The following is a 72,089-nucleotide window of genomic DNA, read 5'->3' as shown; positions in this document are numbered from 1 at the left end:
ACACATCTGACAACAATGTGCACCATTCTATTGTCCACAAAGTACAACATGGTGGGTGGCATGGGCTAATGTCCATTGTGGACTGTCATGTTGTAGTCTGGGTCTGTGTTGTACCCTCCTGTTCCATCCAGATCCGTTAGTGGCAACAAGTACTGGGCCCCCATCATGTCCCTAGGTGTGCTCAGAGCTAGTTCTGTGTCTGGTTGAACAGAGCCACAAGCAGGGTGTTGTGCTGTGTGGACATCACATGGCTCACTCATGCCTGAGTTTCCAGTTTCCACGCACTGCTTGGGTCTATATAGTGAGTTGGTACGATCTGATTGCACAGGGTGGTGTGCAACACGTAGATTTGGTCATCTTTTGTAATGCATTGCTTGCATATATTTGTTCTGTTGCTGTCACTGACCAGACCCTACATCTCTTTCTCTCATGCAGCATCTCCTGTGGTCACGGAGGGACAGGAGACGGATACCAGTAGGGGTGAAACTAGCACAACAGCTGCACAACAGTCCAGTGACACAGATGTCACCAGCGCCTCAGAGGGGGACAGGAGTCTGCTGGAGGAATCCCAGCTTGAGACGCAAAGCACCACATCATCTGTTGCCAGCAGGGATGCATCCATGTTGGAGGGCACAGGGAACGGGAACTCTGCATCGTCTTCCACCACACAGTGGCCAGTTCCCACCCTCCCAGCCACTTCTTCTGATGCTGCCCGCCTCAGTAAGAGGAGAAGAGTGTCCTTCAACCCTGGCACTGCTGCCCCTGCCCCTGTCCCCCCTGCTGCCATCAGTGCTGAATCTGTGGACCTTTTGCACCAGCTTTGTGTAGGCCAGACAGCTCTCCTCAGTGCCTTCATTGATCACGACAAGAAATTGGCCCAGGTGGTTGCTTTCATGGAGGGCATACATTCAGACGTGGGTGGGCTGCACCGGACAGTCCAGGCTTTGTCATCAACAGTGACGTCTGCCCTTCAACAGGCACATGCTCACAGTCCAGCTCCGTCCCCTTTGTCCACCTCCCTGGCAGTGGCCATGTCTGATGATAGTGACCACGGTCCACATACATTAAAGTCACGATATAGCACACGAAGCACACAGCAGCAGCAACCCAAGCAGTCCCGGACGCAGACACCATCCCCACAGAAGACCAAAGCCACCCCAGAGTGCAGGGATAAAAGCCCATCAGGCGACACCAGTGGACAAAAAGCAAAGCAGCAGACCTCAGGCACACATGCCTCAGAGGTATCCCCATCCAAGGACTCTCCTGCCCCTAAAGCATCACGCAAAGAGAAGCATACAGTGTCTGTGCCCACCAAGGAGGTGGTGCATGCCAAGGGTACACCTAGGAAGGGCTCCAAGGCAGATTCACCCACCACCTCGACTCCCATTCCAAGCCCAGTGAAACAGGGGCCGGAGGGCACTGTGGGGGTAACACCTAGTAAACAGGGGAAGGGGGGGGGGTAGAGGCGAAGCCAGGCAAAGCATTCCACTGGGTCCAGCACATCAACAGAGGGGGTGCCAGTGCCTGCACCTGATGCAGCTTTGGTGGTGAGTTTGCCTGTTGTGCCCACACCATTTCCCATTGATCCAAAGTCAGGTAAGCCATTTAGAATCCCCAAGAAGTGGAAAGGCACCCCTCCACAATCTCCCAGCCACACCGTGTCTCCCGTCTGCATGACTCCACCTCCACGTGCCACTTCACCACCTGGTTCAAGGAGCCCTCCGGCTTGACAAGCCATTGATAGCTCTACCTCAGCTGTTCCGCTCTCTCCCCGTTCAAGTGCCCCGACAGTCCCTGAGACACAGTCAGCTCCCAGTCCGCCTGACAGCCAAGCCTGAGTGTTAGTCACCCTCACACACCTGTCTCTCACACAGGTGGGCCTGTACTGCACATTGTTACTCCCTGACTGTGTTGCTGACCATGGAAAGGTACAGTCGCACACATTCCATGTGCAGCTTCTCATGGACATACTCTGCACTCTGCCCTGGCCACTGGACTTGCTGTCTTGCCCTTGCCTGTGCAGCTTCTCATGGACATACTCTGTACCCTGAACTGGCCACTGGTCTTGCTGTGTGCCCCCTGCCTGTGCAGCGTCTCATGGACTCACTCTGCACTTTGTCCTGCCCACTGGCCTTGTTGTTCACTGCTGTGTGCACCCTGCCTGTGCAGCGTCTCATTTACTAACTCTGCACCTTGGACTGGCCACTGGCCTTGCTGTGTGGCCTCTGCCTGTGCAGCTTCTCATGGGCTCACTCTGCACTTTGTCTTGCCCACTGGCCTTGTCGTTCACTGCTGTGTGTCCCCTGCCTGTGCAGCTTCTCATAGATTCACTCTGCACCTTGGACTGGCCACTGGCCTTGTTATGTGCCCCCTGGCTGTGCAGCTTCTCATGGACTCACTCTGCACCTTGGACTGGCCACTGGCCTTGTGTTTTGCCCCCTGCCTGTGCAGCTTCTCGTGGACATGCTCTGCACTCTGCCCTGGCCACTGGACTTGTCGTTCACTGCTGTTTTGGCCTTGCCTGTGCAGCTTCTCAAGGGCATGCTCTGCATTTTGTGCCTTGTTCTTCTCTTGTCATGGTGCCTATCTGTGCAATATGTGAATAAAGACAGCTGCTCATGTTGTCTATTTTGTCAGTGTCCTTACTGAATAAAGTTCTTTTGCTGTGTGCATATGGTTTACTGTGCCACATGCTCTGCATGCCACTTCAACATGGTCAATGTTTGGGCTCACTTACAAATCCATTTTCTGGGGTGACAGGGTCTTCAGTTCTTCCTGAACCAGATACTTTTGAGGGCAATTGTGTAATTTTACAATGTGCAGCAGTTGTCATTTACTTAATTAGTTCATGTTGGCTATATTGTACACATGTCAGGTTGGGGGGCACTGTCAGCACAGAGTGGGTTTCTGCACACAGTTTTGCAGGCAGGCTGTCCAGGGTCATCATGTTTGTGTGTTCTTCCTTTATGTGTGCCCAGTGGAGTATGTGTGTGGTCATCTTGTGATGGCCAGTCATCCTAGTCCCATGGCTTACTTTTCATGTGTGCTCTTGGATGGTCAAGTGGTGTGCAGTGTGAAGGGGGTGAGTTTGTGGGGAGTGAGGATGTGTGCATTCCCCAGCATTGTGAACTACACACATGTGTCACCCAGGAGTTGTATGTCTGTTGTTTTGATTGTTCAGCTCTGTGGATGTGGTTGTATGCACATGTGTGAGTTGTATGTAGTGCCCTGTGCAGTGTGTTGGTGTGTCCTTGCAGTTCTGTCTGACTCCTACTTGTTGTTTTTGTCACTTGTGAATATGCAGAGTGTGTGACTGGCGAGTCAGTGTTGTGTTTTGTTGCACATCCATGTGTCTGGTGGCTGTTTGTGGCAACTGTGCAGACCTGCTGTTCCACACTGCCATTGTGGTTGTGTTTTCTCATGCCTTGCTGTCACATGGCACCTTTTTGCCTCCAGTGTGGCATTTTGTGTGTGTTGTAATACCATCCCCTATCTGTGCTTCAGATGCCTACCCATTGTGGGTCTGCAGTGCACTTCACTTTGGTATCAGCTGGCCCCTTGGCTTCCATGTGTGTGTGCCTCCCCATCACTTCATTTGTGACACTGTGCTTTGTGGTGCAGTTCTTTGTCCAGGGTCAATGTGTCACTCAGGGCATTTCCCCAATGGGTTGTATGTGATGTGCTGGTGCTGTTTGGCAGTCATGGTTGCTCCTATGCAGTCCAACTGTGTGTGCTGCCCAGTCCTCTGGTCAAGTTGTTTCCACCTTTGTGTCCCGGACTTGTGCATCTGTTGGTGTTGTGTTGCATGTATGTGTGTTGTCTGTGCTATTGCTTCACTTCCTGGGTGTGCTGTAGTCTTTGTGCTGTGCTGTATGGTGTTGTGTGGGTTGCTGTTCTGTCACTGATGTCTGTGTGTGGCTGGTATGCTTTGTGTGCACACACTGCTTGTTGTGCATGCAGTGCTGTGTGTGTGTGTCTGTTGCCTTATCATTGCCTGGTGTGCATCCCCTGATATCTTGCTGTGTTTGCTGTGTTATTTTTGTGCCTGCGCATCTGTTGTTTGTTTGATGTGGCTGTGTTGTTCTGTGATGGTGCACTTCTTGTGTGTGTTGTGGTATGTTGTCTGTGCATTGGTCCTGATTGATGATGTTGTGCTCTCCTGTTGTGTCTGTGCTCCCATTGCCTTTCCCCAGTTTAGCTGCACAGGGCATGTCTGCTCTGGCTGTGGTTCTGTGTGTGTTTCTGTTGGGTTATGTGTTTGTGTGTTGTTTTTGTGCAGACATTTGTTGTGGCATCCCTGTGTGTGTGTGATGTTTGTGGCTACCCCCAGAGTGTGTGATTCATTGTTCATCTTTTTTGTTGTAGTGGCCCTCTGATATCATGCATTAGAATAATTATTGGTATATGGCCAATTCTGATTTTCTGTCAATGCACTTTCTTGGTTGAAGGTGTAGGCCATGTGACTTAGCAACTGCTTTCCTTTCTGTAACGTTATATATTTAGCTCTCGCTGTCATTGTATCTTTATGTTTTTGGGGAGTTTTATATAGCACAAACTCAACTTGAAGGTATCAGAGCGCCTTACAGGAGCACCAGTTACGTTACAGATGGACACTTTCATTTTGTTAGGGACGGGGAGATTAAGGGCCTGATTTAGATGTCAGTTGGAGTTGCCTCGGCCCCACTCCAAGTCAGTCAAATCCATAAGAACCCGCTAGCCAGGTTATAACTTTTTTTGTCTCTGTCGGGCTGTGCATCCCCTGGCACAAAGGCAACAGGAGGCCCTGTAGGGCTCCCTTTGCTTCCTCACCTCCACACTTTTCAGGGTGGGCTCACTGCCATGAAAACTATAGCAGTAAGACAACTCCTCCTATGCTTTGAAGTGCTGCTGCTATGCCGACAGCATATTAGGGGACTCAGAATGCTGCAAGACCTCCAGGGATGGCGGAACCCTGGAGGCAGCAGCGGTCCCATGGTGGTCCGACCACCCTACTTGTAATAGAGTGGTTGGGCCATCAGTGTGGCAGTAGCTGCACTTCCACCATGGGTTTTGCGTTCCATCAGACAGCCAAATTCCTAAAAAAGCCCTTAAATTGTACACATATTTATAATTAATGCAAATTGTATTTTGGTTAAAGTGTTCTGAATTTGGTTACATATTTTATTGGGTTGAATAAAAAAATGTTTTGTGATGTATTATATTTATTTGAATTCAAACATGTGTATGCAGTGTTTTATGCTTATTTTAAATAACTTTTTTAAGTCAAATTTAAAAAAAATATTTATTAATGATAATGTAATTAGTTTGGCAATATTATGGTGGTCGATATTGTGTGAATCAATATATTTGACATAATATATGTTTATTTAAAGAAGACAACATTTTAGTTTCCAATATTTGTGTTTTTGATATGAGTAAAAATCAATATTTTTAACGATATTTGTGTTCTCAACATTTGCGGTTTTATTAGTTAAGTATAGGAAGACAATATTTTTGTTAACAATTTTTATTTACTGATATTGTTGTGTTTCAATATTGTATACATGGATTATATGTCAGTGATCCCATTGAAGATATCCTGTGATTAGCTAATTGTGCACGTTCTCTTCCAGTCCTTTAATAATTGAAGGAGATTCTTGTGTTACTCAAAGGAGTTTTCATTTGCTCTCATTCATATGCTTGTGGACACTGATCTTAAGATGGTGGCTTGGCAAGGCCAAGCATGTTAGGTGGCACTTAAGCTTCATGAGAGCGCTTCTATCAATTGCCAGGATCCAAGAAACAATCCACTCTCCTAGGTTTTTCTTTAGACAATGTGGCTTATGGAGAGTAATCCCTGCTGAATGGAGTGTATGTGAAAATCAGCGCTCCCGTTCCTCGGACACGTAGACTTTTTAGAACCGTTTATTTTTGCTAGCAATTTTGTCCTCGCTACTAGCGTCATAATGGCTTCACACCACTGTGTGAACGTCGTTCTGAGCTTTACATAGTATCTATTCACCACTGTGTGTATCACCACCGCCTCAGGTTAGGCTCCTTAACTCTCTTTCCTGATTGTGAGACTGGAACGCTACCTTGGCCTACTTCTTTCCCCCGTTCACAGTGATAGGGGCAGCACCATATGTAGTCAGTTTCTGCCTTGCCTACAGACTATCTGCATATAATAATATGTGTACCTACAGGTTACTGCATAATCCCCCCTTTTTTTCCCCCCTCTGTTTTTAGTTTGGCCCCCCTCGCATAATTTAGCAAGCACACCGGCTAGTCCCTGTTGGGGCCCATTCACCTCTACCTTCCGGTGAGTGTATAGCTACTGTATGGTTATTGTCCAATTGTCATGAAAGTTACACAACCACACGGCCTAGCCTCACCTACGATATATCTTCAACACACTGATGTAACCACTGTATGCTGTGTTGCAGCGTTAATGCGCCACTCAAGCCCATGCAACCCCCAGCTACCGAGCATTATGGTTCTCCAACTATCCTCTGCCTGCATGTTGTTAATGTTCTTTTTTGGAACCAATACAACCTGTCATGATCATGCCGCAGTAGTTGCACGTGTAGACATCTATGCAAGACACACTCGTGATGAAATGGCACGATACAGCTGTGTATTTAAAATCTATGATACTCTACGGCGTATCTTTTATCTGTACGTTGTCCTCCCCTTTTCAACCCTATTCCTATGTGACCCAGACCTTGTTTTTTATAAACATTGATGTACTATGTGATAACAATTGTTTTGTTCCCTCTAGATGCTAATTGCTTCCGGAAGGTACACCTTTTTCACCATCCACTTGTTTGTGTGTGTTGTCTGTCGGGGTATGCTCAGACGTGAGTCCCTTGCACACTTTGCCACTGGATTCAAACAAGCCTGGCTGAAGACGGCTGAAATGCTAGAAACCGGTCCTAGGAAGCTTGGTTCCGGTCCAGGGAAGACATGGCTTGGCAGTTCGGGCTGGACTGTTCCCATGAGGCACAGGGTCAGACTGATTTGCATATGGCCATGTCTGAACTGGGGTGGCAGAGTGGGCTAAAGAACGGTGATGGATTAAACCCAGATCAGTTGACTGGGGGTGAGTGCTTGCAATGTTCAACACTCCGTCCATCATTTCCTTTGGTTTTTGCTTTGTTCGCCATAAGTTGACAGGGTATGCTCAGACGTGAGTCCCTTGCTCACTTTGCCACTGGATTCAAGCAAGCCTGGCTGGAGACTGCTGAAATGCCAGAAACCGGTCCTAGGAAGCTTGTTTCCGGTCCAGGGAAGACATGGCTTGGCAGTTCGGGCTGGACTGTTCCCATGAGGCACAGGGTCAGACTGATTTGCATATGGCCATGTCTCAACTGGGGTGGCAGAGTGGGCTAAAGAACGGTGATGGATTAAACCCAGATCAGTTGACTGGGGGTGAGTGCTTGCAATGTTCAACACTCTGTCCATCATTTCCTTTGGTTTTTGCTTTGTTCGCCATAAATTGGCAGGGTATGCTCAGACGTGAGTCCCTTGCTCACTTTGCCACTGGATTCAAGCAAGCCTGGCTGAAGACGGCTGAAATGCCAGAAACCGGTCCTAGGAAGCTTGTTTCCGGTCCAGGGAAGACATGGCTTGACAGTTCGGGCTGGACTGTTCCCATAAGGCACAGGGTCAGACTGATTTGCATATGGCCATGTCTGAACTGGGGTGGCAGAGTGGGCTAAAGAACGGTGATGGATTAAACCCAGATCAGTTGACTGGGGGTGAGTGCTTGCAATGTTCAACACTCCATCCATCATTTCCTTTGGTTTTTGTGTTGTCTGTCTCCACACACTTAGGACTAATAGAGAATCCTTATATTATGGGACGTGACTTTTTACTTTCACTCTTTTTGCCGTCCGGATTAGAGTAGACGAGGATTATAGGACCTGAAGAATTGCCGAGATCCCTTAGGACTTTACTGAAGGCAAGAAACATGTCGACCCCGATCCTATGCACCACTCGCTAGAACTGACAAGGGTTTAATTCTTCCCACTCAGTTCACCAATTTTACTCATGGTCCAAGTACTCCTACAATAAACTTTTTGGGGGAGAATCCAAGAGCCATTATAATCACCTTTTATATCCCACTTCTACTCACTACACATAGGTTGCCCTCACACGGACCATCTGGCTTCACAACGGCAAAATCCGAGAAGACCTCTGGCAAAGAGCCCCCCTGCGGGGCCCATTGGGCATTGCAGCGCTGGCCTGAAGAGGAGCTGCCCTATGATGAAGCATGACACCCCTTGGGGTGTGTGAGGGCCCTTGCTCCTTATTGGAGCTATCCCTGGACTAGTACTATACTATCCTGTCCAGCATTCATCGACTATATGACTTGGTCTGATACTCTGTCACTTCTCGCCCCTCTTTTTCTGCCATACCCCTTTAGGAACAGCATTCTCTTTTGTCTAAAATAGTTACTGGTTGGGGCCCGTATGCTGGACCTATCAAGCCCTTGGTCTCTCTTTGTGATTATGTATATTATGGAGAGTAATAGCATACAATGGGGGAAAAGGTTTTCCTTTTGAGTCTTTTTCTTGATTATGCTGGTAAAAATTATACTAGGTGATCTGTAATGCATTTGGCAATTACAGTGCCCCACCACTTCCTCACAAGCCCCTGGTTACCAGGTTATGGCACTGCCAAAGGCAATTTTAGCTCCCCAAATTAGCACTATTGTTCGTTCAAGGAGGGGCACAAGCAGACAGACGCTGGTGCCAAATATGATGGTGAATGTATCTTCTTTCGTGCAATTCCACAGGCTCCTTTGATCCAATGACCATGCTACTAGTTTCTCTTTGAACAATCGAACTGTAAGTCACGGCGAAAATGAAACATCTTATTGTATCTTACCCGGATATCTCTGGCATTGCTGAATACTCATAACTCACATCCATCTGGAGCACCGAACCATAATCCCGCTCGCTGTTGGTCTCTACAAATACAGCCCATTCATACATTAGCTGCACCAATGATGACCAGGCACACGCACTGCATCTGGTTGATCTGCCATATTCTTCAGCAGTAGGGAGTCTCCTCCACCTCCCCCACAGGAGGATGGATCTATGGTTTCAAGAAATCAACGTAAAGGGAGGCGGCATGACAGCCTCTATAATGGGAGAAATGATGACGAATGTCAAGGTACCCAAAACCAGAACAGAGACTCCTGAAAAGTAGCAGGATCAGATGCCCTTCTGTCCCTTGGGCATTTGAGAGAGAGCTCTAAATCAGCAGCTTCACTGAGATAGAGAGCTCTAAATCAGCAGCTTCACTGAGATAGAGAGCTCTAAATCAGCAGCTTCACTGAGATAGAGAGCTCTAAATCAGCAGCTTCACTGACATAGAAAGCTCTAAATCAGCAGCTTCACTGAGAAAGGTGTGACTGTCCCAAAAGCAAGAGTGCTGCTCTGCTGCGGTGTGTGATGGTAACCCATAGATGAGGTGAGGGAGCAGGTGACTGCCCACAGGCATGCTAAGGTGGATCCAGCACTACTGGAATATTTCCAGGCAAAGATTTCAGCAGCGGCCTGTGCAGGTAAGAGAAGTGGGGCCTGGTTAGGGGAAGGGGATTCAAGAGACGACCGCAAAGGAAAATTAAATAAATGATTAATTTTCCTAATCATCGTATGTCGGGGGAAAAAAACACCCGGCCCACCGCCCCACTGCTTATACCTGCATGGGCCGCTGCTGGTAATGATATGGGCTGTAGTACAGAGTAGGAGCCAAGGGGTGACAGCAACCGCCGTAAATGATTGTGATCAACCCTTGAGAGTGCTTTGAGAGCCTGACAATACCACATGAAATCAAGCACTCATGATTCAAAGACCTACAGATTAAAAAGGAAGGCGGTATGACCTGAGAACATATCATTAACTTTGAAAATCTGAAAAACTGCTCAGACACATTGTATAGTGGTAGAAACAGAATCCATCCGTTGAGCCCAACACAAACTACAACACTTCAAGGGGATGTGGGCACAGTCCCATGAATGCCAATACCTTCTTCAGGACCAGAAAGTCAATCTTCAGTCTCTAGCTTCACTGACACAGCATTACAAAGTACTGAGGCAGGTACCAACAAGGCTGTTAAGCCTCAAGCACATGAGGATTTAGCTTGTGCAGGTGACCAGACATGCAACGCACTCGTTGTTCATTTCCAAATGCACTGGAACATCATTTCCAGTTATCAAAGACGTTGCTGGTTCAGAAGCAGCCCAGGAAGGCAATGTGCACAGGTGGACATGTGAATGTGGGTGGTGATTTATGTTGCTAATGTGAAAATGAGGCTGAACATGAAAAACAATCAGCGCCTAATCAATCACCATGTAACCTCCCCCGGGTTTTGGAGCCAGTTAGTCATGCATACACAAATATCCAACATTTTATGAAAAATGTAGAGAAAGATATGACTTGTTTATATCAAAGTAAAACAATGTTTTGAATAAAATAATCTCTCACAATGCAAATTGAATAACAATCGCCTAAAAATGTCAGAAAGCAGGTCAAATAAAGATCACTTTCTCTGCTGATCAGGCTTACCTTAAAAACCGACAGATAATGCAAACTATAGTCAGAAAATAAATCTTATATTGCCTGCACGTAATCAGTGTACGTCAAAAACATTTATACGTTTTAGTAAGAATAAAATAAAACAATTATTGCATGCTACAATATAATACGTCATTTAACAATAAATTCAACAGAAATATTTAGGACTCAGGTGAGATATGACCACCAATAGCCAGAAGGAAATGTGGAAGAATTTTGTGTGTTACAAGGGAAAATGACAATTTGGTGGTTGAGCGCTCCCATCTCCTGGTAAAAGCAAATTTTGAAGCTATAAGTTGCAATTTGGTGTCATCTAATGGCGGTGTCATAAATCATCTGCCTACGGTGACTTTAATATAGCACCTGCCAGAAAAAACTGTGAGGATAGTTACCCTGCAATGCAAGTTATCACACGGTTAAGTAACAATCCAAATTTAAAAATAAAAATATGGCAAATAGTTTTATAATAGGGGAACGCTTCAATCTAGATCTTTAGGACAAAGGTAATTTGGCTTTTACAGTAGAAAACAGAAGTGACAAAAATCACAACGCAGGATTTGTCCAGCTAAAATGCATATCATTGGTAAACGATTGTAACGTGTGAGTATTGTGTAATGCTTTATAATTCTAGCGCTAAAAGGAAACAAAGAGAATACTTTGGGAGCCAATTTAAGCATTTGTGTATAGGCTCAGTTAGAAATTTGTACAATACAAAACGACCACAAGATTCTTTTCTTTGTAAGCAACTTTATTGTCATTTCGAAGAAAGCGTGACATTGGCAAACACCTGCTAGGCGCTGCAGAGGACATAATTTCACCATGGCTCATGGAAGTCAGAACCAGTTCATTTCCTTCATATGCCACATAGGCAAGTAAATCCTGACCAGCAAGATACAAGCAATCACATACATTGGCCTCATGACTAAATTCAGACCTGTCTTGAATAGAAATACCAAAATGGCCCCGTCAGATGTTATGGGGAAAGCCCTTGCGTGCTATATGGCTGTCTCGCGCACAGAACATCTACCCATGCCACTTAGTCAATCTGCCGCTCGTGGTGCCACCCTGACCTCAGGGGCAGATTTATGAGCCCCTTGCGCCACTTTTGCGTCACTTTTCCCATGTTAAAAGTGACACAAAAGTGGCGCAAGGGGCTCATAAATCTGCCCCTAAAGTATTTGACAATGTCCCACTTAGCCAAGAGACATAACAAGTTTACCAGCATTTGTAGCCAAGTATAAATCTTCAACTAGGCCATGGAAGGTCAGAGTTTATCTTGAAGCCCACCACTGCGGACAGTATACAAGTAATTCCCCCCCAGTGTTTACTGGCAGCCCCAGACAGTATGTCTGAAGAGAGCAGAAGTAATGTGTTGAGTCAACCCGCTGCATAAGTATATGGGCAATCTCTCTGCAGTGCTTCTTAACTACCTGGCACTGCGGAGTCACAGGTGTGGTAGAAAGAGCAAAATATTAATTTTTTTGTATTTGTTTCCCATTTCACTAACCGCTTACAGCTTATTACGTTATTTAATTTAACCCATAGATTCACATGTATTTTTTTTAACAACAGATATTATTGAATTTTCATCGTACCAGAAGGGCGGAGCCCAGCAAGCAAAGCACTGATACTTTAAACAGGTAAATCATTCACCACCAGTCGTTCAACAGGGTCCCATGTGGCTGTCTGCAACATTAAGGACAGATCTATACCCCTGTACTTGGCCCACGAGACCAGATCTTCCCATGCTTCTGTGGACACCCCATCGCCTCGCCTGGAACACAGCAATCTCCGCTGACATGCACCTATCCAGGGCCTTTTTCCAGTTAGTTATACAGGGCGGGGACGTATCCTTCCAGTGCTGTGCTATGTCCCGCTTAGTCAATGTGAGACCCAAAAACAGATTGTTCCCCTTCTATGCTGTGTAAGAGCGCCAATCTAGGGTCTGTCGGGATATCCCATGCCAAAACACTCCCCATGCAAGACAACGTGCCAGACCAGAGGTTTAATATGAGTTATTGACATTAAAATACATTCACAAAGTGGGATACGTTTCCAATTACAGAATGTCCCAAATATCCTTAAAAGTGCAATCGCAAGCCATTTGTCTCCCATGGAGTTTCTGTCATCAGCACTTCTCCTCCCTTTTTCCACAAGAGCAGTTCAAACATGAATGGCAAAATATCCTAATTTGCAAATGTTTTCCACATAATTATGGCTCTGCCATATTTGCCACATAATACATCATCTGCTGCATAATCTGACGATTTTAACTAATAAATTGTTTATAGCTCAAACAGATCAAAAGTTACAAAACAAATGTGACTTGCGCTGCTGTGAAGTGGAGGGCCGTATGCAAAGGTTGACTGGTCATCTTTCTCACTGCTGCAGATGTATATTCAACTGGTACTAATAAGGACACATCTTTGCAGAGACTGTTAGCAAGTGTAAAAATTTCAAAATAAAGTATCAGAAAATGTACAGCACCACTAATACCAGTGTAGAGTGTCATAGCACTGTACATCACACATATCACACAGAGACAATCAATCATAAGTGTGTAAATCACTGTATAGGAAATGTTACATAAGACAGAGGACTACAAGGTGTAGGAGTCACATGACAACCATACTAGTGGGCAGCATAGTTTACTAGTGATTGGTCTGGAGAAACACAAACTCAGAATTTAAAACGTAATACCATGGTTGGGGGTTCTCTTTAATAATCAGAATTGATTTCTACCAAAATGAACACTTTTTTGCAACATTAGGATAATCAAAGACTGGGGAAAAAAACATAATGCTCTAATTTATACCTTGCAGTTTGCATGCAGCTCTTACATGACAGTTAATAGCTCACTGTTCTATGTTAGGATTTTAATTTATTACCTGCAAGTAACAATAGGGTCTCCCTGACAAAAACAGTAACCCACTGATCTATTTATATTATGTGCACTTTGTAATCCGCATGGTACATGTTCTTAGCAGCAGGCACATTAACCCTCTTCGCTTCCTTTTCATGAGTCAAAACGTCCACCAGACAAACCACCATCTCTCTCTACTAGGAACATTAATCACTGGAGTTATCATGACATTTTTATTGTTGACGAAAATTGTTGGAGGCCAGGAAGGAGGCAGCAAGTGCTTTTAAAACCATATTATACTTACAAACACGACGTCTCCACCTGAAGTCAGCACCCAGTGCGATCGCACTGCCCTGGAGCCACCCTGCTCAAGGGTCCTGTGACCTCAGTGACAGTCACTCTCACTCTATTGTGCACTGCGTCATAGGCCTGCCCGCAAGACTGGAGGAGAACTTTAAGGATTGTGGTGGACAGGCCTTCAAAGTTAACCCACACTTGCCTCTGCTAGGGTCCACCTGCTGGTGCTAAGACACCAGGGCTTTTAAGATCTTGCGGGGCCTTCTAAGGTCTAGCATGCAAATGTGCTCCCTCAAGGGAAGTGGTCTGGTGGACTGGTCATGAAGGCTGAACCTGGTTCCCCAGTTCCAAATTCAGCAGCTCTGACCATGGTGCAATATCCTCTCCTCCACTAAACACCGTACTGCCTCACTGAGAGAAACTTGCACTGACCCGCTATAAACACCTGGATGTGACTCAATTCAAATTATGCAGTAGACAAGAGCAAAATGCTGCTTAAAAAAAATTAACAACATCATAGAAAAAGCAAACACTCATAGGGAATGTAAGATTAAGTAAAGTATGTGAAATGTAAGCAGGAACAGCATGGTTACCTTTTTCCTTTTACACTCAATATTCAGAAATTAATGAGGGCTTTTGCCTGAAAAGTTAAGGCCATGACTACAGGTCCTAGAAGGGACCCATTTCAATGCCCTTTGCTTATATCCTTACAAAACGTAAGCAGTATGGTGTAAAAAGACCACATTAGTGAACACACAGCCGCTGTACACATTTTGTTTTCCAATTCACTCATCAAGCAGGTATTCAGTACCTCCAGGAAAGGTGCACTTTCCCACACAGGGAAACAATGTTGTTCAAAGAGAGAGGAGAAAACAAAAGGAGCGCTTCGCTGGCAAACACTATAAAGTGTTGCCAATGTGTTTAGGTGTGAATAAATCAATTTGGCCACCTTGCAACCACTCTGTCTTGCTTTAGTAAGTTATTTATTTATTATTCATATTTGGAATGTTTTATTTCTCTCCACCCTGAGGCTGCACTTAGAAATTGAAAAATTTCAGAAAAAGTCAATGGGGCCAATCACAGAACTAATCTGAGATAAAATCCTAAATGTACTACTTTTGGTATTCACAGAAGGCATTTAGTAGTAGTAAAGTTAGGACTCCTAACTTTACTACTACTAAACTGAGATAAAACCCTAAACTTACTACTTTTCGTATTCACAGAGGCATTTAGTTTAGTAGTTGTAAAGTTAGGAGTCCTAACTTTACTACTACTACATGCCTTCTGTGAATACCAAAAGTCGTAAGTTTAGGGTTTTATCTCAGATTAGTTCTGTGAATCAGCCCCAACGTTTCCAGCAAAAGTGTTTTTCTTTTTTGCATCCATTTCACAGTGGAGCAAATAAACGAAAGGAGGAAGTCTCCGTTTTCACTAAATGAAGAGGAGCCAGATAGAAAGAGAGGGAACAGGGGGAACAAAGAGAAGGGGCGCAGCGGGAGAACTGGACACTGTCCTTTTCTTTTCTGGGTACGAAGGAAAAGACAGAGGGGCTCATTTATGAGCCCCTGCATCACTTTTGCGCCGCTGGTGCGTCACTTTTTGTGACGCACCAGTGGCGTAAAACATGTGCCATGTTGCGCCATATTTACAAAGTGACGCATCTAGGTAGATGCGTCACTTTGTAAACCCCTGCGCCACATTATACCTGCGCCAGGTATAATGTATGCAAGGGGGGCGTTTTGACGCAACAAAGGGTCGTAGAAGTGACGCAGTGAAATCTACGAGATTTCACTGCGCCACTTCTAGGGTGCAAATGCGTCAATTTCTTGCGCCTGCCTCAAGGCAGGCGTAAGACTGACGCAGGCCCTTTCACATGGGGCTTGCCCCATGTGACAGGACACATTGCTGGAGTTGCGTCACTTTTGTGACACACTCCAGCGATGCGTCACTTTTGCGCCTACAGATACGTCAGAAATACTGACGTATCTGTGACTCCTTGCGACATGATGCGTCATACTGTAAATATGACGCATCACTGGAGTCGCAGGGAGGGCGCAGTGAAAAGTGGCGCATCACTGTTTTCACGCAGTGATGCGTCACTTTTCATAAATGAGGCCCAGAGTACTTTTCCTTCTCTGCCTGTCCCTCCCGTCCCCAAAAGCCAAGCCTTAACTATCGATGTTGACGATTTATGCCGCCCGGGAGGCATGTTTAAAATAAGAAATTAGGGGAACGGTATCAGTGAAATTAGAGAAGTAGGGGCACGCTGTGCCCTGTCGATCCCGCCCACTTCGACTACTGCCCTGGTGCAGGAATCTAAAATGAATAAGGTGGAGCTGGGTGAATGCAGCTACCACTCTTGGCTCTCTGTCCGTTTTGCCTCTGTCTAGGCTCCCACGTTCCCTTGACATTTTTGTTTCAAAGCAGTAATGAGGTTAAGCCCGCATACGATCAAAGTTTTGTATATCCTTAATACACACCAGTGGCATAGCAAGGGGGGAAGAAGGGAGGCTTCACTCGAGGTGAGCTATTTTTTATTTTATATTCCCTCTTTGTTGTCTGTCGACTTCCCTCTCCCCCACTCTTACCTGCACCAACCGCCACTGGGCGTCAAACTCAGGGACCACTACGCCACTGATAAACCCCCCCCCCCCGCTGTGGGTGTTCAGTGAAAAACTTCACCTCAAGTGAGCTGAATTCAAGGACAATCTGCAAGCCTGATAGAGGTGACTCCATAGTTTGTCACAGTTGCAGATACTTATAGAATTGAGATTCCTGCAGGTCATTCAGCTGAGAATTTGTTGAAGGATGTGATGTGGTCACCATTCCAAACATCACTTAATTTAGTTATATCTATCCAGTCCAAGGAGTGAAAGTCACATAGGGTGGCAACTTGACTCAACCTCCTACCCACATGGCAGTTTCGCTGGTGTTTGTGCTTGTCCATCCGATTGGCTGTTGCACCTTATGCCTAAAAGAAGAACATTACCCCTGTAACTAGAGAAAGCATTGTGGGACATTGATTACCCTATAAGAGACCCAAAATTTGGAGTTCGCTGAAGCTGAGGACACTCATGGATGCAGGCAGGGTTGTCTCCACTGTCACCCGTAGTATGAGCCTAGGCCTCCATGAAACACTGACTGACAGCATTTATCCTGAGTTCCATTCACTCAGAGATAGGAGCATAAGTTTTGCATCACAGATTGAAAGGTCCAACATTATAAAGAGGACCACCCTCCCCTTCATCAAAAACATAAGACCACTCCAGTTCTGTATATCCGCCTGGCACATCTTCAGCAGTGGGACTGTGTTTGATTCCCATCCCATTGCTGGGTTTTGTGTGAGCAGGTCCATGGGTGTTTGAAACTGGAGGGTTTACAGAGTGAGTCATTCTGCCAGCTAGTCCCCAGCTCACCTGCCTGTACCAGAATTTTTTTTTAAATTCCAGTTGGCCCTTAGGCCTGAAAAATAAGAGAAATATATTTTCATTATTCTCTGGCCTGGCCATCCCATACAATGCAAAAAGATAATAGGATGATCCTCTACATAGAGACACGTGTTATTGTCTTGAAGGTTATTCCCATCAAAGCCCTGCACCAAAGCATTCCAGAAGATCCATTTGGCCAATGTCTCAAAGAGTGCCATTCACTCAAACCTTGTTTAGGATTAGCATGGGGGGCTCTACCATGCAGAAAAGCCATAGTCCCACATTAAACTTCAACAGGGTCTGCAAGAGATATTCTCAAACTACTGTGTTAAAGGCCTTCTCAAAAATCACAAGGCTAGAACCAGCCAGGTACTGTGTGTTTTCCTAATGATGCATCTAGAGCAGTGATACTCAAAGTGTGGCCTGTGAGCCACTTGCGGCCCTTTCGACCTTTACATGCGGCCCCCCTCGTGAACAGCAACACAAGATGCTGTTCAGTTGCTGAACACTAATATTCCGATTTTATTTTTAAACAAACGGACAAGCATTTATTAACCTGCAAATAAATGCTTGCCCGTTTATTTAACATGTTTTTAGACCTCCTTACACAATCCCTGAACCACCCAGACCCCCCTACCACCACCCTGCTGGCATCAGTGCAGCTCTCAGTCACACTACAGACCATACTTTGTAGCCCCTGGGCAAATGTTTGTGAGTACCCATGGTCTAGAGGCACGACCTAGCATAAATCTGTTTTGATTCGGGTGAACTGAAGACTTAACCCATTAAGTAGCCCATTTTCCAAGGTCTTAGTGAGCACCTCATAGTTGCCACATAGCCACTGAGCAGATGTTGAATTAATTAGCCAAGTGCCCAGTCTTGCATAAAGACTGGGCACTTGGCATACGTATATCTGGTGACCCAGTCAGATGTTCATCACAGCAACGATTTTCATGTAATCAGAAATTCCAAAAAACAGCATGGACAGAGAAAAACCTTGAAGCGGCTTGCAATCAAGCAACCTATGTATTTACCTAACTGCAATTCAACAAATGATTACATTTTCTGAGTCTATTGACATTTTACTAATCAATTTACACATCTACACTACACTTACTGTAATCTGTTACAATTATTTAAAGTAAAAATTGATTCTATCCTAATGTAAGAATGAAGCAGAACTACCATAACATATAAAATCGTTTTAAGGACTAATTTCATAATGGTGGGGAATTAAGGTGAATGAAGTGAATATCCGTTGATCCTTTTTACCCTTCCACCACTTAATCAAATGGTGCATTACACATAATGAAGAAATAACCAATAATGTTTCATTTTAACAGCGGCTTTAAACAGGCACTCCTTAATATAACATATACAAATATTGGGTTTGCTGGATGGAGCATACGAAACACAATTTCAATGAACACAGTGCAAAAATATAACCAAGAACCATGGCACAAGCTATATTAATAACCTGCTTCTAATCTAGTGAAATATTAAAAATCAACAGTCGAATGTAACTATTGAACAAAAATAGGCTGAATGTGATCTAAACAGTAAATGAAATAATCAAAGTTTTGAGTGCATTCATGATGTCAATGCTCAGATAAAACAACAGATGAGATAGAAGGTTTTTTTTTTTTTAATAAAACCGGTTGAATTGGGTTGAATTTTAAGCAGCAAATCTTTCATTAACTCTCTTGAATGAATTTCTACTGTTGTATTTGCTCATACACATAGGTCCAATTATAACTGTGCTGTAAAAAGTCTGATTTCCTGCGTAAACTCCTTTTTACTGCATTAATATTAAGTTTAAAATATTGTGCTTCCAAAGTAGTGTGGTCAGAATATCAAATATCTGAACATTGAGAATGTAAGTATATGTAGGTAAATATACATGTACTTCACTTAACTTCATAGCAATGTAACTTGACCTGTGTGTGCCCCATTCTGCCATTCCTAGATTTAAAATGCTTAACCCCACATACATATTGTGTCACAGAACATAGAGGTGGACTTAAAAATAGTAAACATGTGCTTAACCGTATGTATATTACACTTTATGATAGTTCAGTACTCAATATTTGTGCTAGCATATTTTGTAAGCACAATATTTTTGTGCTCTGTATTCTCACTAACAACCTCTTTGTTCAGGGATGTGAAATCCAAGTAATACACAGTTTATCGCATTCTGTAATTATTGGATGAAATAAACTCCACACCTCCCAGTTTTCCCCAGTTTTAATATGGCAGGTCAAACCTGCTAGCATATATTGTGGAGGAAAAAGGCTGGTGGCACTGTATTTCACAAGCCATGCCACATGTGTGAGTGTGAATTCAGAATAGGAGGTCTTTGCAAAACCTAGGCTGTGGTACAGAAATATTGAGTTTTAATTAATCTGCATACATATCCACTCCAAAATAATAATTTGCTCTATATCCACAAAGAAAGTAGATGTTGAGTTAAAATTGACAGTCTATACTGCCGGTGTATACTTACCTGGATAATATAGTACGAGTTGATATATGTGTTATGTTATTGGCGTTCACACATGAGGGTGTCCAGGCTCTCTGTAGCAGCTGTGTGAGGCCAGCCCTGTGGGTTTGCTCGAATAGCCATATCTTCAGCTTGTTGTGAAACTCAAGAAGCCAGGAGGAGGGTCTGATGTGTTGTGGGAATAAGCTCAAAGCTATAGGGGCTAAGTACGAGAAGGCACAGCCCCCAGCTCTACTTTTGTGTATGTGTGGAATGTGACTGACAGTCAGAGCGGAGGTGTCTGGAAGGTTGGTGGAACTGAACGCGGCTGTTCAGGTAGGCAAGGCCAGTGTTGTGGAGAGCTTTGAAGAGGTTTCCTAAGGTGTGGTGTGATGTGACTTTTGTGACGCAGCGGCGGCGCAAATCCTGCGCCATGCTGCGGGGTATTTACAACGTGACGCATCTGGCAGATGCGTCACGTTGTTAAGCCCTGCGCCACATGTAGGCGTTCTGGAGCAGGGGGGGGGGGGCTTTCCGGCGCAGGAACGCCTCCTAAAAGTGGCTGAGTGAAATCTACAAGATTTCACTCAGTCACTTTTAAGGCCATGCTGCGTCAAAACCCTGTGCCTGCTTGAAGCAGGCGTAAGGATTGACGCAGCATGTAAGGGATAGGGCACCCCCGAGCCTTGCTGGAGCTGCGTTGCGCTTGCAAAGCAACTCCAGCAATGCGCCGCCTTTCCGACAGGAGATGCGTCACGCATCTGCCCATCCGAGTGCCACGGTGCACCGCATTGTAAATGCGGCGCATCAATGGTGGCGCACGGATGGGCAGATGCGTCGCAACTCTTCTGGCACATCTCTGCTGATTAGCAGAGATGCGCCAATAAATCTGCCCCAAGGTCTATATGCATGTCAAAATGTATTTGGGCAATATCATGTCATGTAATCCATTACAGTGTTGTCATTTACCAGGCATGGTAAATCCGTGTTGCTCCTAAGAACCAGGAGTTTCTGCAGTCTACTGCACAGGCAAAAGTAAAATACAATATATTTTTAGTACTTGCTTGAGAGGTGATGTTAATTAATTAGAGCTGTCTAACATACTTGGCAAGCTTACCAATAATGAATGGAAAATTATTTCTGTTTCAGAGAAGAATTCCTCTCACACACAAATCCCAGTTGCAGACATCTTCATCCAGGAGACCGGTTTTCATTATTCAGTAATCACAGAGGCCCCAAAAGTATGAATCACAGCCTGCAGCAATCTTCCCGCAGCAGTCACAGTGGGAAATGTACGACGGATGCATGTATCCAAGAAGTAGTGGTTTGAAAGGTGTGGAGCATTTTCTGACTAAGATAAAATTCAAAACGTTAAGGGGCAGATTTATGTTTCCTGGCACATCCCTGCAAATCAGCAGGGATGCGCCAGGAAAGATGCGTCACGAAAGTTTACCCTTGCGCCACAATAGCTGCGCCGCATTTACAATGCAGTGCATCGTGGCGCAAGGATAAACAGATGCTTGACGCATCTGATGGCGGAAGGTTGGCGCATTGCTGGAGTTGCGTCGCAAGCGCGACGCAGCTCCAGCAAGGCTCGGAGGTGCCCTCTTGTTACAATGCTGCGTCAATCCTTACGCCTGCTTCAAGCAGGCGCAGGGTTTTGACGCAGCATGGCCGGAAAAGTGACTGAGTGAAATCTTGTAGATTTCACTCAGCCACTTTTCGGAGGCGTTCCTGTGCCGGAACGCCCACCCCTGTGCAGGTACGCCCATATGTGGCGCAAGCTTCACAACGTGACGCATCTCCCTAGATGCGTCACGTGGTAAATGGGGCGCAACATGGCGCAGGGTTTACGCCGCTGCTGCGTCACAAAAGTGACGCAAAGGCGGCGTAAAAGTGGCGCAAGTCCATTATGAATCTGCCCCCAAAAGTTTACAAATGGAAAAACGTTTTCCAATGCGTCGAAATGGAAAGAAGAAATCATGCATATAATCTGAATGTCCGAGTTGTAAAAGGGGAAATGCTATAAAGAAAATATTACTGTCTGTTCTGAATCCTCCCATTGTCTTCTGCTGACACCTTTTGGGGCAGATCTACAAGCCCCTTGCGCCTCATTTACGCCGCGGTTGCGTCACTTTTGTGACGCAGCGGCGGCGCAAATCCTGCGCCATTGTGCGTTCCTGCGCGGGGGGGGGCCTTCCGGAGCAGGAGCGCCTCCTAAAAGTGGTTGAGTGAAATCTACAAGATTTCACTCAGTCAATTTTAGGCCCATGCTGCATCAAAACCCTGCGCCTGCCTGAAGCAGGCGTAAGGATTGACGCAGCATTCACAAGATAGGGCCTCCCAGAGCATTGCTAGAGCTGCGTCGCACTTGCGACGCAACTCCAGCAATGCGCCACTTTTACGGCACAGATGCGTCACGCATCTGTGCCGTTTTTGCCCCATGGTGCGCCGCATTGTAAATGCGGTGCATCCATGGTGGCGGAGCTGTGGCGCACAATAACTGGCGCATCCCTGCTGATATGCAGGGATGCCCCAGTTATTGTAAATGTGCCCCTTAGTACTTTGTTCCCCGCATTAGGCTGTGGGAATATGTTCTTATAATGTATTAGAGCAAAACTGGCATTGTTCTTTCCCTTGATGAAGTGCTGAATTTGAGTTGCCACAAACTATTAAAAAATGAATGTTGGAGGAGCTTTGCGCGCATCCAAGATGGTCGCGTGAGCACAGGGCTCCCCGGACCCTTGCCGCTCCTCGCAACTTATCCTGACATTATCCTGGTTTTTTGGACGGATTCTGGAAGATGAACCTTGGCTGAATCCATAACTCTTTTCAAAACGTAAATCGGACCTGGGAGCCCTGAAATACAGCGTCTTGCACTTTGGAGGCCCACCTGGAAGCTGTGCCCGGTGCTTTGGTGAACTGTGGGGCCGGGGAGTAGTTGAACAACAACGGCATCGGAGCCTTGCCAATGACCGCGCCCCCACTTTCAGTTTCGCTTTTGCACTTTTGCATGGCCTGATCGAGGAGCTACTTCGCTTGGCTGGGGCGTCCTCCGGCCTTTGCTCTGGACTGATTTGTGCCTTTTTCTCGAACTCTTCCGAGTGGGCTCTTGGACAGTCTGTGTCTGATCTGCTGGCGCCCCTTTGCTATCGGTCCGGGCGGACCCCACCGATGAGCATCGCTCAAGATGGCGGGCAAGGGGGATCCCGAGAAACGGAGGACCAAGACATCCCAGCGTGGGGGACCAGTCCAGAGTAACATCATGGATCGTTATACCCAGGGTAAAGGATCCCCCGGGCCAACAACTGCTGTTACGGAGGACTCCGGTGGGGGCCCGTCCGTCCCCACGGAATTGTCGCTGCAGGACTTTATGGGCGCCATCAACGGCATAAGGGAGACCATCGCCCAACAGTACGAGGCTCTGGCCCGTAAAATCGACACGGTTGCCATTGATGTCACAATAATTCGGGCGGATCTCTCTAAGACTAACGAGAGGGTTCAATCGCTGGACTTGAGGACATCCACTCTTGTTATGGATGTATCAGACCTCCAGGCAACTCTTGGCGATCTAAAGTCTGCAAACGACACGATATCCCGGCGGCTGGAGGATTTCGAAGGTCGGGCACGACGCAACAATATCCGTGTCATAGGTGTACCGGAGACTTCCGACAATCGTCCGGTGGACCTCATGGTCGAAGATCTCATCCTTAATCATCTTGCTCCTTCAGGCCTGAGCAAGTTCTTCGCCGTGGAGCGTGCTCATCGTGTCTCGGGCGGTAGGCCTCGACCAGGAGCTCCCCCGAGGCCTATCATTGCAAAACTTTTTCATTACAGAGACCGGGATGCGATCCTGCAGGCCTCAAGGGTGCACGGCCCAGTTAAATATGAGAATTCCTCCGTTAACTTCTTCCCGGACTTCACCCAACTCATTCAGAAACAGAGAATGGGCTTTCAGGGGGTGAAGCGCCGTCTTCGAGATCTGGAAATCAAATACTCTATGCTTTTCCCTGCCAGGCTTCGTGTGGAATATGAAGATCGGACTATCTTTTTTGAACGCCCTGACACCGTGAGTGACTGGTTAGATTCCCTGCCGGACCGGGGCGAACGACCCGGGCGTACTGGCGGTGCCGAGGGCGGTGGGCCTCTGCAGGAATGATTCTTGGTCCTCCACTTTGACATTTCCTTCTGCGCTCAGCCAGGTTCTACTTCAATTGTATATTTTGTCTATTACTGTTTCGTCTGGGTGCGGGCGGGGACGGGTCCCTTTTCTCCTCTAGGGTCTTTTTGTAGCATGGGATTGTTAGGGCGACAGGCACACTGCAAGTTGGGGGGCTGTATAGTCCGCAGGGGTGCAGGGTGGGGGGAGTTGCAATGGTATGGGGGTGGGAGGGTGGCAGTGGTTGTTGGGTGGTGTGTTTTTTCTTTTCAAGGCGGTGTGTTTGTTTCCATTTAGTTTCAGGTGTCTGGCTGCGTGCCCGGGGACTCCAGCTTCTTGTGTTGGGATGGGGGGGGACGGGTTGAAACTGATGTCTTGGAACGTCAACGGATTGGGGGACCGTATCAAACGTGGGGTTGTGTTGCAATATTTGCGTCGATTGGCCCCTGATGTGGTATTTCTTCAAGAGACGCACCTGGTGGGCAATGTATGTCATGCTCTGAACAGGGGGGGCTACCGACTGGTTGCACACTCTGGCTTCACCACTGGATCCAGAGGGGTGGGCATCTTGCTGCGATCTTCCCTCCCGCTTGAGATCGACAAAGTCACTCTTGATGATAGAGGGCGCTATGCGTCCTTGACTGGACGGTGGGAGGGGCAGACTCTTTCATTGGTTTCGGTCTATGTTCCCCCGGGCCTCCAGACCTCCACTTTCTCTGATGTGGGTCGTATGTTACTTGAACTTCCTGATAGTCTCTTGCTTGTGGGTGGGGATTTTAATTCCGTGATTTTTGGCGAGTTGGATCGTTACCCTCCCAGAGCCCTCTCTGCCGCCCAGGCGTGGCTCGGCGGGTTCTTGGACACTTTCGGTCTAGTGGACTGCTGGAGGTTGATTGATACATCCGACACAGAGTCAGTACACATTCCACTCCGGGGCCCACGGGAGTCTCTCCAGACTAGATTATTTTCTTATGCCCGCGGCCCAGACCACCCGGGTCCGGGAGGTTAAGCACCTGGCCCCGGGCATTTCCGATCATTCCCCATTGTGGCTCCTCTTCGATACCGGGATGCGATCCGCTGGGCGGATCGCCCCCATTAACCCATGGTACTTGCGTGACCCCAAGATTCGCAAGGGTCTCATTAAGTCGCTTGATCAGTATTTTCTTAAGAATGAGGGGTCCGTCTTGTCCTCAGTGTCCATGTGGGAGGCTTTCAAAACGGTTCTTCGTGGACACGCCCTATACCTGATCGTGGAGGCCAAGAAAGCTAAGAACGGGGAGGTGGTTGCGTTGGAGGCTGAGATATCGGGGTTGGAGGCTGCCTTGGAAACGGGTGTCACTCAGGACGGGCTCCACGCCCTCAGCCTGAAGCAGTTCGAATATAAGTCCCTTGTTACAGATGCTGCTCGGACAATGTATAGGGAACAGCAGGGTAGACTGTATGATGCTGGGGATAAGGTGGGTAAATTGATTGCTTGGCTTGATAAGAAGGAGAGAGTGAACCGAGTGGTCCCCGTGCTTCAGACGTCGGAGGGAGTGAGTGTGACTGACCCTGGTGAGATTGTGGAGTGTTTTGCGGACTACTTCTGTGCTGTGTACTCCCCGGTGTCGGCTAGAGATGAGGCTGACTCTCGTCACTTGTTGAAGGATATTGCTTTGCCCTGCTTGTCGGTGGATGAGCATGAGCAGATGGATGCCCCACTATCGGTCGACGAGATTGCTACCGCGATTCTCTCCCTTCGCTCAGGCAAGACTATGGGCCCCAACGGACTTCCGATTGAACTCTATAAACTGCAACCGGATAAAATTGCGCCATTTCTCCGTCGTATGTTCTCGGAGTTGCTTGAACTTGGTTCTCTCCCTGATGACCAACGTCTGGCCACTATAGTCGTGATTCCCAAGGACGGTAAGCCTTGGGACCGTTGCGCCTCATACAGGCCTATTTCTCTGTTGAACGCCAAGCCGAAAATCCTTGCCAAGGTTCTTGCGAACCGCCTGCTTACTGTTTTTGTGATCTGGTGCATCCGGACCAATCCGGTTTTATCCCGCACCGGAATACGGCCCTTAACTTGCGGCGCCTACATGGCGTGCTTGCAAGGGCGGAATATCTTTCAGAGCCGGCCATCTTGGTTTCCTTGGACGCCACGATGGCCTTTGATACGAATGTCGTTAATTGGAGGGTTTCCCGGCCTTTCGTTCTTGGGAGGGGCACTAGGCAGGGGTGTCCGTTGTCTCCCCTGCTCTTCGCGTTGGCTATGGAACCGCTCTCTGCTTGGCTTCATTGGGAACCGTCGATAAGAGGGATCCAGTGGGCCCCTGGCTTCGAGGATCGTGTTTCGTTGTACGCGGACGACATTCTCTTGTACCTCACCTCACCACATAAGTCCCTCAATGTGCTCTTTGACATCCTCACTTCCTTCGGCAAGAACTCTGGTTTGATCATTAACTGGTCCAAATCTTGTGTCTATGCTATATTTGGTGGCTTTCCTCTCTTGCCTTCTCGTTTTCCCATTAAGGCGTCCCACTCCGGCTTTACGTACCTGGGGGTGTACGTCTCATTGGACCCGGCGGTCCGCTACGAGCATAATCTCCTCTCTCCACTTCGGAGATTGAGGTTAGACGTGGCCCGTTGGCGTCAGCTTCCCTTGTCTCCCCTCGGTCGTGCGGCACTTTTTAAAATGATGTCTCTTCCCCGATTCCTTTACGCACTTCAGAACTCCTTTGATATTATTCCGGCGGCCTACTTCCAGGAAGTGGAGAGCTTACAAAGGAGACTTGTTTGGGACGGTCGTGCACGTATTGCTCTTGCAAAACTGACTCTCCCCTGGTACGACGGGGGCATCGCGCTCCCGGACATCAGGAGGTACTATTGGGCATCCCAGCTATCTGCTATTAACCATGCAACGTACGCACCTGGTCCTAATCCGGCTTTCGAAATGGATAGATTTTTGTTGCCTGGCGGCAACTTTAACAGAGCGCTTTACTCTCGATCGGCTGGGAGGAACTTAACCGGTCCCACTAAGATTGCAGTACGCTTGTGGGAGACTGCGAATGTGGCCATGGGCTGGAATGATCGTTTGACGGGTGCGACCCCCTTGTTTGCGTCTGAAAGATTGGGAAGCCTTTGGACGATGAAGGGATTCGAGCGTTGGGACACGATTGGCATCAGCAGAGTAGGTGACTTTTGGGTGAAGGGTGCGGTCAAATCCTTCGCTGCGCTGCAGAGTGAGTACAAATTGAGTGAGAGGGAGTTCTTTCGGTACGTTCAGGTTCGGCACGCTTTGCTCTCGGCCATCGGGGCTGAGACTGCAGTCCCTGTGTCTTCGCCACTCGAGGACCGCATACTCGACGGTCACTTGCCCGACAGTACTATTTCCCTTATCTATAAAAAACTAATAAACGTTCGGGCGGATCTCCTCGTGCGTCTTCGGGAGGCGTGGATCCGGGATTGGGTGGAATTGGACGATGAGGATTGGCAGTCTGCGCTGTCCTCCCCTAAGGAGGTGGCCATACCCGCGCGTCTACGTCTTGTCCAGCTTAAAATTCTCCACCGTGTTTACGTGACGGGCCCTCGTTTAGTTCTGATGGGTTTTTCTGAAGACGGGCTCTGTAGGCGCGGCTGTGGGCTAAGCGCCACTTTTCTCCATGTTCTTTGGGAGTGCTGTGAGGTGGCGGAGTATTGGCGCCGGGTGCATGCTGTCATGGAATGTGTCACCGGGGTCGCTCTGTTGCCTGAGGTTCGCCGATGTTTGCTGAACGTGTGGGAGCCTAATAACTATAATGCGGCTCAGACTCGGTGGGCGGCCCTTGGGAACATGGTTGCTAAGAGGGACATTGCACAGCTTTGGGGTTCCCGGCGGCCTCCCACCGTGTCAGTATGGAAGGAGAACATGGATTGGTGCATGTGCAGAGAGAAGACTGTGTATGTGGCTCGGGGTAAGCCGGGGGCGTGGGGTAGAATTTGGGGCCAGTGGAACGCGTACCGAGGGAACATCTGCACACCCCCCCTCGTGGACACATCTGATGCTGCCTTGTCCCCCTGCTCCTGAAGTTCCCGGACTATTGCATTTCATCTGTAGATGGTTGTGGCTCTCCCGTCGCCCCCACCTCCCCCCTTGATCATCCTCATTGACCACCCGAGGGTGGAGTAGGTACTGTGTGATCCCCCGGCCGTGGTTAGACGCCCTTTTTTCGATGGTTTCCGCCTTGCTTTTTGGTGTTCTTTTATTTTTCTTTCTTTGTTTGTATTTCTAAAAGTTATGTATCCTGACAACCCCTGAGGTGCACTCGGTAATTTGTTAATTCGGCTGAGCCCAGGGGGCCTATTTCTTCCTTGATGATGTCGAACATGTATATATTAGCGGCCGGCCCTGGTGGTTGTAGGCCCATGTTTGTATTGAGTTTTTATGTGCAATAAAACTTTAAAAAAAAAAAAAAAATGAATGTTAACTAACTAGTTATGTAGGTCACTGCACCTCGGATACAACCACTGCTTACAATGGTCATGATCTTTAAAGGGTGATTTTTGCAAAGAATATTTTCATTGGCTGCCCAAAGTGAACATGATCTTCACTGGTAGTTAGACCCTTCCCCCTGGGCTAGAACTAGTGTGATTGGTAATTTAATTCTTGGGAACTTGAATTCATTTTAATAACTGCATGAAGCTAACAGCCCTGACACACCTAGATCCAAATATAAGGATTACTTTAGTTCTCGACACGCCTGGACTCCCTATGTCATTTGTATTCAAGGATTATATATTGAAAATGTTATGTCTGTTTGTTATAATGCTCTCTTGTAGTGTTATGCTATCCAAATTAATGCTAGGTTTCCTAATTCTATGGAGTTTAATACTGCATGTTTCGGAATACATTAGCCTCTCACTGTGATTCTATTTAATATTTTGTAACTTGCCCATCACTGCGCAGAGATTTGTCGATTATAGCTTCGGTAGCCTTTTCTCTCCATCCAAACGTGGCCCTGGCATGAAGAGGGACCATGTTTGAGAACAAGATCCAGTATTTTCTGTTCTCTCTCTGGTTCAGATGAGTTTGGATGTGTATCCGTTGGGTTAACTACTACAGTAAGGTAAGCTGTTTCATGCCCAGGCCCCAGTTACATCTGCTTCTTGTTCTATTTATTTATTGGCCAAGTCACACATTTTCCACCAGTCATGAAACCATGTGATTTAACATGAAGCCCAAAGTTGGGCATGTATCACCAACATGGCCATTATTTCAATCAAGTAAAAAACTAAATACTGTATGAGCTTTTAATATATAGGTTAACTATTCCATAGCGTATCAGAATGAATTCATTATGTCACTGTCTACCTTATGCTTGTTGAATCTGATTTATCTTTAAACATGTTTTATTCTGCAACACTGTTACACACGGGAAACACGATAGTCACGCAATACCGACAGGCATCTTACAGGCTCTAGGATTCCCTTTTCTGCCCCCGCGCTACCATCACCAAAACATGTGCTCCTTTGCAACAAGAATTACATTTTCCAAATGAACAGCATAACATTTTGTATTTGAATTCTGTGTTCAGGTGAATGCTCAGCAAATGAATAAAGTCAACCAATAGGAGTGTGCAACTAGGTTTGACATAAAGAACCCAGGGAAGATGGAAATACCTCAGTAAAACATACACATTTTAATGACTTTTCTGAGCAGAATGTGGTTGTTATGCTGACAGATGCACAGATAAAGAGAATTCTAATACATTGGTACACACATAGAAGTAGCACGCCTCCCTCCCTAAAGTCTCACTCCACAATGTTTTTTTTAAATAAATCATTTTTATTGTTGGAAGAGTTTATACAGGCCCACAGGTCAAATTTCATCAAGCATTACATCATCGAAAAAAGCACTATACATATTCCACATTCAACAAAGATGTGATAAATTTCAGAAAATGGAAACCCCAATATTGCACAGTGTCCCAATATTCACAGTTACTTATTCTGGTATTGCATTTTTCCCGGATATTACCAAAAAAGAAATCTTCAACTACCCAGCCTATTCCAGATTCCCTATAATCTCTGAAAGTTCTTATTTGTGCCAGAAATTCATGCATAGAGATGTGATAGTCCCTTAATTTTTAACATTTTGGACATTCATTGATGGAAGATGGGAATCATTTCCAACAGCCAGTTTTGGCGAATTATAGACCTTGCTATGAAAGTGATTCAACATTGTTGTTTCTTCTGTAGTAATTCTATATTGGTGTTGGGTGAATAGCCCATAACAGCTGTTTGTATATCAATGAAGCAATCAATCTCTAATGTGTGTAGACAATATTCCTGTATCTCAGCCCAATACTGCTTTATTTTAGGACAACTCCATATCATATGTGTCCGATTGCCTCCACTCTCCATTGAGCACCTAAAACAGGTATCCGATATCTTGGGATTGATTTTCTTTAAAAAAGCTGGTGTTGCATAAAGCAGCCATTTCATATAAAATTGCATACGGCTGAAATTTGCCCCCTACAGTATGAAAAAGTAAAACCAATTGATTTTATTTCAAGTATTCACTGAAATCTTAAGGCTCTCCTTTGACTGCCACGTCTCCTGAGCTTTCACAAATGCCTCTCTGACCTCATTCTGTCTGAAAATGGTTACCCAGCAGCTGATAGATCTGCATGTTCTTGTCTCTATCAGATCTTCGACTAAGTCCAAACTCTTCTGGGATCTAATTCATTCAAAAAGTTCTTACACGAATGAACAATCATTGTATTATCATCTTGGAGTGCCTTATAGTAGGCTCTACTTTGTTCCAGTCCTTTCCGTCTGGTTGCGTTTTTTTATCTACTAGAGGTAAATGACCAGCATAAATGTCCACTAAGTGGGCTACCCCACTAATGGCTGGTATATTATAACGTTTAAATAGTTGTTCCTTACCCTTTATAAACCATTGCAAAAGTCTTGTATCTAACCATTTGGGAGATCTGGTAAGGCATAGGAAATCATCTATCTCGTATTCTTGAAAAATTAAATCTGAGAAAAGATTATCCATCCTGTTTGAGGCTCCAGGGAAATTAAAAAATCTACAGGAACAATGTGCAAAATTCACCAAATAATATTCTTTTAAATCGGGCAGTGCGAGGCCCCCATTTTTAACTGATCCAAATAGGAGTACATAACGCCAATCTAGGAGTTTTGTTAACCCAGATAAAGGTGGAGAACATTCACTCTATCTCTTTAAAAACTTCATCTGAAGAGCGCAGGGAATTGCAGCAAACAAAAAATTGCACAAGGGTAGAACCAACATACAGATCAATGCAATAAGCCTCATTACTGATATGGGCAAATTAGCTCATCTTGTAAAAAGTATCTTAGTTTCACTAATCAGTGGGGAGTAGTTCAATGCATATAAATCATTAATGTTCTCCATCATGTATATCCCGAAATAGCGCTTAGGCCTAGAATTAACGAGAGAGTGAAATTCAAAAATTACGGTGTCCGATGTGGAATTACATATTAAAATCTCGGATTTAATGTATTGGTCTCATAACCACCCAGTGCGTATTACTCTATCATAATACAAACTCTTCCCTTTTTTAACTGCATTGACCCCTCCACCCTAATCCCTTAAAGCCCACCCTTCACTTCGGAAACCCATCCCAAAATAGCCCACGCCACAGTTAGGGGGGGGGAGCAGCCTATTGGGTCCCAAGGGTCCCCATCACTGTCTGGCACCCTGTATTTGCACCTAGGTGGTTTCTTCTTTTGATGGTAAAGTCAGATTTTTAGTCACAAGTCTTGAAAATGCCACTTAGAAAGTTGGCATTTTCTTGTCCTAGCCATTTGGCTCCTGCAGCCTGATCCTGAGTCACATAGCTTGGTATAGATGGCAGCTGGTCTTAGTGTATTACTCAGAGACAGTGAGACAAAGAAAATATAGTGTTTGCAAGATGGGCCCCATTGAACCAGAGGGAGGAGCTGTCACCTATCACACATGCACATCACAAAGGCTCTGACTGAGCACTCTCACAGAGGGTTTGTCACTAGTCTTTTGTGACCCCAAATAAGCTGGGTCCAGGACAGAAAGGGAGGGGATGCCTGGCACCTCACAGAAGTGGAAACCTCTAGACGCTTCCTCCACTTCAAAGTGGGCACCAATTATAAATATTGGACTTCAGACCCCAACTCTTCAGTACACTTCTGGACCTGGAAAAAGGACTGCTGTGCTGCTCAAAGGACTTCCACTCCTGCAGGATTGTCGCTCTGAAGGTCTGCTGCCCTGTTGTGCTGACCTGCTGCCCTGCTATCCTCTTGCCAGGGAAAGAAGGACTGGACCTACATCTCTAATCCCAGGACCCCACTGTGACAGAATGGTCTAATTGGCTGGCCTCCTGATCAGAAGCCTCAAGGACATAACAGGCTTTCAACAACCTGGGATCCAGCACTCTATTTTTCTAAATTGGTGTGGTATTTGTCTTGTGTTGTGTCTTCAATTTATTACTGTTTGAAGTACTGCATAAATACTTTACACATTGCCTTCAAGTTAAGCTTGACACCTCTGTGCTAAGCTATCAGAGGGTTGAGCACAGGTTAATTTGGAGTTTGCCTGTGACTTCAGCTTCACAAGGATTGTGGGTCCTGCTCGAGTGGGTGTTCATCCCCCTCAACCAGTGACAAAATTTATAACTGAAATTAAAAAATAGTTTTGGTTTACTGCAAACCAAAACAATTTACTTTAACAAAAATAAAACTAAAATCCATAGGATAACTGTGGATCCATAAACTTGTAAAAAACATAGCACACTCATCCTCACAAAACTAAATTTCTCAATAGAACATGAGCATTACATTACAACTATAAACAAAAACACAAGCAATAGATTACAACATCTACAATAACACATAACTACAACCAACTTATAATTAGGCCTAATGTACAAGAATACTACACACGGTAACACAAAATACTCCAAAATAAGCTTAAAAAACTATGATTATATTTCACACTAACAACTTCTACCCACATTTATCCTGCCTCCAAAACCTAAAAGAAAACACGAAAAACGGTCTTACCTTATCAGTCAACCAGCAGCAACTAACCACAACTTGCTCCCATGGAGACCAACTAAAAAAAGCAGCAATAAACTACAAAATACACTTAGGTGCTGATTCCGATCCGTTAAAAAAAATTACCGTACGACTCGTATCTGCATTTTTTTACGTACGAATCGTACAAGTGCCATCCCACCGGTGAAGTATGATTCGTACGTGGAAAATACATACGACTCTTATCGGGAAAATGTCTACGAGACGTCCTCGTAATGTTTTACGTACAACTCGTAAAAATGAAGTCCGACCGCACAAGTACGATCCGTACCGCCCTTCCCAATACACAAGCGTATGTAAAAAGTCCCGTGCGGGGCGAACTCCGTACCACTCGTATCCCGGGTAAACCTGTGCCTGGGATATGAGTCGTACAGCCCCTCCTCCCCCCACGTATGGCCGCATGTACCCCATATATCTGCACCATACCCCAGTATGTCAGCACCGTACCCCCCCATTACCGCACCGGACCCCAGCCCTGTACATGGACGCGCCGTGCCCCAGCCCCGTACACCAGCCCCCTACTTGTACACGCCGTACCCCAGCCCCGTACTTGGACGCGTCGTACCCCAGCCCCGTACTTGGACGTGCCGTACCCCAGCCCTGTACACCAGCCCCCTACTTGTACGCGCCGTACCCCAGCCCTGTACTTGGACGTGCTGTACCCCAGCCCCGTACCCCAGCCCCCTACTTATACGCGCTGTACCCCAGCCCTGTACCCCAGCCCCCTACTTGTATGTGCCGTACCCCAGCCCCGTACCCCAGCCCCGTACTTGGATATGCCGTACCCCAGCCCTGTACTTGGCTGCGCCGTACCCTAGCCCCATACCCCAGCCCCGTACTTGTACGCGCCGTACCCCAGCCCTGTACCCCAGCCCCCTACTTGTACGCGCCATACCCCAGCCCCGTACCCCAGCCCCGTACTTGGACGCGCCGTACCCCAGCCCCGTACTTGGACGCACCATACCCCAGCCCCGTACACCAGCATCGTGTCTGTACGTACCGTACATACGCTAAAACGACTCGTACTGAACCAGGACACTGTAAAACAGCACAAGGAGGGTCAATTCGACTCGCACAACACCACAAAACACGTCTACTGGAGAAAATACTTCAAAATGACTGACCTGGCACATCCAAACAGGCAAACAGAGGCCCAAACTCACAACCACCTCTTATAACACACCCACCCAAATTTCAAACTCAGGCACACCCACAAATGGACCAATAAAAAGGGCCCTCACACACAAACCATGAGCCTTACCAACAGACTCACTGCAGATACAGACCACACCACAACAACTGCACCCATACACCTTTACATATTCACCTTCAAACACACTCCTTCACACATACCCCCTCTCCACATTCCCACACACACCTTCACATTAACACCCACACACCCACAACCATCCACACCCTCACCCCACACCATGCCCACAGACAAGAATCCAAAGTTCACAAGGGAGGAGCTGGACATCCTTGTCAATGAAGTCATCAGAGTCGAGCCACAGCTCTTTGGAACATTGGTCAGACAGACCAGCATAGCCGAAAAAACACGCATGTGGCTGAGGATCGTCGATCGGGTGAATGCTGTTGTGCCCATCAGAAGGACCAGGAATGAATGCCAAGCCAGGTGGTACGATCTGCGGAGGGCAGTCAAGCGCAAAATGAACGAGGACTAGGCCCAGAGTAACATTACTGGAGGTGGGCTGCCCCGCAGACCGGTACATTACCATCCCTGGGAGGAGAAGGTGATGGCCCTGCTTCCATCGGTGGGAGTACACGGATTCGAAGGAGTTGCCGAGCCTGCTGAGTACACAAACAACTTACGTAACATGGGGGTAATGGCATCCACACCCCAACTACAACAAATGCACTCACCTACCCCCAAGCCCTCACTGGACACAACTACACTCAAAAACAACGCTCATGCCACTAACATGTGTATGCCCCATTCACAAAGCAAGGCCATGCCATGTCCCAGGCTACACAAACCACAAACCCAAGACTGGATGTCTGGGATGCTGGGAGGGTGGGGATCACAAAACACATTCTACAACTCAGAAACAAAAACCATTGCCCTCAGCCCATATGGCCCAGGTATATACCCATGCACCATGCTCAATGCACAGGGACTGGCAAAGTACTGACAAGGTAGCTGACACTTGGCCCTGCTGTAGGCAGCACAAGGCACTCCTGTGACCACTGCAAACTCAAACACAAACACAACAAGCTCAGATATCTAGGACAGGAACTCACATTCACTGACATGGCAGCATACTCCATGGGGGGACAGATACATCACCTGGGAGACCCACTGCCAAATCACACTACACCCACCAGCAGGCACCGTCAATCAATCGATCAGGGTACTTGTAAGGCGCGTTACTTACGCGTGAGGGTCTCAAGGTGCTGAGGGGGTTCCACTACTGCTCTTAGAGCCAGGTCTTGAGGAGTCTTCTGAAGGCAAGTAGGTCTTGGGTCAGTCGTAGGTGGCTTGGGAGGGTGTTCCAGGTCTTGGCAGCGAGGTAGGAGAAGGATCTGCCGCAGGCGGTCGTACGTTGGATGCGGGGGACAGCTGTGAGGGCGAGGCTGTCGGAGCGGAGCTGGCGGGTGGGGGTGTAGAAGCTGAGTCTGATGTTCAGGTAGGCTGGTCCGGCGTTGTGGAGTGCCTTGTGTGCGTGGGTGAGGAGCTTGAAGGTGATCCTCTTGTCGATGAGGAGCCAGTGCAGGTCTCTCAGGAGGGGGGTGATGTGGCTGTGGCAGGGGGCATTGACGATCAGTCGTGCGGAGGCATTTTGGAAGCGTTGTAGCCGCCGATGGTGTTTGGATGGAAGTCCTGCGTAGAGTGCGTTGCCGTAGTCCAGTCTGCTGCCGACGAGGGCCTGTGTCACTGTTCTACTTGTTTCGGTCGGGATCCACCTGTAGATCCGGCGGAGCGTGCGTAGGGTGTTGTAGCAGGATGAGGAGACGGCGTTGGCCTGCTTGGACATGGAGAGGGAGGATGCGAGGATCAATCCTAGGTTGCGTGCGTGGTCGGTGGGTGTCGGTGCTGTCCCCAGAGCGGTCGGCCACCAGGAGTCGTCCCAGGCTGAGGGTGTGGGTCCGAGGATGAGGACCTCCATCTTGTCTGAGTTTAGTTTCAGACGGCTGCTCCTCATCCAGTCGGCGATGGCCTTCATACCCTCGTGGATGTTTGTTTTGGCAGTGTGAGGGTCCATGGTGAGGGAGAGGATGAGCTGGGTGTCGTCGACATAGGAGATGATGTTGAGGTTGTGGTGGCGGGCCGCTTGTGTGAGGGGGGCCATGTGGATGTTGAACAGCGTCGGGCTGAGGGATGATCACACACCCCTTACACAAGCACACACCCCCGGGGCAGCCAATGGAGTTACCCACTCTCACAATGGACATGTGACACAACAAGATCAAGCCACAGCCAAAGAAGCATCCAAGGTCAAATTCGACATGTCAAACACTCTGGAGAACATTTCAATCAGTCCCCTGCAACATATCCATCCACAAGTGAACATTGATGTGAATCCTAGGCACATACAACTACCTGGAGGAACTGTGGCAACTAGAATATGTATGAAACATGGATGTCGCATTAAACAGAATTAACATTGTCTCTCTCTCACACACAGGGCAACGTCATGGATCTCCCCCCAACAATGGGGGGGGAAGTACCACAGTCCCAGGCTCGGGAGGAACCTGATCCCACCGGCAGCGACACCTCACAACACTCCACGGATGACCCCAACCCACCTGGCCCCTCTGGTGTCCAAGCCCCTGCAGCACCTGCTTCAGGTACATCTGTGACAACCACCACCCCCATTCCTGCCACATCTCAGGAGACACCCAGGAGCCCTGCCCACACTGAACAACTGAGACAGTCTGACCTGGAGGGACAGGGTTCCAATACCAATACCACCACCACCACCAATACCACCAACAATACCACTACCACCTATACCACGACTACCAATAGCAATACCACCACCACCAATACCACCACCACCAATACCGCCACCAATACCACCACTAATTCCACCACCACCAATCCCACCACCACCCCACCAACAACATCACCACCACCAATACCACCACCAATATAACCAATACATTTACCGCCAATACCACCACTACCACCACCACCAATAACATCACCAATACCACCACCATCAATACCACCACCAATACCACTACCAATACGACCAACAACAACAATCGCACCACCACCAATACAACAACCATGTCACCAATACCGCCATCAACAATACTACCATCAATTTCACCACCACCAATACCACTGCCCATAACACCACCAATATCACCAATACCACCACCACCAATACCATCAATACCACAACCACCAATACCACCACCACCACCGATACCACCACCACTACCAATACCACCAATAATACCACCATCACCAATACCACCACCGATACCAATACCACCACCAATAACACCAATACCACCACCAACAACAATCACACCACCATTACATACCACCACCACTGCTACCAATACCACCACCAACAATACTACCATCAATACCACCACCACCACAAATACCACCACCACTAATACCACCACTACCACCACCACCACCAATACCACCACCATCAATACCACCGCCAATACCACCACCAATATCACCAATACCATCAATACCACAACCACCAATACCACAATCACCAATACCACCACCACCAATACCACTACTACAGCCAATACCACCACCACCAATACCACCACCACCACCAAAACCACCACCATAAATATCACCACCACCTATGTCACCACCACCAATACCACCACCAGGAATACCACCACCACCAAAACCACCACCACCGCCAATGCCACCCCCATCGATACCATCATTACCACCACCATCACCACCAACACTACCACCACCACCAATACCACCACCACCACCAATACCACCACCACCACCAATACCACCAACAATACCACTACCACCAATACCACGACTACCAATAGCAATACCACCACCACTAATACCACCACCACCAATACCACCTCCAATATCACCACTAATACCACCACCACCAACCCCACCACCACCCCACCAACAACATCACCACCACCAATACCACCAATACATTTACCGCCAATACCACCACTATCACCACCACCAATACCACCACCATCAATACCAATACCACCACCAATAACACCACCAACAACAGTCGCACCACCATCACATACCACCACCACCAATCCCACCACCAACAATAATACCATCAATACCACCACCACCACGAATACCACCACCACCAATACCACTACCACTAATACCACCACCACCAATACCACCACCACCAATACCACCACCAATACACTGAACAACTGAGACAGTCTGACCTGGAGGGACAAGGTTCCAATACCACCACCACCACCCCTACCACCACCACCAATACCACCAACAATACCACTACCACCTATACCACGACTACCAATAGCAATACCACCACCACCAATACCACCACCACCAATACCGCCGCCAATACCACCACTAATTCCACCACCACCAATCCCACCGCCACCCCCACCAACAACATCACCACCACCAATACCACCACCAATATAACCAATACATTTACCGCCAATACCACCACTACCACCACCACCAATAACATCACCAATACCACCACCGCCAATACCACCACCAATACCACTACCAATACGACCAACAACAACAATCACACCACCACCAATACAACAACCATGTCACCAATACCACCACCAACAATACTACCATCAATTCCACCACCACCAATACCACCACCACCAATACCACCGCCCATAACACCACCAATATCACCAATACCACCACCACTAATACCATCAATACCACAACCACCAATACCACCACCACCACCACCGATACCACCACCACTACCAATACCACCAATAATACCACCATCACCAATACCAATACTACCTCCGATACCAATACCACCACCAATAACACCAATACCACCACCAACAACAATCGCACCACCATCACATACCACCACCACTGCTACCAATATCACCACCAACAGTACTACCATCAATACCACCACCACCACGAATACCACCACCACCGATACCACCACTACCACCACCACCACCAATACCACCACCACCAATACCACCGCCAATACCACCACCAATATCACCAATACCACCAATACCATCAATACCACAACCCCCAATACCACAATCACCAATACCACCACCACCAATACCACTACTACAGCCAATACCACCACCACCAATACCACCACCACCACCAATACCACCACCATCAATATCACCACCACCTATGTCACCACCACCTATGTCACCACCACCAATACCACCACCAGGAATACCACCACCACCAAAACCACCACCACCAATGCCACCCTCATCGATACCATCATTACCACCACCATCACCACCAACACTACCACCACCACCAATACCACCACCACCACCAATACCACCAATACCACCAACAATACCACTACCACCAATACCACGACTACCAATAGCAATACCACCACCACTAATACCACCACCACCAATACCACCTCCAATATCACCACTAATACCCCCACCACCAATCCCACCACCACCCCCACCAACAACATCACCACCACCAATACCACCAATACATTTACCACCAATACCACCACTATCACCACCACCAATACCACCACCATCAATACCAATACCACCACCAATAACACCACCAATAACAGTCGCACCACCATCACATACCACCGCCACCAATACCACCACCAACAATAATACCATCAATACCACCACCACCACGAATACCACCACCACTAATACCACCACCACTAATACCACCACCACCAATACCACCACCACCAATACCACCACCAATACCACTGCCAAAGCCACTACCAATATCACCAATACCACCACCACCAATCCCATCAATACCACAACCACCAATACCACAACCACCAATACCACCACCACCAATACCACCAATAATAGCACCACCACCAATACCATCACCACCAATTCCAATACCACCACCACCAATACCACCAATACTACCACCAATACCACCACCAATACCACCACCAATACCACCACTAATACCACCACCACCAATACCAACACCACCAAAACCACCACCACCAATACCACCACCAATACTACCACTACCACCACCACCGATACCACAACCACCATCAATACCACAACCACCACCAATACCACCACCACCAATATCACCAATACCTCTACCACCAATACCACCACTACCCCGACCACCAATACCACCACTTATACCACCAATACCAATAACACCACCACCAGTACCAATACGACCACCCATACCAATACCAAGACCAATAACACCACCAATACCACCACCAACCACAATCGCACCACCACCACATACCACCACCACCAATACCACCACCACCAATACTACCAGCAGTACCACTACCATCAATACCACCACCACCACCACCAATACCACCACCACCACTACCACCACCACCACCAATACCACCATCAATATCACCACCAATACCACCATCACCACCAATGTCACCTATGCTACCACCACCAATACCATCAATACCACAATCACCAAAACAAATGCCACCACCACCAATACCACCAATACCACCACCACAAATTCCAATACCACCACCACCAATACCACCAATACTACCACCAATACCACCACCAACACCAATACCACCACTAATACCACTACCAATATCACCACCACCACCAATACCACCACCACCACCACCAATACCACTGCAACCAATACCACCACAGTACCACCGCCACCAATACCACCACCAATACCAATACCACCACCACCAATACAACCATTACCAATACCAATATCACCACCAATACCACCACCACCAATACCGCCACAATACCAATACCACCAAGGCCACCACCACCAATACCACCTCCACCAATACCATTACCACCAACTCAGCGCCTCTCGCTCACTAGTAATACCAGGGGCGCTGCACGAGGCCGGAGCTGCAGCCAAGACCATCCCCCCTCCCTCCTGGCCATAAAGCACAGCCTGCCCCGCACCAGGAGGTGAAGCCAGGGCCCTACTACAGCTGGAGTGTTTTCTATTAGGCCAAAGATAGAAATGACATTACGCAATGCCACACTACACACTCAAATCAGGGAGAGGGCAGGAAATAGCCCCCCTCCCGCTCTTCCTCCTGAGCGGTGACAGTGTAATCACAGAGCGAAAGGTGTTGGAGCGCTTTGTTAGTGTTTATAGCTGGGACCAAAAGTAACTCTCAATTCACACTTTGCGCCTGTGTAATTTACAACACTTACACATCTTCTTCACTGCACTATTTATCACTACATTCAAGGTGTCGCAGGCCGGTCCCTTCCTCTTATATTTGTACAATCTAACAAGTGGTGGAGAATGCCCTTTAATAAATTTCATAGGTCTCGCAGTTGCGAGAGTTTAAGCTTTTGGTATTGTAAATGACAATGCCTTTTATGTTTTAAAACCCAAAACATAAATGAAAGACTTTGTCATTTACAATGCCAACAGCTCAAACTCGAATGAATGCGAGAAGTATTGCACTGCAAATGCTTTTTATTTTTGCATGGACAATAGGTGTTCTTAAGACAAGACCCGAAGGAAAGTTATCCGCCGCCAGAGGACGAGGCTGAATCGTTGGAGATGTACACAGATGTCTGCAGCAGGTGCGTTAAGTACCTGTACATACTCTCTGATCTCTCCCCTCTAGCTCAGCTGTGATTTATGGCTCTCCGGCCTCGGCCTGAGCAGCCAGGGCTCCCGCGCGCGCACGCTGCATCACATCTGTGTTTTCGGGGCATTATAAATCGGATTGCAGTAATGAACTGCCAGTCGGCCTCTTCTCTTCTCCGCAGGTGATTCAGGACAGTTCATTTCTGTCAGTGCCGACATGCACGGAGATATTGGACTTCGCAGGGAGTTTTACTTTTAAAACTAACCCCCACCGGGTAGAAAGACGCTGGTTGTATTTCTTGTGCATGCGAATGAAGCTTGAGGTGCTCTGGTGCTGCTTCCGCGGCGCTAACTGTTCCATGGTTTGCCGAATTAAAGCGAACCCTTACATTCAATCCTGTGCCCATTTCTAAACGAATCATATAGTTCACATTTGCTGGGCAATCCGTAAACAAGCAATTACAAAGCCAATCAACCTTGCTTTGCCACTGCTTGTTGTTTGTCAGCATTGGATTTACCGCGGAGTTTTAATTCTTATCAGGAAGGTTTTAGATTTTCTACAGCATCTTTAGTCTTTACGATATTTGCCAGGCTGTTCTTAATTTTATTAGAGGGTATTTGCGTATCAGGAAGAGATACGGTGAACGTGATAGGACTCAAGAGTTACTAGTGAGATATTTTATGGGTCATGGATGAAATGATTCTGTGATTATTATCAGATGCATGAAATTTATGTTATGTATTTTTTATATACTTTGCTTTGATCTCCGATGGCTTCGTAAGACGAATAACGTTTTGACTGATTGACAATGCAGTGAAAGAGCTAGAAAGGCCAATAATGGCACCCACTATTGTGGATTTTTTTTTTATACTTCTAATATGGCCGTTATGCTGCGTGTAGACACAGTGTAGTGGCCATTTTGAAGTATTGTAAAATAACATTTAGCCAATTGGAATATAATTGTCTATTTTTCCAAGAAGACCACCACTTGAGTCTTGATTGAACATGCCAGCCATCTTAGAAGCATAGGAAACAAACCTCCACAAAGTCAAGTCATAGCATCTGGCCTTACCAAATGCTTGCAAAACAGGCCTTGGCAAAACCATTAACTGAGGTTGGCTATCTTAGAACATTATTTTCTATAATTTCAAGATAGTGGCCCTATAACATCTATTTTTATTGGATTCTTCAAATACAGTCTACAATCACAAGATGGAACAACGCCACAGCAGTCAATATAGATGCCAGCTCAAATGATCAGAATATGGCAGAACAATCTAGATGGGAACAAACACAGAAATAACATCAAAGGGATATCTTTAACTATAAATTAAGTAAACGATGCTGCTCTGATCTAACTAAAGGTTGTCACCCAAAAGGTTTTGAAATGAATATTTCTTCAATGAGAACGTAGGTAGACTTTTGATAATAGAACTGAAGCCTCTCAATTACCATTCATTGTATTTTAAAGTGTTTTTGTCTGGCAAATATCCCAATCCTCTTTACCCCCACCCCTCACAGAGAATGTACAGTATTTGATAAACAAAGACAAATAAAATGCACATTTTATTATCGATGACAAAATATTTTTATAAAAATTTATTGACAGGTACGTCTAGATTTTCAATACATTTGTCCACATGTTTGTACATACACCGTACAAATATCTTCAACATGCGTAGATGTGGGATTAGGAATAGTAAATCTATACCTCCCTATATGCACTTACCTATTTTGTCCCCCAATATTCTGTCCTTGATATTCTTGTAATGCGATATTCTGGAGGTTGATATTCAGTAGCACAATTCCTGAAATTAGCTGGCCGCCAAATTAGTGCTCCAAAGTGACCGCAAAGTCTTTAAAAAGACTTGCAAATTTGCAGAGATCTTTCTTCCACTTCAGACAATTCTGAGGAATCCACTCCTTCAGGTGGGATGAACATTAAGACAGGTGATCAATGTTGTAAATGCAATAATCTTGCCATTTCTTTACTCCTACTTACCAATGCTTACTAAACCCAGCCAAGAGCGATATAATATCACCGGGCATCCAATCAGCAATCTAAGAAAGAGAAGGGTTACCTCTGCCAGTCTCTCTCAAATTACTCCAATAGCTTCCTAATAGAGAATGGGCAAAGTTGAAACTTCTCTGGGGCCCTGACAAGTGTCTAGCTGTGGTAGACTCACATTTCCCTACGAAAAGGTCATTCCTTGAACTCAGACATTCACTCTGCAGTGCCAATCAATTTCTTCTCTCTAATCTTCTATATATTTTTTTCTTAGATACCACAAAAGGATTTCTGCCACCAAGAATGCCGCTGTTACTCTTCAGAAGAACTTCCCTCCTATTTATTAACCCAGCACTTTTCTTCTTCACGAAAGAGTTACATTCATAGCTCTTCAATAATTCATCGAAGGATCATACTGCACATTCAGACAATTCATTTTGCCTTATCAATGACGTGAACGGGAATATAGATAAATGACATTTCAACTTAATAAGTTGATGCCATTTTTTTTATTGAAATCTGTGCATTTTTTGTAGTAAAACATGGTCTAAGAAAACGTCAGGAATATTGGGCTTATATTGCAGCTTTATTATTTGTTCATCAGCTTCTTTTTTGAGACATTTTTCAGTGGTACTTCTGAACTAAGGCGGATTGATCTGGATGCTGTTTAATGAGAGGAATATTTGACTGGCATGTGGGTATATTTTTTCTCTTGCATGTTCAGGTAGTAGCCCCAGGAAGCGGTGTGCTGCTGACTCAAAACCTCAATCACTCCTGCCCATCAAGAAATGTGAGATATTTACAAACAATTGGATTGAGGGCCGAAAAGAAGTGAGGAGGCAAGGGAGAAGCACTGGAGCTCCAGGTACTGAGGAGATGACAGATTGGATTAGAGTCAAGCTGCATACTTGGTGAGCTGGAATCCCAGTGTAGAAAGCTAAGCTACATAAGAATTTCACAGATAGTATAATACCATGAAAGTACCATGAACATGCCATTCATTAACAAAAATTACTGTGAATGCACTTGAACAACAGAATGCCGGCAGCTGTTGGCAGTGCTTTTTTGCACTCATTTTAGTGTGAAATACATCCGGACTGCAGACATTGTAACAAAAACAACTTTTTTCACTAAACTATAGCGCAAAATGGTGGATTTGTATTTTGCTCAATTACTCGTCATTTTGCAGATTTTTTTCTGGAATTTCATGAATTAAGAGAACGCAAATCACGCAAGTTTCGTCCACCCCCTAGGAAAGACCATTAAATGCATTAAAGAGGAAAATGCAAAAAGAACAATTGATGGACGGAATGCTAAACAATGTCGAACACTCATCCCGAGGACAGAGATCGGGCCTAAACCCATCATTTATTTGCTCACTATGCCACCCCAGTTTGGGTCTAATCATGCAAATCAGTTTTGACCCTCCTCCCCATGGGAACAGTCAAGCCCAAACTGCCAGGCCAGGTCCCAAGTGCTGTGCATCTGTGTTTGCTTGCATATACCAGTAAGTGTGGGTGAGGGTTTGTACTGCAGAACACAAACTAGAAAAGTTCGGAACATGATCTCAAGTTTCAGTGGCAGAGCTGTGTGAAGGTCCCAATACAAAATCAGACTTTGGTTTAGTTTACACGGAGGTCCAATAACAGTACAATAACAGCCTGGTTTGATGGACCCTTTTTAATCTATACATTGGACCGCTGGCCAACATTATGGACAACTACAAGATCTCCATGGTGTCGTATGCTGACGACACTCAGCTTGTGGTAACCCTGGCACAAGATTCTGGCAAATCTGCGCTACAATTCTCCTGTCTCAATGATCTGGCCTCCTTGATGTCCAACAACTGCCTTAAATTGAATGGTAGTAAGATGGAGGTCATCATCGTTGGGAAATCACCTTCCATCTGGGATACAGCCTGGTGGCCTCAAACACTGGGGTCTATCCCGGAGCCCAAAACCGAGGTTAAAAACCTAGAAGTATGGCTCGACCCCAAACTCTCTTTTGAGTCCCAAACCAGGAAAGTGGCAGGGAGATGTTTCAGCACCTTGAAGATGCTGAAAAAAAACCTTGACTTCCTCCCTGTATCAGCTAGGAAAACCTTAGTTCACACTCTAGTGACCTCACAACTCGATTACGGGAATGTCCTCTATCTAGGGGCGCCAAAAGACTGCATGATGCGCCTCCAACGCATTCAAAAAGCAGTGTCACGCCTTGTTTTTAATCTTCCTAGCCGTACTTCTACAACAAAAGCTCTAGACTCCCTAAACTGGCTGCCTATCGAGAAAAGAGTCATCTTTAAAGCCATGTGTTTCTGTCATAAGAGCCTATAAGGGAAAGGCCCCAGCTACCAACATGACTTTCTCACTCCGTACAATCCCAGCCGTCAGCTAAGATCGACAGGAGCATGCCTGCTCAAGGTCTCCAGGATAAGGAAAGCTAGGATGGGCGGCCGATCCTTTGGTTACCTACCGGCCAAGAATTGGAATACACTTCCTCTATGGCTACGCGCAGAGAAATCTGAACCTACCTTCCGTAGAGAACTGAAAACCTGGCTGTACAAACATTAGCCCAGCAGTCTCTTCCTGCTGATATGCTTCTAGCGCGAGGACACACCTTTTGGGGTAGCCAGGCGCTCTACAAAGGAACTATTATTATTACTATTATTATTATTATTATTATTATTATTATTAGAACCGGGATTCCCTAGTTGGCCAAGTAGAGACCCTCTCTTCTAAGTCAGGGAAAGGAAGGACACCTTCTCAGATAGCCCCTGCTCACCCCCTTGGTAGCTTGGCACGAGCAGCCAGGCTTATCTGCAAGGCAAATGTGTAAAGTATTTGCAACCACACTCTCATTGACTCAATGATGACACCACAAAAGGACTCCACACGAGTTTCATAGAAAAACAAGTATATGTTCATATAAAAAGATTAACAATGAGACCACACTATAAAAATCCAACATATGCGTATTTGTAATATTCCTCCTGGCCGGTTATTAGGCCAGTCAGCCTTTGTAGGTTCCGGTGGTATTAATGAGCAATTCTAGATGATTCAATGCAGTCCTAATGCAATGCTATTCAGTTTGTAATGCAAGAATCAGGCACTTTGCAATGTAAAAATAATGCAGTTCGTTATGCAACAATCCAGCAGTTAGTAATGCCAAAATAATGCAATGCGTAATGCAACAATCAGGTAGTTCGTTATGCAAAAATAATGCAATGTGTAATGCAACAATCAGGCAGTTCGTTATGCAAAAATAATGCAATGCGTAATGCAACAATCAGGTAGTTCGTTATGCAAACTAATGCAATGTGTAATGCAACAATCAGGCAGTTCGTTATGCAAACACAATGCAATGCTCAAGGCAACAATCAGGCAGTTCGTAATGCAGAAACAATGCAATGCGCAAGGCACTTCGGCACCGATCACGGTGCTTTGGAAGGTCTCTCTGCCACTCGTACTGACTTGCGGTCAGCTTCTGCCAACATATGCCCCCAACACAGGATTGGGGTAAACCAAAGTGCAGCTCCACACTCTGGCCCCGGTACTGCCACTCCTTGACAAGTATGTGCCGCGATACAAGCTTGAGCAGAGGCTCACGCTGCAAGAATGGAAGAGGTCGAGAGTGTCTCTCTCCGAGCCCGCACCCCACCCCAGGCGGTGACACACGTTACCTGGGGGGGCGCGGCCTCGTTCTCCTCTCTTCTCGCGACTTGGGCCTCCGATGCGACTTGGTTGATTCCGGGCAGTGGAGCGCGGGCCCTCCCCCGACAGAGGTGGTTCGAGGTGCTGCTTCTGGCAATGGCGGACTCGGGCTGGTGGCACAGCCCCACTGGGGATGCCAGTCCGGGCCGATGGCGATAAGGAAGATCTCAGGCTGCAACAGGGCACACGCACACAGCGTCGCTGAGACTCACTTGAGCTTCAGGTGTGCACAGTCACCAGACAATCCTCAAGAAGGTCTCAGGCTGCACGAAGCACACGCACACAGCATCGCTGAGACTCACTTGAGTTCCGGGTGCACACGATCACAGGGCAATCCTCACAAAGGTCTCAGGCTACACAAAGCACATGCACACCGTCGCTGAGACTCACTTGGACTCCGGGTGTGCACGATCACAGGGCAATCCTCACGAAGGTCTCAGGCTGCACGAAGCACATGCACACAGCGCTGCTGAGAATCACTTGGACTCCGGGTGTGCACGATCACAGGGCAATCCTCACAAAGGTCTCAGGCTGCACAAAGCACACGCACACAGCGTCACCGAGACTCACTTGGACTCCTGGTGTCCACGTTCACAGGGCAAATCCTACGAGGGTCTAAGGCTGCACAAAGAACACGCACACAGTGTCGCTGAGACACACTTGGACTCCTGGTGCACACGATCACAGGACAATCCTCACAAAGGGCTCAGGCTGCAAAAAGCACATGCACACAGCGTCGCTGAGACTCACTTGGACTCCGGATGTGCACGATAACAGGGCAATCCTCACAAAGGTCTCAGGCTGCACAAAGCACACACACACACAGCTTTGCTGAGACTCACTTGGACTCCAGGTACACACAATCACAGGACAATCCTCACAAAGGGTTCAGGCTGCAATAAAGCACAAACACACAGCGTCGCTGAGACTCGCTTGGACTCCAGGTGCCCACAATCACAAGGCAATTCTTACGAAGGTCTCAGGCTGCACAAAGCACACACACACAGCGTCGCTGAGACACTTCTGGAAACTTTTGTGTTCCTGAGTTTCCACAACAGAGAGCCAGCTCTCCTCCGGCCCTTGGGGTTAAGTCACTTCAGGACACAGCACAGCAAAGTCCTTTCAAGCAGGGGGATACAGCACACAGCAAAGTCCCTTTAGCCTCTCCTTGGTTAAATCAGCAAACTGCAGGCCAGCCCCAGAACACACAGCAAGGGTCAGTCCTTTCCTTCAGTCTATTCAGCTGTTTCTTCCTTGGCAGAGGTTCCTCTTGACCATGAAGTAGTTTCAATCCTTTACAGTCTTGAACAGTTCCATTCCAATGTCCAGGGGGTTCAGCTCTCATAGTTATACCCCTAAATGTCTTTAAAGTCTTTGTGTTCAGGGGGGCACTGACCCCTGTCCAAACCAGTTCTTGGTGTCTCCCTGCCAGTGACACCTTCTTCCTTTGATACTGGGGGTCTGGATCCTTAATCACTCAGCAGGAGATAGAGCCATTGTTTTATAGCAGCAACCCAGTCCTCTTCACCTCCAGGGGCTACTACTACCCCCTACACTCCAGAGGTCAGCCTGTTGCTTTCTCACCTCCTCCCCTGGGTCAAGACATTCCCCAGAGCCTATCACATTCAAATCCAGACAGTCAATCCACAACCAGGCAGAGACACACAGAAATGTTAGAGCACAAAAACCCAGCCACTTGTAAAAGAGTGGTTTCTAAACACGCAATTCAAAAACCACCTTCACAAAAAGATGTGTGAGTTCAGGCACACTAAACTTCACCTCTCCATGTTAAGCCTTTGGGAAGATAGGCTGGAAACATACTACACAGCCTCCCCATTCTGTCCTATGGGCAAGATGGCCTTTCAACTGTGAAAAACTAAATGGAGAGTATTTCACTGTTAGGACATGGTACACACCTTAGTACATACCCAACCTTTCACATACACTGCACCCTGCCCAGGGGGGTACCCTGGACCTACCATAGGGGTGTCTGATGTGCATAGAAAGAGTAAGGCCTGGCAGGTGGGAACACTTGTCAGGACAACATGGCAGTTTAGCAAAATGCGCGCAGGCACTGCAGTGGCACGCCTTAATTCTCTCTTTAGAGCTACTTGTGTGGGTGGCACAATTAGTGCTGCAGGCCCACTAGTAGCATTTGCATTACTAGCCCTGGCACACATAGTGCACTTTACTAGGGACTTTACTAGTAAGGCAACCATACCAATCATTGACAACGGTGAGCAGTCTAAATATCGAAAAATACATTTCGACCTACACTAATATCGAGTTGACAATATCGAAGGGACAGAATATCGATGTTAAGAATATCGATGGACAGAATATCGACCCTAAGGTAAGTAATATCGATTTTTTTTGTATCGATGTTAGTAATATCTAAGTTAGTAATATCGATATCAAATATATCTATGTTACTAATATCGATGCTATTAATATCGATATTTATATTATTGTTATGTATTTTGTTATGCATTTAATATCTATGTGTTATATGTTTTTTGTTAAGTGTTCTACTGGTTTTAAAATATATGTATACAATTTTTATGTGGTCGATTCCGATCCTGTATTTTTTTTTCCCGTACGACTCGTATCCGTATTTTTTTCCATATGAATCGTACAAGTCCCGTCCGACCCGTCAAGTACGATTCGTACGGGAAAAAGAACATACGGATCAGCCCTATCCGTATGAATCAGATCGGGAAAAGTTGTACGAGACGTACCCCGACACTCTTCCGTACGAATCGTAAAAATGCAGTCCGACCGTACTAGTACGATCCGGACCAGCTTTCAGATTTACGATTTGTACGGAAAACGTCCGTCCGGTACACGGGGAAGGACTTGTACATATGCAATGTCTGTGTACGCACCGTACAGTAGCAATGTCGGTGTACGCACCGTACATAGCAATGGGGGTGTACGCACCGTACATAGCAATGGGGTTGTACGCACCATACATAGCAATGAGGGTGTATGCACCGTACATAGCAATGGGGGTGTACGCACCGTACATAATGGGGGTGTACCCACCGTACATAAGCGATGGAGGTGTACGCACCGTACATAGCCAATGGCGGTGTACGCACCGTACATAAGCGATGGCGGTGTACGCACCGTACATAGCAATGGCGGTGTATGCACCGTACATAAGCGATGGCGGTGTACGCACCGTACATAGCAATGGGGGTGTACGCACCATACATAGCGATGGCAGTGTACGCACCATAGATATGCGATGGCGGTGTACGCACCGTACATAGCAATGGGGGTGTTCGAACCATACATAGCAATGGCGGTGTACGCACTGTACATACACAACGCATGGGGGTGTGTGTCTGTATGACTCGTACCCCTGTACCATACTGAACCACGGACACTGTAAAACAGCACAAGGAGTGTCTATTCGACTCGCACAACACCACAAAACACATCTACACTGCACAAAAAATGGAAAGGACTGACCTGGACACATCCAAACAGGCAAACAGAGGGGCAAACTCACAACCACCCCTTATAACACACCCACCAAAAATTCAAACCGAGCCACACCCATAAATGGACCAATAAAAAGGGCCCACACACACAAACCATGAGCCATTGCAACAGACTCACTGTAGCTACAGAGCACAACAACAACAGCACCCATCTACCTTAACATATACACCTTCACACAACCTCCTTCACACATATCCCCTCTACACATTCACACCCACACCGTCACATTCAGACCCACGCACCCACAATCATCCACACCCTCACCCTACACCATGCCCACAGACAAGAATCCAAAGTTCACAAGGGAGGAGCTGGAGTTCCTTGTCAATGAAGTCATCAGAGTCGAGCCACAGCTGTTTGGAACATTGGTCAGACAGCCCAGCATAGCTGAAAAATCACACCTGTGGCAGAGGATTGTCGATAGGGTGAATGCTGTTGCACCCATCAGAAGGACCAGAAATGAATGCCAAGCCAGGTGGTACGATCTGCGGAGGGCGGTCAAGCGCAAAATGAATGAGGACTACGCCCAGAGCAACATCACTGGAGGTGGTGCGCCTCGCAGACCAGTACATTACCATCCCTGGGAGGAGAAGGTGATGGCCATGCTTCCGCCGGTGGGAGTACATGGACTCCAAGGAGTTGCAGAGCCTGGTGAGTACACAAACAACTTACGTAACATGGGGGTAATGGCATCCACACCCCAACTACACCAAATGCACGCAACTACCACCAAGCCATCACCGGCCAGAAACACACTCAAAAACTACGCTAATGCCAATAACATGTGCATGCCCCATTTAGAAAGCAAGGCCATGCTATGTCCCATGCTACATGAAGCACCAACCCAAGAATGGATGTCCGGTATGCTGGGAGGGTGGGTGGCACAAAACACATGTTTGAATCATAAATCAGACACAATTGCCCTCATCCCATATGGCCCAGCTACATACCCATGCACCAAGCGCAATGCACAGGGATTGGGAAAGTACTGACAAGATAGTCACACTTGGCCCTGGTGTAGGCAGCACAAGGCCCTCCTGTGACCAGTGCAAACACAAACACCAAGACAACAAGGTCAGATATCTAGGACAGGAACTCACACTCACTCTCATGGCAGCATGCTCCATGGGGGGACAGCTACATCACCTGGGAGCCCCAGGGCCAAATCACACTACACCCACCAGCAGGCCCTGTCACACACACCCCTTACACAAGCAGACACCACCAGGACAGGCAATGGATTTACCCACTGTCACAATGGACATGCAGCACAACAACACCAATACATAGCCGAAGAAGCATCCAAGCCACAAATCGACATGTCAAAGACTCAGGAGAACATATCAAACTGTCCCCCGCAACATACCCATCCACAAGTGAACATTGAGGAGAATGCTAGGCACATACAACTACCTGGAGGAACAGTGCCAACTTGAATGTGTATGAAACATGCATGTTGCATGAAACAGCATTAACATTGTCTGTCTCTCACACACAGGGCAACGTGATGAATATCCCCCCTAACAAATGGGGGGGAAGAATCACAGTAACAGGGTCTGGAGGAACCTGATCCCACCGGCAGCGACGCCTCTCAACACTCCGTGGATGACCCCGACTGACCTGGACCCTCTGGTGTCCAAGCCCCTGCAGAACCTGGTTCAGGAACATCTGTGCCAACCACCACCCCCATTCCTGCCACATCCCAGGAGACACCGAGGAGCCCTGCCCGCAGTGAACAACTGAGCCAGTCTGACCAGGAGGGACAAGGTGCAGCGGGTACCCAGGAGGAGGCAGACAACACTGCCACTGCCATCCCTCAGGGGTCCCGTAGACCCGATGTGCCCACAACGGCAGGCCAGGCTCGTGTGGGCAGGGGTGGTGGAAGTGGAGGACGGCGGAGGCGAGAACCTGACCAGCCAGCTGAAGGGACCGGTATGTCACACATCCACAACATCATGGAGGCATACCGGTGTGACACCAGGGAGTTCAGCCAGGTAGTGGTGACCCTCACAGACATCAAGAACCAGCAGGCCGAGCAACACGCCAGTCAACAAGAACACCAAGGACGGATGGAGGCAAGACTGGCTGAGCTCCTGGCGGTGCAAAGGGACATAAGCCATTCACTCTGTCGGATCGCCGACAACATGGCCAACCCTCCCTGTGCCACCAGGCGCAGATCACCACCAGCCACAGGGAGGGAGGAGGAGGATTCGTCCGATGGAGCGTCCCAAGCATCGTCAAGGCCTGCATCTGAGGGTCCCGCGAGGAAGGTGGGTCGTTCACGGAAAAGACCATGAGAGGCAGCAGCCCATCCACATCTCCCAGGTCACCTGGCCTGGCACCTGGCCTTCATGTGCGACAGCATCACCTGATTGACTGACATTATCTGCCACATGGACTTCCTGGTCACAGTCTGACCAATGATGCCAAACACTGTGTTCTGGACTCTGATGACTTCCAATGCCAAGGATCCCATCTCCCCCTGTGAACTTTGGATTCTATGGTCCCTGCATAGCACCTTTTTCTGTGCACAAATCATGCCCCAGACCTATAAATAAAAAATTAAGACATGAAATTTTATGTTGCAGTCATTTAGCATGAGTCCACAACATACGTGTGGGGATGTGTTGAAGCATGCCTGAGTGTGGAACAAACTCCAGCCATCCATATACTTGGATCTGAGTCCGGTCTAGGACACACATGGGTCACAATGTTTCACAAAATACAGACATGAAGCCCAATACTCACCCGTGATGGCCTCAAGCTGCTGAGGGGGTGCTTGCAATACTGCTCAGACAGACCAATTTGGAAGAGTATCATGGAGGTGTAGAGGTCATGGGTCATGTTGATGTGCCCGGGGAGGGAGTCCCAGGTCTGTTTGGCGAGGTGGAAAAACTATCTCCTGCATGCAGTTTTTATGTGGATGTGATGAATGGTGGCCAGGGCAAGGTGGGCTGCATGGAGTTGGGCCAACGGGGTGTTGGATGACAGACATCCAAGGTCGGTGTTGGGTCTGGGGTTGTGGACTGCCTCCTGAGTGTGGTTGAGGAGTCTGATGGTGATCCTGCAGCACACAGTGAGCCATTGTACCTATCTCAGGTGGACGGTGATGTGGCTGGGGATGTTTCAGATGAGGTGTGCGGATGCACCCTGGATGTGGACAACTTCTCCTGCAGTTTTGCTGTTGTGCTCCATAGAGGCCGGTGCTGTAGTTGAGCCGGCTGGTGTCGTGGACCAGGGGGACGGTCTGTCTTGCCTTGGAGTGGATCCATCTGTGGGTCATTTGTAGCATGTGGAGGGTGTTGCAGCATGAGGTACAGATGGTGGTGAGTTGCATGGTAATTGTGAGCAATGGGTCCATGATGAACACCAGCTTGCGTGCGTGGCCACTGGGTGCTGGTGCGGTGCACAAACCAGTGGGACACAAGGAGTTGACCCAGCTGTAAGGGGACAATCCTCAGATGATGACCTCTGTCGTGTCCAAGTCCAGCCTCAGGTGGCTGATGTCTTTGGTGAGTTTGAGGAGCAGCTGGGTGTCAATGGCATACGAGATGATGATGAGGTCGTGTGCACATGTGATGGTGGAGAGGGGGGTCATGCAGACATTGAAGATCGTCACGCTGCGAGAAGAGCCCTGTGGCATGGGCCAGATGACCCCAGTGTACTACATGTTGCAGGGTGGAGGCAGACTCCCTGGGCCTTGCTGGTGAGCGACTTTCTGATTTAACCCTGGGCCCTCCTCTGGATACCAGTGTTGGAGATGTGTGAGCTGACAGTGTGGTAGCACATGGTGTAGAATGCTATTGAGAGGTCAAGGGTGGTGGCCTCACCATTGTCGAGCATGGCAAAGTTGTCGTTGGTGGTCGCAATGCTGACGGTTGCAGTGGTGTGATTACTGTGGAAGATGGTCTGGTGCCGGTTGCCTGGAGATGGTTGCATGGAGGAAAATTGTCTTTTGCTTGTTGAGTGTCTTCCTGATGACATTTGCTGGGTAGGGAAGCAGGGTGATGTACCAGGAGATCCTGCGGCACTGCCGTCCGTTGTTTAAGAAGGGCCTGGGTCTCTGCATGCCTCCTGCACCCATGGAATGTGGCAAACTCAAAGGAGACATTCAGGACGCGCTGGACGTGGGCTTCAAGGATGTGGAATGATGTGGTTTAGATGTTGTGTGGGAAGGGGCCTGATGGAGAGCCAGAGTGTATGTCGCACATGAGCCAGGTTGTGTCATTGCTGCTGATGGGAGTCCATAACCTGATGGGGGTTTGTCCTGCGGATAATAGTGCTGTCTGCCTCTGGGTGCCAAGGCTGTCGTGTATGCCCATGAGCTTGCAGTGGTACAAAGTTGCAAGGGATGTGATCTGCCTTGCAAGGGTGGGGTGTCTTGGATGGAGATCTGCTGTCAGTTCACTCACAATGCTGATGAGCTCCTTGATGTCGTGTGTTTGGGTGTCTCGTCACTATCTGAAGGATCTCCACTTGTCCTTGCTGATGATATGGTGATGGCTGTGTGTGGTGTTTACCAGGGATGTAAGGCAAATGATGGCTCTTTGTGTTGCAAGGTTTGCACAAGAGTCCGGCTAAGTCTTTAGGAGTCCAGTAGGTCTGCCTTGTCCCAGGTGCCTTAACTGTTGTTGTGCTTCACAGGAAAGTCCGTCAATGTGGCAAGATTGTTGGATCAGTTGCTGATCCAGTGCGTGAGGTTGCAGGGTGTGGCGGGGGTGTGGTTTTGAGTGTCCCACACAGCTTGTCTGTGGTGACTTACATCAAGCATCTTTGGGGTATCGGTAGCGGGGTGTGGGGCAGTGTGTTGCTTGTCAGAGACATGGATTCAAATGTTGATGGACCAATGATGGATGGTGGTGTGGTTCCCCTCCAGCAAGAAGTTACTGGCCCCCAGCCACATGTAGCCCGTGGAGGTGAGGGCGTGCATGCAGATGTACGTGTTGATGGATTAGCGGAATAGTGGATGTAGGCCCGCAGATCTGTAGAGGAGTGTTACACTGAGGGTTGCCATGGAGTTGCAGCAAACCCAGATTTGTGACTCTGAGGGTGTACTTGTGAATAAATAGCAATTCATCCCCCAGGATTGGTGTTGCCGTCCCTGCGGGTGATCTTGTATCCGTCTGAGATGGCAATGAAGACGTCATGTGCTGAGGATGCTTTTGTCCAGGTTACTGTCATGAAGGTGATGTGTGGGGCTGTTGTGTTGAGGAGGTAACAGAGTCCAATGGCGTGCTGGTGGACGGAGCGGGTGTGGGGTAGGAGGCACATTACCTGGTTGTTCTGACAGGGTCTTGTAGGCTGGGCAGCGCTGTGTAGGCAGTTGGAGTAGCACACTCAGCATGCAAAGGTGTTGTGTGTGTGCTTAGGGGTTGCCTGATAACAGGAGGATGATTGTCACAATGAGATTGCTTGGAGAGTGGCTGCAGCATGAGCCTGTTGTGTGACGTGGGTCATGCAAAGACTAGAGGGTCGTGCACTGTGCATGTTGCAGGCGCAGACGTTCCTGGCTTTGGCACGGTGCTGGGGCTACAGTGGCACAGAAAAGCTGCTGCCTGCATTTCGAATGGGTGGAGGGGGAAGGGCAGAGCATTTTGAGGCGTGTGGGTTGCGGAATCAGGGCACTCGGTGGGGCGGTGCCGCAGGTGAGGCAGCAGCAGGCGGAAGGGGTTAGAAATTAGGCAAAAAGTAGCACACAAAGACAAGGTCTGAAAGGCACAGTGCAACAGGTGTATGTAAAGAAGGAGTGTCAGGTTACTCATGGGTCACTACGAGAAAATGTATGAACAATCACCATAAATTACAGCCACTGGATCAGGCAACAAAATGCGAAGATGCGCAAAGGAGACACACCATCAGCAGGCTTTCACGTCCCGTTGTGGGGAGCAACCTGCACAACTACATACCCAACCAGGTACTTCATGCACAATAGAGATCATTAGCCATAAAGCACTGCATGCATGTTGCCAAAGTACACTTACACACAGATGCTCAATTTTTGACTATTATGCCATAGATGACGCATGCAAACTGTCAAGAGAGCTGCAGTGACAGAGATGAGGCACTTTGGATTGTGCTGAACACCTTTATTCCACATACACACACAAAGGGATATGCATCCATATTAACAGACTCACAGGTCAGTTGACAGAACATGTGGGACATACGCTGGACACCCCCTGCACAACACGGATGATGTAAATCCCAATGAACTGGCACAGAAGTGAAGGGGATGAGCCAAACGCATCCTGCTGCACACGGAGAGGCTGCAATTCCCCATGAAGCATGTTGTTGTGATGTCCCCCACTATGTCCACCCGTAGCATCTGCAATGTTTCAGAGGCAAGGTTTACACACATTGATGCCTTCAACAGACACCACACTCCACTACAGATGACTGTCAAGAAGGGTGACTATCATGTCATGGGAGTGATGCTACATGTAATATGCCCCATGGTGAGAAGACATGTATGCATGGTACCACAACATGCACAGAAGCAGTCCCCACACATTCCAAACCCGTACCACCACAAAAAATCCTTGCTGCAAACCTTCCCAAGACTGACCTTTCCACATGTCCGTGCATGGAACGCTGATTCAGCACACGTTGCAATCCTCATGAGGAATAGCATGAGGACAACGATGACACGAGCAGACAACAGGTGCAAAATACCTGGGAATGTCAGACACACAAGAAGTCACCTAAAACAATTATCACTGCACATATGGACATTTACCAAACATGAACTATGTTTGACACATGTAAATTGCTAAGAAAGTCTCTCCGCAAAACTGTGTGGCATGACATCATCACTCGAGTGACCCATCAGAACACACATCCAAGTCACTTTGCATTCAGTCAGCTGGACACACACATTGCAACACATGCCACTCAATGCTACAAGCTTGCACACTCATACCCAGTGACTCACCAGTATGAGAAGAAGTTGTGTTTGAGCTGACTCCGGATATCATCCTCCTCCTCCTCCTCATCACTAGCCTCGTGAGCAAGCCCTTGATCCTCCACGTGTGGATGTTCCTGCTCATCCGGATCCAGGATGAGTGGCACTGCCTTCTCAACTGCCATGTTGTGCAGCATGCAGCACACGAGGAAGATTCGGCAGACCTTCTCCGGGGCATAAGGGAGGGACCCGCCTGTCTTGTCCAGGCACTGGAATCGGCTCCTCAGGAGGCCAAACGTCCTCTCAATCACTCGCCTGGTCTGCCCGTGTGCATTGTTGTACCTGTGATCTGCAGCTGTTCGTGGGTTGCGGAGAGGTGTCATCAGCCATGGCATGTTGGGATATCCAGACTGAGTCCCCTACATGGAAACATCATGTAAAAAAGTGGGTCAGGAGATGCTGTAAGAGCCAAAGATACCGCAATACACAGGACAAACAGAGTAAACCCACCAACAAGACATGCTCGTTCGTTGTGCAGCCGCAGCATCATTTGTGGCACCCTGCTACGCCTCATGATGTAGGCATTGTGTGCTGATCCTGGAAAACGTGCACAGACATGGGAAATCAGCATGTTAGCAAGACACACCACAAGGTCATTAATCGAGTGGTAGTGTGTTCTATTGCGATAGACTTGTTCCTGTGCCTGTGGTGGTACCAAAGCCACATGTGTACCATCAATGGACCCAATGACATGGGGCATCCCTCCCAGGGCATAGAAATCACCCTTGACATCTGTCAACTCCTCAGGAGTAGGAAATGTGATGAATTCATCAAGGTGCTCCAACATGGCTGCTAAAACATCACGCAGGACACGGCTGAACATTGTCTGTGACATGCCACCAACATCAGCTATGGTGAATTGAACCGTACCTGTGGCAAAAAAATGTAGGGCTGCCATCACCTTCATCTTTGGGGTCAGTGCAGTAGGATACCTGTGTCGCGGTTGGAGGTGTGGTGCCAGCCTGTCAGTCAAGTCCTCAATCAACTGTTGAGTGAATCTGTAACGTCGGATGCAGGCACTTTCCCTCATGGCACCAAGTCTGGCATTGGTCTTGGGACAGGCGGTGCCCTGCAAGACATTGTTTGTAAGAATGAAGATTGAAAGTCTGCCAATATCAATGTCAATGAACATAGCACATGCTACACTGCTAATACACATCAGGTAACTATGGAGTCGGGTGTGTGCAATACATACAGGACACATATGCCAGCTTGCTGGCACTCCTACAAAAATCCAGATACACCTGTTGATTGTCAACATGACATGCCCTGAAATGATTTGGGGGCCAGTCTGAGTGAAGAGCCACAGATATCACCGGAGTGACACACAACCACTTAGCTGCATTGGAAGGATGTCATCTCATCCAGCTGACTGAAAGGCACACGCAGAGGTCACATGGAATGTCAAATGTACATATCAAATACAGTGCGATGAAGGGGTACAGGTGACAACACAAAGACAAAGCCATTGAGACAACGCAGACATGTATGACTGGGAAAATATGATGTCCGATGCACACAGACCCTACAGCCGTGTGAATCCATATGTGGCATGGTGTGCGTCGATGTGTTCCATGCCCATCTCCACACAGACCCCTGTTGGATGCACCAACAGCAGATGCAGTTGACGGGACACTGACATCAAGCTCATGGGAACACATGACACACACCTGACATAGTCCCAAAGGGGCACGCTGATCGTGACAGGTCAGTTGATAGAGTGTCCCTTTCCCTAGCATCAGGAGACAGGTGCGGGTGTTGATGACTGTGCCATCCCACTGCTGCTGTGCATGACACAGTTGGACTACAGACACACATGTGGCAAGTGTCAAGGTGATGTGTGCCACATAGTGCCCCATCACACATGACATGTGTCCACAGGTCATCACACATCAATTGTGCAACTAGATGAGATGATATGGGCAATATCACTGGCTAACACACCTAGGGCCTGCACATGAAAGTATGCAATGACAAGTACTTGATGGACATCCTTGTGCGACTGGTAGCCCTCCATTCCTGGCCTTTATTACCATTGTAAGTGTGTGAAATGCGTACCCGTACGTGTACGCACTAGTAGTACACGTACGTGTACTACTAGTGCATACAGGTACGTGTACTACTAGTGCGTACCCGTAAGGGGATCGCAATAGTAGTACATGTACGTGTACTACTAGTGCATACACGTACGGGTCAAATGCACTGTACAACAGGTGCCGTAGGGGTACGTGTGAAACGCACAGTACCTGTGTGTGGATTTCAAAATTACATAAGGGACACATAAGGGACAAGTGTTAGGCCATAAATGCATGCTGGTTGTCATGGATACCGAGTTTTCAGTTGAAATTTGTCCATCAGGTGTCCTGGAAAAGTCAGTTGGCCACAAAATACAATGTTGCAAAGTGGTTGTTGACTTGACATGATGCTCAAATTTTGAACGATGCAAATGCTGTCACTGGTGTATGTTTAAAGGGATTGGAGTAAACGTACGATGCAAATGATTCAGACCAATCACTAAGTACTCCTCAAAATGAATGCCCCTCAGTAAGACAGATATAAGGCAGCGAGAACCCATAAGAGGGCACTTGCCTGCACAACTCAAGAGTCGACAACACTGCTGCTGTCTCTGCTTCCTCTGGCCATGTCATGTGCTGTGGAGAGGGCCCAGCCATTCACCCTGGAGGAGAATGAAGCCTTGCTAGATGCCCTCCTCCCACAGTACACCAGCCTGTATGGGAGACCAGGGGAGCAGGTGAGTGCTGACTCCACTACCTTTGCCTATGCACCTGTTGTGTGACAGTCAATATATTGTCCAGTTAGGATACACAAGCAATGCTGTTTAGAGTGTGTCCCGGCCGGGGGGGGGGGGGGGGGGGGGTCATGCTTATGGCTGATGTAGTTCCTGTGTGCACTCCTCACTTGTATAGTGCTTACAGTGACTTTCACTGCATAGTGCATGACACATTCAGCCTGGCAAATCCTTGGTGGCTTTTCTTCCTGTTGTCCTGAGGTGATTCAGTGGTCCCCCCGGTGTGACAGGTGACTGTACCCACAGATGTGTATGAGTTGAGTGGACCTGTGGTGAGAGTGTCCAAATGATGTGTACGGCCTCGTGGACATTGATGTGTGTGAATGTTCCTTGTCATGTGGGTGAGTATCTATGTGAAGTGTGGCACCACAGCTGCATGGTGGAGGCAACATATCTACCCATCTGATGTGACAAGTAAGCCATGCTTTGTGTCTGACTTGCAGAGCTGGCACGACACCTGTGACTCCCCACTGGCAAATGGCACATGTGCAGAGTGAGGGTTGTATCCGCTGTTGTCAATGACAGGTGAGTGATCTGTGCCTGGGTGTGTCTGTCTAGTCTGCTGAGGGTGCGTCAGTGGAGTGGGACATGTGACTGCTTGGCACGTGCTGGCCATCAGCCTGCTGTTGCATGTGCTGCACAGTGTGTGGCATGATCAGTGAGTGTGTTGCACCCCTCATGCCACCTGTTGACTTTCAATGCCATGTAGTGCATTGGCGCTTGCACACAGAGTTTTTCTTGTTGTGAATGAGGCAATTCATGTCAGCATCCTATGCCCTGTTCAACATTTCAAAGATGTTCTAATGTGTGTCTCTGGGACATGGAACAGGTGTATTGATGTTGTGTCACTTTGTCATCCTCACAGGTAACTGCCTACGAGAAGGGGGTGATCTGGAACAACGTCGTCAGGGCCGTGAGAACTGCGGGGCAGCGAAGTCGGCAGCTGCCACAGGTCCGCAAGAGGTGGCAGGACATCCAGTGCTGGACCCGGCGGATCGCCCGGGTCCAGCTGGGGCTGGACCCTCCTCGTCCCTACGGCGGCCGCCGACGCCTGACCCCCCACATGAGACGTGTCCTGGCAGTGGTCTTCCCTGACCTCGATAGGCAGTTACAGGAGAGACTGCAGCAAGGAGGGGGTAGGTACATGGCTTTTGGTTGTGTTATGTGTTGCCTGATTTTGAATGTGCTCTTTCGCATGAATACACTCCCAGAGCTGATATGTGCAGTGCATTTTCTGTTCCCCATTGTCACCTGGGGCTCTTTTTCATCCCTTCCCCTCCTTGACATGTGTCCCCTGGTCTGTGTGTAATCACATTTGAACATGGTCATCTAGGGTGCCAGTGAATCTAAGTGCACATAGATTTCTGCATCATGTTGGAGGGTGGTCTGTGACTTGTGTTGGTACCTTGCCTGTGCCATGACCTGTTCACTATGTTGGGGGTCCCTATTTGTTGTCACTGATGATGATTCTCAACATAGGAGTGTGAGCTTTCAACTGAACCCCCTTGCAGCATGCATGGCCAATGTTGTGGCCTCAGACATGATGTGCATGAGTGGGAGATATGCATAGTGCCATGACGGTTGAACATGGTACAGTCAGCTCATTCCAGGACCACGGAGCAGTGTGCCCACTACAGTCCCCTGAGACACCCTGCCCTCCTAATCATGTGTGTCATCCAACACTGTGCACATTCACTGTGGGTTCAGCATAGGTCTGCCTCTACGGCATTGTTACCTGGCCTAGTTTGTATTTTTCAAATGTGCGCTATATGTGTCCACTGGACAGGGATACACCATTTTGCTTGTGCATACTCACACTGGGCAGTGCCTGTGTGGCTATTCACAACAATCTGTTGATGGATGTTTGTCACAAATATGTGTTGCCAGCCCCACGAGGTGATGTTGTGTCAATGAAGCAAGTTTTCAAGCACAGTTATTGTAACCCTGAATAAGAGGTGTCACTTCTTGATCTGTATCAGTCACATTGACTCAGGTATGGGGGGGGGTGCGGGAGGGCCATACATGTGCAACCCTGATTTTTCATTGCCAGGTCTGACTTGTGTTTGAGAATTGGCTGTACAGAAAATCAACGTGCAGTGCCCCTGTGATGGTGTCCAGTGATTAATGTTCGTGCTTTGCAGCCTGTGTCAGTTTTTTACAAACATGTATCGTGCTCATACATTTTTGGCACCTGTGTGTGGTTCAGATGCAACGCAGTTTTGACTTTGTGTGCTGACATCTGTGTGTACATTCTGTCTTGCCATGAGGGTGTCCCCACAGTACAGCTAGGCTTTTTTTCAAACCAATTGCAGGCCCATTAGCTTATGCATTGTCCTGGGTGTGGACATGCAGTAGGTCATATGTGTAGCCAACTGTGTAATCAGGTGACGGATAGCCATGTGACAAATGACATAATTCAAGTTGTTACTCTAAATAAATTGTACCTTGGCACTCACAGCACTTGTCAACAGTTCTTCATGTTTTAAATATGGTAATTTGATGATTTGTGTTAAGAACAATGATGTGCCTGCATGAAAGATATCTCCCGAGGAAGTGCACACCAAACGGCATTTCCACTTTCATTGAACACACTGGCACCTTTTCAAAGAAGCCACTGTTAGAATTAATTGGTGTTGCCGATTCTCCATATACATGTTCCCACTGAGGTCTGGATTTTATGAGACTCCTTTGTTGTTGGTGATACGAACTAACGAGTGTCAAGACATCAAGACCTCCGTGGGCACATGTATATGTACTTTCTGCAACACCATTTATTTCTAACTGTGGCTTCTTAGAAAAGGTGTCAGCTTCTTCAATGACAGGGTAAATGTACTTTGGTGTGCACTGCCTTGTGCAACATATTTCATCCAGGCACATGAGTGTTCTTTTCACGAGATGGCGAATTTCCACATTCAAAACATGTCGATTGTGTAAAGTATTGTGAGTCCCAAGGTAACCACCTTTTTTTGTTTTGTGTTCCAAAGTACTTACAGGTCTCTGAGTGTGGTGACACCTTGAGTATTGAGGTGTGTTAGTTTACCTTGGGTGCACAACTACTTTTTCTTTCAGGGTAAACAAGAGGTGGCATGACTTCATTGTATTGCTGTGCTCACCGGTTCACAGACACTAGCTTCTCAGTGTATTTCTCATTCAAGTTGTGGCCTGGTGTGTTCTTTTTTCATGGTGTCCAAGTGGCATAGTGGGTCTACCAACTGGGCAGTACAGGGCATACATGTGTGCGGAGTAATGTAGCTGTTACTCATGATGCATTGCCGGATATGCACTGTGACCAATTGTTTTGTGCTCATGTGTCAGATGTATACAGGTGACTGATGCATTTTGGTTTCTTATCCTTGCCCACAGCATCATCAACCGAAAACGAGGGAGACACCTGCATGGACCTTGAGGAGGGACCCAGCGACAGTGCCGCCAGTGCTGTGGAGTCAGCAGGAGCCAGTGGCATGGAGGGCGAGGAGAGTCAGTTGGAGGACCTGTCTGGAGGCGAGAGCAGCTACGACGCCGACGGGTCCGAGGCTGGACTCCCTGAGGAGGCGGAGGCTGCAACACCAACTGACAGCATCCCCACATCTGTCCCTGCCTTCCCCATTCCCATCTCCGCCCTCCCAGTTGCTCCTGTCCCTCCTGTCCGTGCAGCGTCCCACCGTGTCTCCTTCGTGCCAGGCACCGCACCCCCTGCCCCTGTCACCCCTGCTGCCCTCAGTAAAGAGTCTGTGGACATACTGCGGGAGTTGCAGGTTGGGCAGGCATCGATGCTGAATGTCCTCCATGACCACACTAGACTGCTCACACAGGTGGTGTCGTTCCTGGAGGGCATGTCAGCAACGATGTCTGACCAACGCAGGATTCTGCGGTCCATGGACTCTTCACTGATGGCAGCAGTTACTGCCCTGCAGCGCTCTGTCCCCCCCTACCCCAGACTCATCCACACTGCCCTCTCCCATGCCTGCCCAACGCACACCCAGACAGTCACGGGCACGCACCCCAACAGACACATCCAGCACACCCACAAGTAAGGCACAGCGCACACATCCTGGCACACACACTCAGGGGGATGTAGACACACCCACAGGATCTAGGGGAAGACGACAGACATGCAGCCACAGTCATAGTCCGCAGTCCTCACAACCCAGTTCCTCCAAAACCACTCCCCTTAGCTCCCCTGCCAAACTGTCACCCAAGGACAGCTACATGGCTGGTCTGGCCCTCAGCCCCACTGTGACACCACCCCACAAGCGTGCGAGGAAGTCCCCGGGCAGAGGAGTTGAGTCCACCCCATGTCAACCCCCTCCCCAAAGAGCGCTGCACCCCATCCCTGAGCCACCACACCCTCCGTTGGCCCTGGGGTATCTTCCGGTGCAGGGGTTAGGTTGGAGTCCCTAGCTGAAGTGTGCAGCGCCGTGTTCACCTCCACCTTTGGTGCTGCCCCACCCCCTGTGGTGGAGACGTCCACCCCTGCGCCCACCACACCTACCCAACCCCCTCCTGTCCCTGCGGTACCTGGTCCTGCCACTGATGATGCCCCCCCGGTCAACAAACCTTGAGGTTCGTTTGTGCAGGCAAGGTAGGGGTGGACGCGGTCCCCTACGTCCACCCGTGGACTCGAGAAATGGACTGGCCATTGGCCTTTGTACATAGTCTTATTAATTTATTATTTTTCAGTGCTGAATAAAGCCTTTTATTTTACTTTCAACACTCTTGCATTTCAGGTATTTGATGTTGGTGATGAGGCTCATGAAATTGGTGTTCTAGTAATGTGTTAGGGTTCTGAGATATGTTTTTGTATGATGGTCATGAGGTGGACCATGGTATCTGTGTGCCATCACAATGTCTGTGCAAATAATCATTGTTAGTATGTGTTCATTTCCTTTGGAAACATTGTCCCAAGGAGTGTTCCTTCCTCTGTGGCACCTGACATCGTCCCTGCAAACAGTTGCACAATTGTTGTGCTGACCTGTGTCCACATTTCCTTTGTTGGTGACGGATCCCTTCAACAATGGCCATGCCTGCTCACCGATGTCTCCTGCTGAATCGTCTGTGCCATCCTTGCTAGTCACTGTACTTGTGTTTTGGGTATGTAGGAATGGCATCAGGGACAAATTGTCCCTTTTCAGCACTATGCATGTGTGTAATCATGGCCTAACACACAAATGGTACGTGTTATGCAGGGTATTTGGGCACCTGACTCACAATTGTGGGCATTGTATCTAGTGGCATTGAACCCTATTCCTTCCATGAGAGACAACATCTTGGTGGCTGGACCAGCACCTGGACATTTCTATCAGTCCTGGGATGTGCGTGACAGTGTGTGTTCCCTTTGGCTATCTTAGTTTTGTATGCAGTTACATGACTATACAGTCTTGTGGCATGAAATCAGGGTGTGTATTGTGCTGCATCCGCCATGGGTGAGTATGCATGTGTTATATGTCCTCACACCCACATGTGGTGTGTCATGCAGTGTGTGAAAGACATCCATCCTCCTGGGAGTGTGACATTGCTGGGAGTCCTCTGCACCCACCCCTCATATGTCTGGACACTGCTGGTAGTGATATGCACCCACCCCTCATATCTCTGTCCACTGCTGGTAGTGATATCCACCCACCCCTCATATCTCTGTCCACTGCTGGGAGTCATATGCACCCACCCCTCATATATCTGACCACTGCTGGTAGTGATATGCACCCACCCCTCATATCTCTGTCCACTGCTGGGAGTCATATGCACCCACCCCTCATATCTCTGACCACTGCTGGTAGTGATATGCACCCACCCCTCATATGTCTGGACAATGCTGGTAGTGATATGCACCCACCCCTCATATCTCTGTCCACTGCTGGGAGTCACATGCACCCACCCCTCATATCTCTGTCCACTGCTGGGAGTCATATGCACCCACCCCTCATATCTCTGTCCACTGCTGGTAGTGATATGCACCCGCCCGCATATGTCTGGACACTGCTGGTAGTGATATGCACCCACCCCTCATATCTCTGTCCACAGCTGGAAGTGATATGCACCCACCCCCATATGTCTGGATACTGCTGGGAGTCATATGCACCCACCCCCATATGTCCGGACACTGCTGGTAGTGATATGCACCCACCCCTCATATCTCTGTCCACTGCTGGGAGTCATATGCACCCACCCCTCATATCTCTGACCACTGCTGGTAGTGATATGCACCCACCCCTCATATGTCTGGGCACTGCTGGTAGTGATATGCACCCCCCTCATATTCTTGTCCACTGCTGGGAGTCATATGCACCCACTCCTCATATCTCTGTCCACTGCTGGTAGTGATATGCACCCACCCCCATATGTCTGGACACTGCTGGTAGTGAAATACACCCACCCCTCATATCTCTGTCCACTGCTGGTAGTGATATGCACCCACCCCCATATGTCTGGACACTGCTGGGAGTCATATGCACCCACCTCCATATGTCTGGACACTGCTGGTAGTGATATGCACCCACCCCCATATGTCTATCCACTGCTGGTAGTGATATGCACCCACTCCCATATGTCTGGACACTGCTGGTAGTGATATGCACCCACCCCTCATATCTCTGTCCACTGCTGGTAGTGATATGCATCCACCCCCATATGTCTGGACACTGCTGGGAGTCATATGCACCCACCCCCATATGTCTGTCCACTGCTGGTAGTGATATGCACCCACCCCATATGTCTGGACACTGCTGGGAGTCATATGCACCCACCCCCATATGTCTGGACTCTGCTGGTAGTGATATGTACCCCCCCATATGTCTGGACACTGCTGGTAGTGATATGCACCCACCCCCATATGTCTGTCCACTGCTGGTAGTGATATGCACCCACCCCCATATGTCTGCACACTGCTGGTAGTGATATGCACCCACCCCTCTTATCTCTGCCCACTGCTGGTAGTGATATGCACCCACCCCCATATGTCTGGACACTGCTGGTAGTGATATGCACCCACCCCCATATGTCTGGACACTGCTGGTAGTGATATGCACCCACCCCTCATATCTCTGTCCACTGCTGGTAGTGATATGCACCAACCCCCATATGTCTGCACACTGCTGGTAGTGATATGCACCCACCCCCATATGTCTGGACACTGCTGGTAGTGATATGCACCCACCCCTCATATGTCTGGACACTGCTGGTAGTGATATGCACCCACCCCTCATATCTCTGTCCACTGCTGGTAGTCATATGCACCCACCCCTCATATCTATGTCCACTGCTGGGAGTCATATGCACCCACCCCTCATATCTCTGTCCACTGCTGGTAGTGATATGCACCCACCCCCATATGTCTGGACACTGCTGGTAGTGATATGCACCCACCCCCATATGTCTGGACACTGCTGGTAGTGATATGCACCCACCCCTCATATCTCTGTCCACTGCTGGGAGTCATATGCACCCACCCCCATATGTCTGGACACTGCTGGGAGTCATATGCACCCACCCCCATATGTCTGGACACTGCTGGGAGTCATATGCACCCACCTCCATATGTCTGTCCACTGCTGGTAGTGATATGCACCCACCCCCATATGTATGGACACTGCTGGGGGTCATATGCACACACCCCTCATTTCTCTGTCCACTGCTGGGAGTCATATGCACCCACCCACACACCCCCTTGGAGCTGTACACTGCTGGCCTGGACCTACACACACACCAATATGATGTTGACATGCTGTGCCAGTCCTCTAAGCCCACATTCATGGCGTGTGTATGCCTCATATCCAAAAAGTACTGATGCCGTAAGGGTATGTGTGGTATGGACCGTACTCACACTTGAATGTGTGGGTATGGTCCGTACCTGAGTTGTAATGGTGCCGTAGGTGTATGTGTGGTACGCACCGTACCCACGCATTCATGCGTGGGTACGGTCTGTACCACTGTTGTAATGGTGCCGTAGGGGTACGTGTGGTACGCACCGTACCCACGCATGAATGTGTGGGTACGATCCGTACCACTGTTGGGATGGTGCCATAGGGGTATGTGTGGTACACACCGTACCCACGCATTCATGCGTGGGTACGGTCCGTACCACCGTTGTGATGGTGCCGTAGGGGTACGTGTGGTACGCACTGTACCCACGCATTCATGCGTGGATACGGTCCGCACCACTGTTGTGATGGTGCCGTAGGGGCACGTGTGGTATGCACCATACCCACAAATTCATGCGTGGGTACGGTCCGTACCACTGTTGTAATGGTGCCGTAGGGGTACGTGTGGTACGCATCGTACACGTCCACTTCCGTTGTTGCGGTACGCAGGTGTTGCTGGACAAGCCCCCCCAAGTGACCAGAGCCTGGTGGTAATGTATGGCCTACATATTATAAGTTTTGGTTTGTGTATGGGGTATGTTTCCTGCCCCTCACCCCCCCGGCCCCTGGGTGTTGTTCTCACCTTCTGCGGCGTGTACGTCGGGTGCGGTGCACCAGGTCGTAGGCCAAGAGGCCCGGGATGACACGTACGATGGGGTTCATGGCATGTACGTCGCGTACCGGGGCTCAGTTGAGTAGCGGTTCGCGTTGAACTCTGCTTTTCCGGCTGTGTTTGACTCCCGTAAAAAAAGTGACGTACGGAGTGACGTAGGGACGAATCGTACTTGCTGGGCCGGAAACCGCTGCCTGAATACGTCTGGACGTCGTGTACAAGCTGTTCCGGATCAGAATCGTAGGTATTTTTTCCACATACGGTCTTTTGTAAGATTCGTACGGAAATAGGCTTTCTGTACGAATCGTACTTCCTAGGTTGTAGGGACAGTTTTCCGGGTGCGAGTCGTACGGAGAAAACGCTCCGTACGACGATTCGTAGGTCCTTTTTACAGGATCGGAATCGACCCCTATGTGTTAATAATGGTTTTTAAGTCAATTTTGTGTGTTTAGTACCGTAGCGGGTTGTGGGTTTATTGGGGAATAGGGTGGGAAGTAGTTTAATTATACAAAATAAATTATAAATTTTTAGGAATTATAAATTAATGTTAATTAATTTTTGCGTTTAAGTTCTGTAGCGGGTTGTGAGTTTAAAAGGGAATAGGGTGGGAAGTAATTTAATTGTAATTAAGTAATAATTAATTTTCATTTATTGGTATTGATAATTATATTATTGTTAATTAATTATTAAGTGGTAATTAATTTCTATTAATTGGTAATTCGTTTTTATTAATTGATTAATTGATAATTATGTTAAGTGTATTATTTTATTATTGGAGTGTGTCATGCGTTTATAGGGGAATAGTGTTGGAAGTCATTGAAATCTAATTAAGTAATTATTAAATTTGTTGTTGGGTATTGATAATTATTGTATTGGATATTAATTATTAATTGGTAAATATTTCAAATTATAATATTTTGGTTATGAAAAATAATTTATTGTTGATTAATCATTAATTGGTAATTAAATATTATTAAATATTATGTATTGACATTTTAATTAATATATTAATAATGTAATTATTAATTGGTAATTCATGTTGAATAATTATTATTTTTTGGTATAAAAAATATTTAATTATTCAATATTTTGTAATTGGTAATTAATGTTTAATAACTATTATTTTTTGGTATAAAAAATATGTAATTGTTCAATTTTTTTAATTGGTAATTACTTTTGAATAATTAATATGTTTTTTGTTATGAAAAATATTTTATTGTTCAATATTTATTATTTGGTAATTAATATTTATCAATTATTTATTGGTATTTATTATTAATTTATTGTTAATTATTCATTGGTAGCCATGTTTTTAACAATTATGTATTGGTATTTGTAAATAATTTAGAGTTACTTAATAATTAAATCACTAATTAGTTTAAATATTTATTTTATTTATAAGTATGATATTTTTAACTTCTACGCTATCCAACACTTTCCCTACTGTTGCACTCTCTGGAGTTGGAATAGTAATTTTTGCCCCTACGCTATCCAACACTTTCCCTACTGTTGCACTCTCTGGAGTTGGAATAGTAATTTTGACCCTTACGCTATCCAACACTTTCCCTACTGTTGCACTCTCTGGAGTTGGAATACAAATTTTTACCCCTACGCTATCCAACACTTTCCCTACTGTTGCACTGTCTGGAGTGGGAACAGTAATTTTTACCCCTACACTATCCAACAGTTTCCCTACTGTTGCACTCTCTGCAGTTGGAATAGTACTTTTTACCCCTACGCTATCCAACTATTTCCCTACTGTTGCACTCTCTGGAGTGGGAATAGTATTTTTTACCCCTACGCTATCCAACACTTTCTCTACTGTTGCACTCTCTGGAGTTGGAATAGTGATTTTTACCCCTACGCTATCCAACACTTTCCCTACTGTCACACTCTCTGGAGTGGAAATAGTAATTTTTACCCCTACGCTATCCAACACTTTCCCTACTGTTGCACTGTCTGGAATGGGAATAGTAATTTTTACCGCTCTGCTATCCAACACTTTCCCTACTGTCGCACTCCCTGGAGTGGGAATAGTAATTTTTACCCCTACGCTATCCAACACTTTCCCTATTGTTGCACTATGTGCTATGCGCTGGGGGTATGGCGCGTACATAGGGGACTGGGGTGGGGGTATGGCGCATACATACGGGGCTGGGGGTACGGTGCGTACATACGGGGCTGGGGGTATGGCGCGTACATACGGGGCTGGGGGTACGGCGCGTACATACGGGGCTGGGGGTACGGCACGTACATACGGGGCTGGGGTGGGGGTATGGCACGTACATATGCAATGTTGGGGTACGCACCGTACATGATGACACATACGATGTGGGTGATGGCATGTACATCGTGTAGCGGGCCCCCTTTTCCTCATGCATCGTAGCGCACTTAGCTTTTCCGGCACTTTTTGGCTCCCGTAAAAATATAGCCGTGCGGAGTGCTGTAGGTACAAATCGTACTTGCTGGTCCGTAAAACGCTGCCTGACTCCGTGCGGACGTCGCGTACACGCTGTCCAGGATCGGAATTGTATGTATTTTTTAGCCGTACGGTGTTTTTTACGATTCGTACGGAAATGGTATTTCTGTATGAATCGTACTTGCTGGTTTGTACGGTGGAATTCCCGGGTACGAGTCGTACGGAGAAAATGCTCCGTACGACCATTTGTACCCGGGTTTTACAGGATCGGAATCGGCACCTAAGTAAGTATATATATTATATGTATATGCTTAATTAATGTTTTATTAAATTATATATATTAATTATTAATTTTAAACATTATAAAATATATTTAATTATGTTTATTCTATTTATAAGTATTATTTGGTTTTTTTAACATATTTTTTTACTAAAAAATAACCGATATTATTAATAACGATATTTTTGACATCTATATATTTTTTCGATATTTTTGTACTTACCATGTTGTAGATAGGATGTCGATATTCTTGACATCGATATTTTTGCTCTGATATTTTTGTAGGTCGATTTTTTGACCTTCGAT

This window comes from Triturus cristatus, chromosome 3_2, assembly GCF_964204655.1.
Source record: "Triturus cristatus chromosome 3_2, aTriCri1.1, whole genome shotgun sequence".
Taxonomy (NCBI): domain Eukaryota; kingdom Metazoa; phylum Chordata; class Amphibia; order Caudata; family Salamandridae; genus Triturus; species Triturus cristatus.
The sequence above is the reverse complement of the archived record's forward strand: the minus strand, read 5'-3'. Positions refer to the sequence as shown.